Source organism: Gossypium hirsutum, chromosome D08 (assembly GCF_007990345.1).
Source record: "Gossypium hirsutum isolate 1008001.06 chromosome D08, Gossypium_hirsutum_v2.1, whole genome shotgun sequence".
NCBI classification, from domain to species: domain Eukaryota; kingdom Viridiplantae; phylum Streptophyta; class Magnoliopsida; order Malvales; family Malvaceae; genus Gossypium; species Gossypium hirsutum.
In genome coordinates, this window is record NC_053444.1 from 63573798 (window position 1) to 63645886 (window position 72089).

The window sequence follows — 72089 nt, forward strand, 5'->3', positions numbered from 1 at the left end:
GGGCTGGCTGTTTGTGTAGTTGCTCCACAACACTGTTTTCACTGTGTTTCAAAAACTTCAGAAACTCCTTTGCCTCCTCTTCTTTTATTGGTTCATTTACCAATGGTTCAACTTCTACTGCTTTCCCTTTCCTCTGTTCTTTCTTCCAATTCTCTTCCCTGGACGACTCTGCTTGAGCGTCATATCTTTTTCCATTGCGCGTGTAAGAACCTGTTTCCTGATTTCTTTCTGCTTCTTTTCCCAAAATGGTCACATTACACCCGTAATTCCACGGCACCATTTTGTTATCCCTATAAGAGAAATTTGATGGTTTCTGGATTACAATTTTCGGTGTTACCTGAGCCCTAACCTCATTACCCTTAGGGCGTGAGATAATGACCACATGATGATTTGGAGCCTTTGTTCCCAACTCTGTCGCGCATATACTCCTCATTTCTTTCGCATCTTCGTAAAACCTCATCTCCTTGTTATCCATCATGCTTTGAACCAAAGCCTTAAATCCTTCACATTCTTGGATTTCGTACCCTGTTTTATGGTGAAATTCACAATAATTTCCCATCTCATGCCCTTCCTCAGAATCTGAAATAACCAAACCTCTTTTCGCCATTTCTTTCCAGACCCGTTTCAATGGAGTTTTTACTTCAGCAATGTCAGTCTTGACTTCTTCTCCCGTACCTTCGCTAACCATATTCACCCCTTTATCTGCGTGATTAGGTAACGGATTCTTTGCGTTAGGTGAGTCGTCAAGTTTGACGACACCCAAATTGATAAGTCCTTCTACTACCTTCTTGAAGGCAGTACAATTTTCTATCGAGTGCCCAGAAATTCCCGCATGATAATCACATTGCGCATTCACGTCATACCATTTTGGATACGGGGGTTGTAGAGGACTCAAGTAACGAGGAGCAACAACATGTGCATCGAATAAAGTCTGATACAACTCCTTGTATGACATGGGGATTGGCGTGAATTGGGGCTTTTCAGTAGTTTGCCTAGCTCCTGACTCTTGTCTTGATGATCCCTGTTGATTAGCAGCCACTTTCTTTGGTTGATTCACGGTAATTGACCTACCATAAGCATTCACATTATTCACTTCATTTTCTCTTTTCCTCAGGGGTGCCCTCCTATTATTTTCTCCTCCATCTATTTTTCCACTTTTAATGGCATGCTCAATCATTTCACCATTCATGATTATATCCGAGAAATTTTTTGAAGTGCTTCCCAACATGTGAGTGATGAACGGGGCTTTCAAAGTATTAATAAAAAACGTCGTCATCTCTTTTTCCAAAAGCGGTGGTTGCACCTGAACCGCCACCTCTCGCCACCTCTGCGCATATTGTCTGAAGCTTTCATTCGATTTCTTCTCTAAATTTTGCAGAGTTATCCTGTCAGGCATCATTTCTGAGACATGATTGTATTGTCTCAGGAAAGCCTGTGCTAAATCCCTCCAAGTAGCAATTTTAGCTCGGCTCAGCTGATTGTACCACTTCGACGCCGCTCCCGTAAGACTTTCCTGAAAGCAATGTATTAATAATTGATCATTATTAATATGCCCCGTCATTCTTCTACAAAACATAGTAATATGGGATCCTGGGCAACTAGTCCCGTTGTATTTCTCAATTCCGGCATCTTAAATTTGTAAGGGAGCACCAAGTCCGGAACCAAGCTCAGATCTTTTGCATCTATTCCATAGCTTTCGATGCTTTCTATTGCCCTAAACTTCTCTTCTATCCATTTCCATTTCTCCTCAAATTGTTTTGGAAATTCCTTCTTCGCCTTGTCCTTTTCAACCATCTCGTCAAGATCTGGGACAGCAATATTATTCGGGCTATCACCGGGATTAAAGCCCGCTCCGGGTTGAAAATTCATTGGGATTGAAGCATCGCCTTGGAACTGCTGGGGCCTAACCGACACAGAGGGTCTCCGCGGATGCAGCTCAGTCTGTACTTGCGCATGCGGAGGTGTGAAACCTGGAGGATAAAGTGGTTCACCATTGTTTTCTTCTTCACTAACAATCACAGGACCTTTACCCTTATCTACTCCCTTTAATAATTGCGTCATCTTAGCCACCAGATCATTTTGGGACTCCTCCATCTTTTGCACCATGTCACGCTGAATCTTTTCTATTTGCTCTTTCATTTGCGCCTGCAACTGGTCTTGCATTTCTTTTTGAAGTCGTTCTAGCTTCTCCAACCTTTGGTCCATAATTTTTGTCTTAGCTCGGGTGCCGTAACTTTGTTGGTTTTCCAGGTTAACTGAAATGATTTTATTCGATTAGGTTTTTTTTTAATGATCATTAATGCATATGATGTGATGCAATGCATGAAAAAAATGCAAAGAAAAAGAGGCACTGATTCTCATTCAACTTCATTAGAAAACTTTACTAGATAAAGAGTTTCTTTACATAAAATAGACTACATATATGGCTTTACCCTTACACTCAAAGCCTTAACCTTTCTAAGAAGCCAAGCTAACTCTCGGCCCCTGTCCGACTCTAACTCATACTTCAAACTTAATAGATCAGCCTGAACCGCTAGAGTTTGCAGATGATCGGCTACTTCGCGCACTTGAGTCACTGCCTCTCCCATAATATAATCTCTTTCTCCAATCTGCTCTTGAGACCGACGGAATTGTCTTTGCCACTGCTCATTACTTTCTTCCATAAGCTCTATCCGGATTTTACTATTGTGCAATGCATTCTCTAGCCCTCCTATTTGTCTTTTCAATTCTTCAATTTTGTCTAAGCTCGCCCTTAATTCAACCGTAGCATTACGATTACAGTACTGGTGAAGCGATCTTTCTAGTTCAGTTATCCGGACCTTCAACTCCGTCTTCTCGTCTTGGCAATCTAGTAGACTCTTTCCCAAGGCGACTTCTCGAGCCCGAGTATCCTGGAATTTCTTTTCCCATTGATTAGCTTTCGTCTTTTCCTCCTGAATTTCTTGTCGCCATTGTTCTGGCGTTTTACCCAAGCCAGCAGCTCTTACCGACTTACGCAACTTCTTGTAATCTGTCTTCAGGCTGTCCAAATCTTCTTCTGCTTTGTTCTTTCCTTTTCTCAACTTGTTGGCCTCTAATCTTTGAATGTCCACATCCAGTCCTAACTGCATTTTTTCTTCCTCTAGTTGTTCTATCTTCTTCCCCAATTCTAAACTCCTTTTTTCGAATTCTTGTTTGATGATTTCTATCTCAGAAGGCAAAACTTGTAAGTGTTCCTCTAAAGATCGAGCAGTTTCTGAATTTGACGCCGGGATGTTATCGTTGATCCTTTGATCACGCCACTGACCATACTCGGGGGTAATTGTCGGACCCACGGCTAAGATCTTCATTCGACGAGTCTGGTTCCAGGCACTAGATATTTCTCGAACTTTCTTCTTGTAATTGTCCTCCCTATAGGAAAATTCACTATAGAAAGAGTCTCTCTCTCGTTCTTTCAGGCCCGGCGCTGGTCATCGGCCGAACCAGGCCTCCGGCGATTCTCCGCCCTAGCACCGCCGCATATGGTGGCCGGAGTCTCCAAAATCGAATCTTTTTTCATCCTTTTCGAAGTTAAGTGCATCTTAAGCACGAATCGAAGGGCTAAATCCGAAAAAGGAGGTCCGAAACTTGAAGAACGAGGAGAGACCGCTCGTCCTTCCCCTTTCGATGTAGCACAGGTAACGCCCTATTTCTATTTTGTTTCGTTAAAAGAGTTGTAGAAAATAAATAGAAATAAAAAAATAGAAGACAGTAAATAAAACGCAAGATCTGAGAAAATAATTTGAAATCAACCTTTTCTTTTGCTTTTTAATCTTCGTACATTCACTGATTGTTGTTAATTCCTTGTTTGATACCCAAAATTGGAAGCCCTTTTACATTTTCTTTCCCCCTTTATATAACCGATTACAATACCTATTTATCTATTTCTATTATTTTTTGTTTTTGCCTCTGCCTTGCGTGTTTGTTTCTCTCCTTGCAGGTGGAGCAGGTAGAGCGACGTTAGAAGGGCAAGTGATCGGCGGAGTTGGTGGCGGTGGCAGAGGGTAGGTGATGGGTGCGGCGGCTAGGGTTAGGGGTTAGGTTTTTCTGAAAGTGTTTGGGTTATTGGGCTAGTAGTTGGGCTTTGGGTCTGTTTTGGGTCTTGGGTTTGGGCTGGTGGGTTGTTTTGTAATGGGTTTGGGAAGGGTTCAGATTGGGCTTGTACAGGAATCAGTTGTCTACATCCAAACTGTCGTAGCACTCTGTCTGTCTGGTGCGGCTCCACGATTGCGTAGTTGATCAACACGACTTTCACGTGCCATGCTTGTGGATTTTGTAAGAACTCTTCCGGGATTACTGCCCGAATTGTTGGATCCTCGTATGGTGTCCATTGAAACTATATGAACATGATAGAAATATTAGTTATATACATAATACATAATACTAAATACTAAATATCAATCGACTAGCGAATGTATGGAAATATCTATTTTATTTAAAACTTACTTGTGCTTCCGACTGTTAGTCCAATAGAAGCCGTATATCTTCAAGAGAGGACATTAATCGAGCATGACTTGCCGGATGGTTCCATCTAATTAAATAAATTTTTAGCATACTTTTATTTTTAAAAATCTACATAATAATTGTAAAATCTAATATAAAATTTACCTCGTTATGAGTGGGAATGTATATGGGTGGTCCACTCGAGGACGTAGAAATAGAAAGCGAAACTGTGCCCACGACTGCAGTAGTGACGGGCAACCTCCGATTTTTGCTCTCCTCAGTCGCGTCGCCACACACATCTCCCGATATAACGTTGCCAAGATGGCAAACCCCCAACTCAATTCACTGGCTGCTCTAAAATCAACGAGTTTCAGCAGCCATTTTAGATGTACGTGGCTCCGTGACGTGTCAGGCATCAGATAACCTCCAATTAATTGAAGAATGTATGCCCGAGCATATCGGATTCTTTCAATTTAGGTTGAATCTTCATCCGAATCAGAGAATGTGTCACGTAACCAGCCCATCTCCACCTTACCTCCCTCCATTTTCTCCGGAATAGCACCCAAATGCTCGTAGCACATCGCCCCCCAATCGCTAGATTGGGCAAATCCGGTGACTGGGTTCCTGTCCACCGGCAATCCCAATTGCAGACTGAAATCTTCTAGAGTGATAGTGCACTTTCCACATGGAAGATAGAATGTGTGCGTCTCGGGTCTTCACCTCTCGATCAACACACTGATTAGTTTCGGGTCCACCTTGCATCCCCGGCCTACCATCGTCACGTGCCAAAAACCCGCTTCCCGCAGGTAGTTCTCTACCAACGGTGATGGAGGAGCATGCATATTCCGGATATTGCATTCCAATACCCGATCTACAGACTTTTATAACAAATAAAAAATTAATAATTATCTAAAAATGCATAAATAAAAAATTCTTAAATAATATTTAAAAATTAAATTTAATACTTACAATTTTCATTTGTTCCACCGATATGCGATGCTTATCAAGACGAGTCAATTCTCCGACCATTGCTGAAATCGTACAAATTTTTACGGTTTAAAAAAATTTTTAAAATATTTTTAAAATTATTTAAAAAAAGGGAGTTAAGAGAAACTTAAGAGGAACTTGAGAGAAAATTGAAATTAAATATGGATTTAAGAGAATTTTTAAAGGAAATTGAGAGGAAATTGAGAGAGGATTAGTTTGTGAAAAAAAAGGGGTGGGGGTATTTATAGTTTTTTTTTACCGTTGGGGGGGCAACGGTCAAATTTTTGACCGTTGGAGCACTGTTCACGCGCGGGGCAAGTCACGACCACGTCAGCGCGATTTGCTGACGTGGCAGCAAATTGCATCCTAGAGGGCGCGATTTCCTGGCGCGTCCCCTGACATCGCGCTGACGTGGCCGCGATTTCCTGGCGCGTCCCCTGACTTCGCGCTGACGTGGACGCGATTTTCCGAAAAATGGACCGTTCCGGTAAATAATTAAATAATTGGCCCATTTTCAGTAATTTTTTAAAAAAAGGTTTTTTCTATAAATTGTCGTAATTTTATTTTAAAAATTTATTTTATTTATATATTTAATTTTTCGTCTCTTTTAATTTTTTAATTTTTGTTATTTGTTAAATCACTCCAAAATAGGAGAAATTAATATTTATTAACTTTGCTGACATAACATCCACGATTATGTCATGTTAATAATTAATTTTTATATATTTTTAAAAATATTGAAATATAATATTATTTTAGAATTTTTTAATTTTTTAAATTAATTATCAATGTGGCATACACGTGGACTATCATGTCAGAAAACTTAATAGACGTTAACTTTTCTATTCTTTTGGGATAATTTGACAAAAAAATACTAATTTAAGGATTAAAAAGGATAAAAATAAATAAATAACTATTAGGATATTATTATGGGATATATTTTTTAGGAATATAATATATATCTTTCCTATTCCTACATGACTGTGTGGTATAAATATTATGTAAACTCTTAAAATCTATCAATAAGATTGGAAGGGATTACCCTATTCTTATCATGGTATCAAGAGTTTAGATTCTCTTTCTAATTATTTATTTTTCTTCTCCAAGTTGTTTGCTTATTATCTTTTGTTTTGCCAACGGCGTAGTAGTGTCAACCTTTGAGTTGGCTATTGTCTACCTTTTAACATAATTTTTTTCATCATTCTCAATGGATGGCGACAATTCTACTTCTCCACCACCACCACCTAAAATTGAAACTTAACTCTCCGTTTTTCTTGGGTCCTCAAGATCGACCTGGTGATTTTATTACTCTTATTCGATTAAAGCTCGATAATTTTGATGATTGGGCTTATGCTATTTGCGTTGCACTATCTTCTTGGCTTTTTAATGCATTAGATGATGAATTGGTTTATCTACAAACTATTGAAGAAGTGGCAATTACAAGAAGGGTAAAGGATGCAATGAAGAACTAGCATGTGCGTCAGATTACCCTTTGATTTGGTCATCTGTTTTTGTTGATTTCTTGCCCTATTTGAGTAAAGGGGTTGTGGTGATAGATATGTTTTCTCAGTCTTCCGCTGAAGTTGAGTATAGGTATATGACTTCTGTCACTTGTGAGCTCAAATGGCCAAAGGCCCTGTTATTGAGCTTAAGGGCCAGTTCTTCATTACTTAAAAAAAGCACTTCTGACTCCAAAAGCACTTTTGAAAGAAAAGCTGTGAAGAACAAGCTGAAATTTTTAGCTTTTCAGAAGTGCTTTTGAAAAATACTTTTAAAAAGTCACTGAAAAGGAGAAGCTAAAAGTTTTAGCTTTTCCTCTCCCAAAAGCACTTTTGGTGCTTAATTACTTTTTCACCCCTCCAATAACATAGTATTTTCCTTTTTTTTCTTGGTGCTTAATTACAAATGTGTTAAAATCATTAATTAAAAATAAAAAAAATATTTTTTGAAATACTAATTACAAATATTTAATGGTTATATTTAAATATAATAAAATATAGTTTATATATTCTAATTAAATTTTATAAATAATTAATATTTATTGCTTAAAAATATTTAAAATTTATATTTCATATATTAAAATATTAACAAGTTATAATAATTTTTTATATTCTTACTAAAATATAATAATATTAACTAATTTAAATATTATTTAAATGCATATTTGTTACTTGATAATAACATGTCTAAAATGGACATTTTATTTCTCAAAAGTACTTTTTGACAGCAATGCTAAATACTCAAATTTTAAACCAAACTTTTCAAAAGCATTTTTCAAAAGCAATGAAGAACTGGCCCTAAGTGATCATCATCCTAAATTTATTCCTTTATTTTGTAATAGTCAATTAGTGTTGCATATTACACAAAATCTTGTATTTTATGAGCGTTCTAAACATATTGAAGTGGGTTATCACTTTGTTAAGGATGCAATGTAGTGGGTTGATTACACCTTCTTGTGTTTTGACCTCCGTTCAGTTAGCTGAGATTTTTACAAAGGCCTTTGTAAACCACAAGTTGAATACCTTCTCAGCAAGTTGGACATTTATGATATGCATGCTCCAACTTGAGGGGGTGTTAGAATATTATTATGGATATTATTTTTTAGGAATATATTATATATTTTTTAGGCAAAATATATTAAATATCTATCATATTCCTACGTGACTATTGCGGTATAAATATTATGTATACTCTTGGAGTTTATAATAAGATTGAAAGGGATTACCCTGTTCTTGTTAATAACGAACTAAAATAATTTTTTTAAGTTGGAGGGGCAAATAAATCATGATCCTTGATATTAAAAGTAATAAATGTTATATTATTTTTCAAATATAAATTTTTTAGAAAATATTATTTTTTAAAATTTTTAAATTACATTAATGTAAAAGTATTTACTTTTTACTTTTAAAATTTATCATTTATGGCTTCGTCACATCATTTAAGGTAATGAGTATATGATCATTACATAGACTAGAATGGTGGGTAAATTATAAAAACAGTCACTTTTGTTTGTCTCATATTATATTTTAGTCATTTATGTTTGAAATGTTACGTTTTAGTCACTTACGTTATCATTTTGTTACGAAATGGTCACTTTACCGTTAAGTTCCGTCACTAAATATTTGTAACATTGTAGGCTCTCTCTATGGCATTGGTGATGCCTTTGGCATAGGAGTATAACAATATTTCTAAGACGTAAGGTTAGAGTTTAAATTTTAAATTTTAGTACTACAGGTTTAAAATTTAAGGTTTATAGTTTTGGATATAAAATCTAGGATTTAAGCTCTAGTATTTGAGGTTTAAGTCTTAATCTCAAGACACAAAAGGGGATATGGCAAAATTGGTAGACGCTACGGACTTAATTGGATTGAGCCTTGGTATGGAAACCTACTAAGTGATAACTTTCAAATTCAGAGAAACCTTTGAATGAAAAATAGGCAATCCTGAGCCAAATCCTATTATTTTATTATTTTACAAAAATAAACATGAACAAAGGTTCAGCAAGCAAGAATAATAATAATAACGAAAGGATAGGTCCAGAGACTCAATGCAAACTATTTTAACAAATGGGGTTGTTGGTTGTTGTTAAAGGAATCCTTATATCGAAATCTAGAAAGGATGCAAAAGGATGAAAGCATGAGGCAAACAGTGACATTGGCTTCCAAAAATAGTAAATGAACTATAGAATCTTATAAAATTTTATAAAATCACAAATTAAAATAATAATAAAATTGTACTTTTAACTCTTTAAAAAATTATTATTTATTTCTAGCCCCTAAAATAATTCTCTAGATTCACCAAAACTCAATCCACAATTAAGGACTAAAGTTAAAGGTGAAATGTCTTTTACATTTGCATTATACTAGGGCTAATGCCGGAGGGAAATTAATAATTTATTTTATTAAATAATAATTATTGTTTATAAAATTAAGTTAGTAAATACTTATTTAATAGAACGATTATCCAAATAGGTTAAAACAAATTATCTTGAATTTAACTTGGTTAGCTGAATTGAGTTTGGTTAGAGCATGTAACAACTCGTTTTTAGTGAAATCAGAACAATGGTTTCGGGAACACAAATCTGAGTCAGAAAGAAAATTTATTTTAATATTATTGCATGGTCTGCATTATGATAGAAAAGACATATGGAAATTTTGATAAGAGAATTTTATCGATTTTATGTTTAATTAGGAGGAAATGACCAAATTGCATAAAGTGCAAAACTTGAATTCTAGTAGCTAGAAGGATTAAATGCTATAGAATTCAAAATTTGAGGTCCTTATATGGAAAATAGACCATTAAGAAAAGTTAGTAGATATTTATGATGATCCATCCATGGAAAATTAGAAAAAGAAAATGACTAAATTGGAAAGTTGAAAATTTAATGGATGATAAGTTAATTAAATGAATAAAATAATTTCATATCATCATCTTCCCCAAAATTTCTATGGAAACCCTAGCTAAGAGAGAGAATTTCAAGCAAGTTTAACTGGGTAAGTAATCATGTCCCATTTTTAGCAATTTTTATATTTCTGAGATTCTAGTAACCTAATCTACCTATTTTGGGGATTAATTTGTAAAGTTATCAAAGTATTAAGAGTTTTCCATGGATGAGTATGATGAAATTTTGAAATTTATGGTAGAAAATGAAAGGTTGTTGATAGATAAACAACTTTTGTAACGTGAATTTTGATGAAATTGTGATTTAGAGATTAAATTGTAAAAATGTAAAATTCAAGGAAAATTTTTAATTTTTGTGAATTACATGAGCTGTAAATGTTATAGGAAAAAATTAGCTAAGCTTGAATAAGGATTAAATTGCATGAATTTCATTTTTCGAGCCTAGGGCCAAAATTGGAATTTATTAAAATTATAGGGGCAAAATGGTACTTTTACCTAAGATGTGAATTGGGTTGATTTGAATGTGAAATGTAATAAATTGATGATTAAATTCATTTATATAGATCCGAAAAGATCAAATAATGAGTTAGATCGAGGAAAAGAAAAAGTGTCAGATTAGTGGATTTTCATATACGAGCAAGTGCTGAGGTAACTTCGTGTAACTAAATTGTGCATACTTGCATGTTTGAAATGAATATTGTATATGTGAATTATGAATTTGTAGTGTAAATAAAAAATAATTATATATCCAACATGCCCAATAATGCTAAATCCCGTATGGATGAATGAAATTTGATGGATACAAGTTTTCCCAAATTGGTTGTGGTCTTGTATTTGTTGCGGACACACCAAACTCAAAAGAGCATTCTGTTATTATCCCTCTTGAGCTTCCCGTTATATGATTCTTACAAGCTTCCCGTTAATAGCTCTTCAGAGCATCCCGATCGGTTGTGATATTGCATGTGTTGTAGACACACCGTAGCTCTTATGAGCATCCTGTATATGGCTCTTCGTGAGCTTTCCGATTAAAGGCTCTTTGTGAGCTTCCTCGTTTATGACTCTTCGGAGCTTCCCGATATGGCTCGCTTGAACTTCCCGATATATGGCTCTCCGGAGCTTCCTGATTAATGGCTATCCGGAGCTACCCGTTATTGGCTCGCATGAGCTTCCTAATTATGGCTCTTATGAGCTTCCCGTTATAAAGCCCGAATAAGCTTCTCGTCACATGACTCACTTGAGCTTCCTGTGTTATGGCTTGATAAGCTGTAAAAGTAACATATTCTAATCTCATTCTTAATGTTTTTTTGGATGATTAATGATGTAAAATAGTGAATTTGATGCTTCTAATCATTTAAATTCATGTTTCTATACTTAGGTGAGCATAAGGGGCAAAAAGAGCAAAAAAAGCCAAAATCGAGCAAAAAGAGCTATTTTCAGTATCCACACGGCCTGAGCATTTCCACACAGGCTAGCCACACGCCCATGTGCCAGCTCGTGTCGATTTCGCACTCTGCTTCTCCTTTACGCGGAAAAAAACTCAATTTTTAGGGTTTCGAAGCATTTTAAAGTTTATAAATACATATTAGAAGAGGACCTAAAATGATATATAGAGAAAATTAAAGAAAAGACTTGAAAAATGCCCTTGAAATCAACTCAGAAGTAAATCTCCTTCAGGATTAAAGATCTCCATTTAATTTCTTAGAAGCTTATTTGGGTTTCTTTATGTCTTATTGTTATCTTAACTTTGAGATGTTTCTATTTAGGATTATGAACTAAATTCCCTAAATACCTAAGGAAGATGAAACCTATGATGAATCTTATTATTTGATTTCTGATTTACATGATAAATACTTGATTCTTATTCTCAATTATGTATGCTTATTTCATGTTTTAATAATCTAAGTATATTAATTCATATTTAATGTGCTTATTTCAGTGGAGCAAAAGTCACTGTTTAAGAATAGATCTAGCATAATTGAGTGGAGTTGCATGCAATTCTAGAAATAGGACGACATTAATCTACCGGATTAGAGTCAAATCTAATAGGGGAATCTATAGATCGAGTTAATGCGACAATAGGGGTTTTAATTAGAAAGAGATTTCAATTAATCAACCTAGAGTCAGTTGTTCTCACTCTCGAAATAGATATTAACATAATTTAAGGATTTCTACGGATTAAGACACAAATGAATAAATTGTTTAAATTTAGAATCATAATAAGTGAATAAGTGAAGTCTAGGTGGAGCCTTTCCTGGGTATTGTCTCTCTTATTGGTATTTTCGATTTTTTCTTATTTTATTTTCTGTTGAGTTCTTGGTTAAATTAGTTTAGTAATTTTAGATTAAAAACAATCATTCTAATTTTTCGGCTAAATAATAGAAAAATGGTAATTACTAGTACTTTTAGTCCTCGTGGATACGATATTCCCTACTCACCATAACTATACTATTATTCGATAGGTGCTCTTACCTTAGTCATTTTTATAGTTAGTTTAGTGACAATCATGGCTCGAAAGAAAACTTCCTGTTTAAGTGTTCTCATGAACACTCCTGAATATGAATTGACGGATTATAGATTCGTAAACTTTATGCGTACTACCCAATATCCATCGATATTCCATAAGGTTTAACGGGAAAAGTTTCCAATATAAGATAAGTTAAGGTCTGAATAAATCAATAATTGTATCTACCTGAAAATATATGGAAATATTTATACGATGAACTCATCTTTATTACTTGAAAAGTACTTGGAATTCATAACTAACTTGCTTGATGAGTATATGTGTTTAACCAAATGGAAAATTTGCTTTGGATGCATGTTATTTGTATGCTTACTTTAAATGAACATGAGTGGTAAGTTAATTTTCCGTTATGCGAACTTACAGAGCATTAAATGCTTACTCGGTTTTCCTTTCTCTATTTTATAGTGCTCGGAAGTTCATAAAGATTGGGAATCAGTCGTAGCATCATCACACTATCCTTCAACTCACTTTGGTATAATTAGTACAACTTCTATTGGTATAATGACATGTATAGGCTATGTTAAGCCAAATGATGAAATGTATTGGTTGTAATTAGCCATTGGAATGGCTAGTGATGATGTGTTTGATGTTTATATGCATGAGGTTATACTATATTAATATAAGTATATTTGGAATGGTATATTAGGTATAAGCATATTTATATGAGTAATTTATCAAAAAGGGGTAAAATGGATACTTGAATAAATGTGATAACATGTCATACATAAAGCTTGATTAATATGTCTTGAATTGGTTGATGAATGTGCTTAAATGTTGTTATAGGTGGAAGGCAAAATGGGTGAGAAAATGGCCTTAAAAATGGCTTATTTTCGTCCACACAGGCAAAGACATGGGCATGTGTCTCAGTCATGTGTGACACATGGCCATGCGCATAGGCGTGTGGTTTGGTCGTATGTCCCCTGCACCTAATTTTTGAAAATTAAATTGTCCACATGGCCTAGCACATGGGTGTGGAGATGGCTGCGTGACCCAACTCAAAGAGTTACACGGGTATGAACACGGGTTGGGACACGGCCGTGTGCTGCCTCACATCGAATGCCCACACGGCCTGAAACACGAGTGTGTCACTTGGCCGTGTGTCCACTGCACCTAAGAAAAATTTTGAAATTTTGTGAAAAATTCTCTGAGTTCTCGATTTTTCCCAACTTGTTTCTATTGCATAAATTGGACCTCGAGGGTCCATTTAAGGGACAATATGATTGATTATGTATGATTTCGGATATGAATAGTAAATGATACAATTTAATTATATTTGATCTGTAAACTCCGGTAATACTCCATAACCCTGTTCCAGCGATGGTTATGGGTTAGGGGTGTTACAAAGCGGATTTTGGGAAAAATGTTTTTTCCACATATAGCCCGGCTTGAATTTAAGTTAAATAAATTTTAAAATAATTAAAATTATATTATAAATACATATAAATATCAATATAAAATGATATGTTTTATTATTTTTAAGCAATAATGCACGCTTTTTAGAAGTGTGGGCCCATTTATTCAAGCTTGAATTTTTTAAAATTTGATCTTTGATTTAACCCGACTCATGCACACATCTACCATGAGTAAACATAGAGATTAAATTCTTTTTAAATACATCATTTAATTGATTGATGTATAACTTTGATTAAGCTTTTTTTTTTAGTTTTAGGTTTTTAACATCATCTACTATTTTAGGGTATTGCGCAAGTTTGGTTCGATATAAAAATATATTTAAAAATAAATAAATAAAATATCCTGCAACGGAACTTGCGAGTAGATTAGCAGATCAAATCCTTTAAAATTAAATTTATATAATTATCTAAATAGATTTTTATTTTAAACATTTTACTTTAGATAATCATACATGAAACTTTAATTGATCTGCGAGTCTATAAATTAATCATTTTAAATATACGTGAATCTTCACTGTTACACTATTATCCCCATATGACCAAGCCTCATTGTATGGTTTTAACCCATCAAGTTGAGCTTCATCGAGGGTATTGAAGTCTGCATCATCCCAACTATTAAGACTCTTCTCCATTAAGTAGAACCGCCAAGCGTTCCTCAAGTAGTGAACTTGCTCATATCTAATCGATGAACTTGTCTGTAGCCTTTCCAATTGAGCCTCTTTTACTGCATTTAACGAGTGAGGATCCCAAGTGCTTCTTTTAGTGGAAGGTTTAGCCCAGGCTAGAGGAAAAGGGAATTACCCATAAGTTTGCTCAATTTTAATATATTTATCCTTCGCTTGTTATTTACAACAGCTTTCTTCCCTTTCGAGTGGCGAACATTACAAACCCTTTTTAATTACTCTCACTAGCAAGGGTTACAATGTATATTCTTCTTAATACATTTATAGATGCCTCTTCTCCATGTAGTTGGCAATGTAAGGAATATGCCATTAAATTCCACCATAAGGAACTCATTGATTGCCTAGTAGCCACATCACATAAATTCAACAATTCTACAAAAAAAAAAATATGTAGAGACAAATGAAACATTGCTTCAAAAATGTATAAGGGCAAAAGAAAGCAACGATTTTATCTTTTACGATTATTCATATCACTCAATTGGTGTTTTCCCTTTAAAATATCGAATCTATATATGAAATTATTAAAACATGTAATTCCACTACATTCCAACAATTTCCACATCTCCTTTATAGACGTTGAATACTCAAATTCCTCACTTTGAATAAGAATGCTAAGCAATCTGGCGGCCATGTTTTGCTAACAATAAAAAGGAAAACCAAAGAACAATATAAGGGAATTAAAGTAGTTGAAACCTAGAGAACTGAACTACACTAGGAACACAAATGAGAAAGGAATTGTAGAAACCCAAAAACTTAGAAAACAAACGGTAATAAGGCTAAAAAGCTTATCCCTATTTATAACTAGGACGAAACACTTCGATTATCACAAGACTTCCTAGGTAAGTTATCGTGCACGCACTATTACCCATACGCAAAAAAATCCATCCAACCAATGCACAAAACATGTATCTAAATATTAAAGACAAAGATGGTTTTATTAGAAATCCAACCAACGAAGCACATTGCAAGTTTTGCAAACTTCATGATTAAACTCAAATTAACATGTATTTAAAACCTCCCCATAAATTTAATATGCTTAAAAGTTTTAATTATTCAAAATTCAAATTATAGTTTCAAAATTCCATATATTAAGGCTTAAAATGAGAATACTTATACAATGTATAACACTTCATCATAAACTTCAAGACACTTCCATCACAGACATCCGTGTTGCGAATTCTTCACCAGGTTCACGAAGGTCACTTTATTATACACTTCATCATAACCTTCACTCAACTAAGGAGGCAATTATTATACCCCATATGGTAGACCTCGTATAGCGGACCTTGTAACTTACCAATGGTTAGTTCATGAACCTCAACATGGCGAACTATGCATCTGTGCTAATGCCAAGGGTTTATGAGAACAACGTGAAAACCCAGAGTAATTAATTGTTAGCCACCCTAACATGCCCCATTCTAAGATATCACATCACTGTCATTGCCCAGGGTATCAAATTAGATTTCCACGTAAAAAATCTTAAGATATGTAGCCAAATTTGTCCTCCACTATAAAAGAGCAATGCAAATAGCTCATAGACTTGCGTACACAACCCACTTGATCTTCCATCTCTCCAGGGAGAATTGAGACTTCCTTCCAATCTCTGTTCCTTCCTTCTCCATCGAACCCTTATCTTTTCCCCTTGTTCACCTCACTGGTTAACATAAACTAAAATAATGCTTTAATAATTGTCAAATTGTACTTATTTATCCCATTGTCGAAAGTTCTAATTTTTTTTTTCAATATTGAAATTTTAAATTTCAAAACATCAAAATCAATAAAATAAGTTATTGAAAAAACTTTATCCCTTGATAGTGTCAACCGATTTGTTACTATAATATTGTAATTAATTAAATTAATTGAATTAGCCTCCTTTTAAAATTTAAAATTTTACTTTATGTCAAATCAAAATCAACTCAAATAAATAATCTTTAATAATTGCATATGAAACCCAAATTTCTTTTAATTATATGATCTTGAATCCTTCATACTAAGCTAAAAGCAAAAAAAAAAATCTTTACAATTAATTAAATGAATTAATTTTATCTTCCATGCCAAACAAAACTCAGAATTTTTTTTTATCATTTTTTTACCCAAACGAAGAACAAATAATTAATTTATTAATCGCAATAATTTTTCTTTGCTTTTAGCTAAGTATGGAAGATTTGAGATTATATAATCAAAAGAAATTTAAGTTTCACAAAAAAATATTAATTATGAGTTATCGATTTGATTTAATTAAAAATAATATGGATACATAAAATAAAATTTTAAAATTTAGAAGGAGATTAATTTGATTAACAATATTAAAATACTAAATCGATTAATATTATTAAGGGATAAATTTTTTTAACAAGCTATTTAATTGATTTTTATGTTTTGAAATTTAAAAATTCAATATTGAAATTTTTTTTTAAACAATTACAATTTGACAATTTCTTAATGCATTATTTTAGTTTTTACCTTTTTTCACTTTAATTCTTAATTTTTTTACTCCAACCAATACTTTAAAAATGATATTTTTTTGGGTGACCAAAATGAAAACGACCTAAAAGTTAGGTGATCAAAATAAAAGCGTAAACATAATGTGACGTGTATAATTAACCGTCGTTAGAGACTTAACGATTGGGTAACTAAAATGAAAATACCCTAAAAGTTGAGTGATCAACTAGATAATTTACTCTAAATTTAAACCTGAAATTAAAAAAATGTAATGAATCTTGTAAAAAAAGATATATTCAAAATAAGCAAAAAAAAATTCTCTCTCTTTGTTAAAAATAAGTCACATGAATAATTAAATATTACCAATTGAATTAATTTATTACTAATCTATATACTAAAATAAATGTAAAAAATAACACTCCTCTAAAATATAAATGAAATTTTCAACCAACAATTTCAGCAGGTCGACATTTTAGCCATCAATTTGCACTCCCATTTGTTTATTTTTTCCTTTAAAAAAAAATACATGCCACCAAAATTTAGTTGAAGAAAAAGGAGGGTGTTTGTGAGCTGATTGAGTGAGACATGAAAACATGGGCAAAAGGCAAGTTATAGATTAGTCAAAAGAAGAGATGGCAACAAAACAACGTGCTTATTTCACGGCTTCGTTTGTGAAAACTTTGACATTGCAAAAGGAGTGTCCACCTTATTTCCAAACAGTGCTGCTTTGGAATTAATGTTTATAAGAAGGATGAGTGAGAATGGTTAAAGTCCTGCTTGAAAAAGGTGCAATGCCGCCATCGAAACACCAAATATTTTCACTTGCCAGCCTGGTGCTAAGGACTTTAAATCAGATAATTCAAAGTTAAAAACAGACATAGTTAACGTTGATTAAGACCATCCTTAAATTACACCGAATATCACTAAATTATTAGTAAGTAAATATTTTGATCACTCAATTTCAAAATGTTATAAAGTAATTGTTGAACTATTCAAAAATTTTATTTAAGTCGTTGAGCTATTCAAAAGATTTTATTTAAGTTCTTAGGTTGTTAATTTCTTTTCTAAAATTCGGTTAGTAAACTTCAAGCGACGATTAGTACAGTGGATAAGTACCCGTTGACGAGTAGAAGAACATACCTTAGATCTAAGTTTATTTAATGGTCAGTGTCAGAGATCGAAGAATAAAGTTATTTCAATTTTAGTTCGCAGATTGGTGACGTCCAAAACTGTTTCATGAAAAACAAACAAATTATAGAAGAGAAGGGGAATGTGAACTTTCTAATGGTGCAGGCAATGCGAACATATAGAGTCTTATAATAGCGATCTTAACAGCCTAGTGGCTTAAATACGAGCGATCTTTTCTAAAATATATACGCTATAATTATTTTAGAGAAAAATGAAGAAGTGTGGGCATAAATGTCCAAGGGGGTCGTCAGTTCATTCACTGAAACTTCCAGCTCCACCCAACTTTTGGTGCATCACTGAGTCAATCTCACCATAATGGTGTTATCCAATTTCAAACACCAACAAAATCACGATTGAAAGAGAAAAAGCCTCCAGTTCTGTGAAATCCAAAGGAACCCTTAGGCCTATTGTGAAGAATAGAGCCTTTCTCAGTCAATATGTCTGTAGGTAGCAATGGGAATTTAGTGTCTAATAACAAACATTAAAATATGCATGGGCCACAATAACACATTAATTTCTAGGTCAACAAATGAGCTGATGATCTCTCTCACAAACAGCTATTTCCTCAAATTTATGTTTTGGAAGTTAAAGGTATCATGAAATTGATTGGAGTTTGAATTTGGTAAGTTTGAGCTAGATTTAAAATTTGGAGATTCATATTTAGTTTGAGCTCAATTAAGTTTGAATTGAACTCGAAATATAATTGAGTTATTTAAACTAGAACTTGATTAAATTTGCTTCTTCAATTTATATATTTAAGCTTAATTGAGTATGAGCTTATTTCATGTACATATTTTTTATTTAAATAATGAACATATTTTAAAGATAGTATAATAAAAAAAGGGCAAATTACATATAAAAGCCCTTTTTTAAAAAAAATTACCGAAATGGGCCCGGTAAATAATTATTTACTGGAATGGCCCTATTTCACCGAAAGCGCGTCCACGTTAGCGCGATGTTAGGGGACGTGGCAGGAAAACGCGTCCCTAAGGAAGCGTTTTGCCTACGTGGGCAGAAATCGCTCCCTTAAGGGCGCGCTTTATGTCCGAGTAGGCAAAACGCTTCCTCAAGGACGCGTTTTGCCCGCGTCTCCTGCGTAGTGAGTTTTTGGTTTAAGGTTAGGGTTAGGGTTTTGGTGTTTTAAAGTTTAGGGTTTTAGAGAAAAAATTAAATAAATAAGGGATTAGGGTTTAGGGCTTGTCAATTAAATTAATTATAAAATTTTCAGAATTGGATTAGTTTTCGTGTTTATTATTTTTTAAGAAAAAATCAATTAAATTAGGGTTTAAGGTTACTAATTTAATTAAAAAAAATTTAAAAATTAGATTAGGGCTACAGTGGCTCCTGATAAAATAATTTCGAGTAGACGTTTCTGAGTAAACAGTGTCAAAAACGCTTTAAGCAGGATGCTTTGTCAGTAGAAGTACTGAAAAAAGCTCCCATGTGAACGCGCTTTTGCTATAGTGGCTCCTGATAAAAGCTCCCACGTGGACGCATGGATTCACTATTCATTGATATTTTCCCTAATTTTTAGCAATTTAAAACTAGTATTGATTAGCGTACCCCAAGAAATAGTTATAAATAAGAAAAAAAATTGAAATAAAAGAATGGATTTAAACAAATCCAAACAAACCATCAAATCCAAATCAAAATTATGGGTTTCTTTTTTGAGAGCAAAAAGAAATGAAGAAAACAAAGAAGAAATGAAAGAGTGAAAAACACTAAAGAAAGAAAAGATTAATGGTTAAGAATGTTTCAAACATAGAAAGAAGATTAAAATGAAATTGAGTTGGTAATAAAAAAGATGCCAACTATCTTCTCTTTCATATCAATCATTTTTTAATATTTAAACAAAGTATTTTACTTTTGCTAACTAAGAAATAGTTACCACTCATGATTTCTTCTTCTTTTTCAAATTTCAATTTTGTTTATTATATCTAAATAATCCAAATTAAATAATTATCCACATTGTAAGTTAAATGTAAATTCAATCATTCTATAGAATTACAATTAGTAGTCTAAGTATATCATAACAATAAATTGATTTTTTTTTGGAAAAACTTAAGGGACTTTAAAGACCCTTTAGCCTTAATTTTTACATCATAGTTAAAAAATTTCAATGCATATGTTATACTCAAAGAATTTGATCCGAAAACCAATTTTTTTTTAAAACAAAAGGCAAATTAAATTAAAACTAAAGTTTATATGTCATAAAAAATTCTGAACAAAGTAAAGCATTTCTACAAGAATAATTCTTTGCTTTCAAAGTAAATTTTGTTCATTTCTTGGAAATTAGGCAATTACTTTGGATGGGTCTTAATCATGCCATGAATACATGGACAACACAGTCCACAATCATACGAAATTGTTATCTATATATTCTTATATATCTAATTGGTCCATCAATTGAGTTTAACGATTGACTATAAATAAGGAAAAATTTTCCCTCAGATTGTATAAGTTAAAGCAAAAAAACTTAGAGAGGCTAAAAAGGATAGAAATTGAAGATGAGTGAACGTATTAGTGCTGTTATTTACTATGATGGTGAGGTTTGCCACACCGAGAACGGTGTTATTTTTTTATCGGAGAATACAGTGCAACTGATTTTTATTCAAAACAACGTATTCAAAACAAATATTCAACATATTGCCTTACTTAAAAGAATTTATATTATATTAAAAATGTAAAAGTAAATTTCTATTTTAGTACATGAAATAATATAGAAGAATTTCTATTTTATTACATCAAATAATATCAAAATATTCAAAATGTTGGTACAAATATATTAAAATAAAAATCAATCTCCGTGCCCGCCGGATTCAGTGCCACATGGCGACTATCGACGGTTACGCGCTGGATTCCTCATTTGTCCAGCTTTCGACAAGGGTTGTGGTTGCTCCGGCGGGGATTCTGGTTCCTCCGGTAGGGTATCTAGTTGTCGGTGTTGGGACGATGAGCCACATTGATAGAATAGTGACTGTGGAGGTGTTTGTATCACCAACGGTGAAGCTGTTTCAAACCCATACGGTGACGGGGATTGGTAAAAAGAAGAGCTCCCCGACGGCCCCTCTTGTGATCCCTTGTACGACGCTGGCCTATACATCGACGGTCCACTCGGCGTAACGAAAAATAGAGATGATCCGGACCATGAACTCCAACCTGCCATAGGACTCGAAAAAGGAAACATATAAGGGTTAGGATACATAAAAGAGTTAGGATACGCACCTGACATCATCTGAAAAGGCTATGCAGTGGGTATTGTCGGTTGAACTGCTGGGTCGGGTGACTGTGTTGGTGCTCTTGCTGGGTCTGGTGATTGAATGGCTGCTGATGATGAGCCGGGTGAATGTCTAGGCCTCGTTGATGGGCCTGCGTCGTCGTCCCTTCATCTTGGATTTAAAGGGCCACGTCGTTCCCTTTGGACACGTAATTGTCGCTGCCTCTCCTCTGCTGACAGTAAATACGGGTTGCCATGGATCCTAAACCATGACATGTATTCCAACACGCACGCTAACTCTAGAACGATGATCGGTTCCAGAGTAGGTATATAATCATACTGATCTTCCCACATTTAGATGTAGTATGACCAGAGTCTCGGTCAATCCATATGCAATTACCGTAGGTCAATTTTGTGATGATCATCAAACACCTCAGGTGCCACGGGAATCGTTTGTCGGAATCTAAATTGCCGTAATACTCGGTCTGACTGGTGCATCTCCACGGTCGCATAGTTGACCAACGCGACTTTTACGTGCCAAGTGTTTGGATTTTGGAAGATTCATCTGGAATTACTGCCCGAATTGCCGGATCCTCGTATGGTGTCCATTCAAACTATATGAACATGATGGAAATATTAGTTATATACATAATACATAATACTAAATACTAAATACCAATTGACTAACTCATGATGGAAATTTCAATTTTATTTAATACTTACTTGTGCTTCCGACTTTTGGTCTAATAGAAGCCGTATATCTTCAAGACAGCTAGGTAATCTAGCATAACTTGCCGAATGGTTCCACCTAATTAAATAAATTTTTAGCATACTATTATATTTTAAATCTACGTAATAATTGTAAAATCTAATATAAAATTTACTGCGTTATGAGTGGGAATGTCTATGGGTGGTCTATTCGAGGATGTAAAAATGGAAAACGAAACCGTACCCATGACTGCAGTAGTGACAGACAACCTCCGATTTTCACTTTATTCGGTTGCGTTGCCCCGCACATCTCCCGGTATAGTGTTGCCAACACGGCCGACCCCCAACTCAATTCACCGACTACTCTAAAATCAATGAGTTTCGGCAACCATCTTAGATGTACGAGGTTCTATGACAAGTCTGGCATCAGATAACCTCCAATTATCTGAAGAATATATGCCCGAGCATATCAGATTCTTTCTAGTTCAGTTGAATCATCATCTGGATCCGGGAATGTGTCTCGTAACCAGCCTATCTCGATCCGACCTCCGTTAATATTCTCCGGAATAGCGCCCAAAAGCTCGTAGCATACGCTCCCCAATCACCAGATTGAACAGACCTGGTGACTGCGTACCCATCCACCGGTAATCCCAATTGCAGATTCACATTTTTCAAAGTGATAGTGCACTCTCCACATGGAAGATGGAATGTGTGCGTCTCGGGTCTCCACCTCTCAATCAACGCACTGATAAGTTTCGGGTCCAAGTTGCATCCTCGGCCTACCGTCGTCACGTGCCAAAAACCCGCTTCCCGCAGGTAATTCTCTACCAACGGTGATAGAGGACCATGCATATTACGGATATAGCATTGCAATATCCGATCTACAGACTTTTATAACAAATAATAAATTAATAATTATTTAAAATTTCATAAATAAAAAAAATCTTAAATAATATTTAAAAATTAATTTTAACACTTACCATTTTCATTTGTTCGACGGATATGTGCTTGTCATCAAGACGAATCAATTCTCCGGCCATTGCTAAATTCGTATAAATTTTTACGATTTAAACAAAAATTTTAAAAAATAAAATTTAAATTTTTTAAAAATAATTTAAAAATTAAAGCTCTTTTAAATAGGGATTTGAGAGAAATTTGAGAGGAAATTGAGAGCAAATTGAGAGGAAATTAGAGAAAGGATTTATTTGTGAAAAAAATGAAAAGGTGGGGGGTTTTATAGTTTTTTTACTGTTGTGGGGGCCACCAACGGTAAAAAAAGTAGCCGTTGCTACTGTTCACGCGCGGCCAAAACGTGTCCCCAGGGGAGCGCTTATGTGGTAGGAAAATGCGTCCTTGAGGGCGCGCTTTGTTGCCACGTAGGCAAAGTGCTTTCTTAAGGAAGCGTTTTCCTGCCACGTCCCCTGACATCGCGCTGACGTGGATGCGCTTTTGAGGAATTGGGCCAATCTAGTAATTAATTTATTATCGGGCCATTTCGATAAATTTTTTAAAAATTGGGATTTTTTTAGTGTTTTGCCCCCAAAAAATTATAAACAAAAAATTCGTGTTTGAAAGTATAAAAAAATATTTAAAATGAAATAGAGGTTTACAAGCAAAAAAAGGAAAAAGGAAATGGAGTTGATGATGAAATTTCAAGAAAAAAAAACTTTTTAACCAAAAAAGAAAGAAAGAAAGAAAGAAAGAAAGAAAGAAAGAAAGAAAGAAAGAAATGCATTTACCTGCCAATGGAAAAGAGAAAGTGAGATGGGAAAGAAAAGTAAACAACAAAAGTGGGAAGGAAAAGAGGAAGATGAAAATAAATTAGGTTAAACAAGTTGGATTAGGCTCGCTCAAGTTGCTCGAATAAAATATTAAAATATTTAAATTTAGCTAGTTTGATAGTTTGAGTACGAGTTAAATAAAAAAATTATCAAACCAAAAATTTGAGTTTTTTCAAGTTGAATTCAAAATTTACCAAATTCGAATATTTTTAGGACTACAATTGAAAATGAAGGTAGGAATGTAATTGAGCTAAACCAAGCTTGACTAGTGGTAAGCTCGAGCTTGAGCTCAATTCAGAACTTGAGGCTTGATATTCAGCTTGAGCTAGATAAAGTATAATTTTCTAAGCTCGAGATACAATCAAGCTACTCGAGTTTGACCTTGATTATGCTCGTTTATTCAAATTGTATATTCAAACTAGATTTTAGTAGTATCAGGGACCCTTTCCCCTTCAAAGTATTGCTCCATCTTGGCCCACCAACCTTGAAAATTAGATCTATCGAACTTGGGACAATCCAGCTTAAAAACATAAGGGCTGCCAACTACTATGCCCCCTTGAATCGAACTAGATCCCATCTCATCTAAAGGAATGAAAGAAACATGAGCAATAGTACTAATAGGAGAAAACCCTAGTAAAGCATACTAAGAATACATTTTCCCTTATTTAAAGGACCCGGTTTCCCAAATATTGCTCAAAAAGAGCTTTCATCTTAGTCTTAAGTTTTACTTAAAAGTCTTCCTAGAAACTTGCCAAATGTGTTTCCAACTTTCTATCCAAGTCAGTTTGCAATTTAGAAAGTTCTTGTTGCAATTGACTCACCTATTTCTGAGAACAAGTGGTAACACCATCACCCACCATGGAGAACTGAGAGGCTCTAATACCCTGGTTACAATAGAAAGAATTAACAACAAAAGAAGGGGAAAATGAGAGAGAAAAAAGAGAAGAAAGACCTGAGAATTTTCTGAATATTTCCTTAATTCCTATAGCCTTTTTTCATGTTGGTCTAATAACTCAATGAAACACTTCATTTCATTTAATCCACTTCATAACCAAAACTCACTATTTCATTATCTCTTATTAACAAATTTTAACTAACTTTTGATTCTACAACATCAGTCACCAACCCCTTCCTCCCCCCTTTCTCTCTTTCTTTATTCTCCCTTCTTCCTTTTCAATCTCTCTTTCACTTTCGCCCATCCTCTCTCCCTTTCTTTTTTCATTATTGTTTGTTCCATCTCCCCCCACCATTTCCCTTTCTTGGCTTTTACTAGAGCTTGCTCCCTCATTTGCTAGCCTTCCATCATTCTTTAGCATGATGAGGTCCTTTTTTTTGGAAAAATAAATCTTTCTTGAGTCAATATTGATTTGGTTGCCTCGATTAGCGGAGACCCCTTTTTTAGAGTTTGTGGTAGCTCACTTTTGCCTACATCTAGTTTCATGATTTTTATCAATCTATGAAGCCTTGTTGGAGTCACGAATGGGAAGAACAATGCATTATTATTGGATACAACGCATCAATTTGGGGAGTTTTGATTTGGTGGCTGAAGCCCGCTAAAGAGGCTTGTGTTTGTGATGTTCATGTTTTGGTTGCATTTCTTTTGTTCCAATGGATTCTTGTCAAGTGATTTTTCCTCGGTATGGCTTGAGTTTTAGTCAAGTTATCATATTGTTTTTTTATATGTATTGCTAAAGGGTTTTCCCATTGTACAGTACAAGAACTTTATGGTTCTCTATCTTTGATTGTAAGATCGTATAAATAAAAAAATCCTTTTGAACTAAAAAAAAGTTATATATAGTGCTGCTATTTTCTTGGCTTCTTCAAAAAGAAATAGAGTCCATATTTTTCCTAAATTGGTACACTTACTTACTAGTAAAGGTGTTCCATATCTTTATAAGAGTTTATCATTTAATTAGTGGTCCAAATTAACCATTTTGAAAAGTAAAAGAGACACATAGATATCTATAATTTTGTAAAAATTTCATGAGTGAATAACCAACCTCAGAATTTTAATAAGAATAGTTTTCACAAAGAGAGAAAGTTAGAGAACATGTTTAGTTTACACTATAATCACCTAAATTGTCAAATCTTTGGCATTGTTGGTGTTGGATCACTCAATCCCAATCATGGATTGCCGATAATCCAAATTGATTGGCTGAGCGTTTTAATGAAGATTGAAGAAATCTAAAAATTTTGCAAATCAGAACACTAAAAAGACGAGGATGATGAAAAAAGAGCGTTTTTTTTTTACATTCCTCCACTTTTCATGTAACTTCAATTTTTTTAGTTATATATTTTAACTTTGTTTAAATAAGGTATATTACTTTTTATTACTTTACATTTTTAATAAAATGCGGGAAATAAAAATAGGTATTTAAAAAAACATTTAATCAATTAGATTTTATATTTAAAATTTAAAAAGCATACCATATTTTATCAATAAAAAGTAAAATAAAATAAAATAAATTGTACAAAAAAAATTTAATTGTTGATCCATGAATTTGTAGCATCATTAAAATATTATAATTTTAAATAATTGTTTTATCATTTCAATTTTAAAAAAGTAATTATTTCATTTAAAAGTTTATTTAATTTATGTATAATAAAATTATCTTTAAATTTTTAAAGCAAAATTATTTTATTTCTATTTTTGACTATTTTATTTAAAATATTATAATTTTTATAATTACATTCATAAAAATTAATCCTTTTATCAATACATTTATATTACTAATTAAATGTAAATATATATTATAAATTATAAAAAAATATATAAATCGTATTTAGTCCCATTAAATAAACCAAAAAATCATATTCGTTGTTATAAAATGATACAAATAAAATTACTTAGGTTAGAAACAATTAATAATTTGTGTTCCCATATTCGTTCCTTGTACTTGTACTGAATGGAGCCGCATTTTAGGTAATTTGGGTTTGAAGGACCGAGTTGCAGGCATCGGCTTCTGCTGTGTTTGGTTTTGGTCCACCAATAAATATGGGTGATGGGTGATTATTTAATGCAAAAGGGCTATCAAACAGAAAACAATGGCAATGACAATGTGGCATGTTTCCCCAACACCATCTCTGATCTTCCACATGGAAGTTTCGTAGATCAGCGGTTCCAGTTTTCAACTAATTCTGCAGACAAACCACTTGAAATTAGAACGTCCACAAGTGTCTTTTTCTTCCTTTTTGAAAAATAAAGCATCAATCTTTGAATCTTTTTCTAATGAAGACAAAGATGGTGCTAAGAACCAATAACTTGAAGTAAGCTAGTTAGCTGATATCATCAAATCCCATAAAGAAACAAATCTTAAAAATCCCATTTCTCTCTCCTTTCTTGAGGCTCATCAGTCCAATATGGAAAAGTTGCTCCTTTGCATATAATCTGCAATCCCACAAGCAAAAATCCACGACGAAAATGTTAAAAATCAAAGATATATATGCAAACTATAAGAATGGATCTAATTTGTTTAAATAACAGCAAGCAAAGATAAACACAATAAGAAGGTGAATAGTTTCTTTGTTACATCGAGGCAAAGTCTCTTCTCCATGAAAAAGTACCCATTTCCACTACAGAAGGATATTTGGTTCATAAGAATAACCATTGATCTGCAAGCCAAAGTCTTTGGCGTGTACCTTATGGTTACCTTACCACTGCAAAGTGCTAAACAGAAAAAAATACCCTTTATAGAAGAATACCCCATGAAGTTAAGATAGATGTAAGAGTACATGTACATCATACTATACGCACCCGATAACAATAGAAAAACAAGCAGACATAGTAAGAATCATCTTGTTTTTGTTGATTTTATGATATGGTAGAAACTTTAGATGGCAAACTACTTTGAAACCGAGAGAGAATCCATTTGTTTTCCGTTTCTTTTGTATAGTCGTTAATTTATTGCCGATGCATCATCATCAAGATTCTCACTTTCAAGGAACTTTGGGAATGAAATTAGGAAGAGAAGAAAGGGGAGCGGGGGGTTGAAGAGAGTACGTTACTATAATTACCATTCACCACCGTGCATTTGCATGTGAATCTTGAAGATGCTACACCTGCAAACAACGACTGTCCATCTATCCTAATATCCACGAAATAGAAGAGAATAGTATAGGGTTTATATCAAAGGAGACTATATATAGACAGGAAAGGGAGAAATGAAACATTGGAGTTTGGCCAAGTCATGAGAAACGTTCGGCAGAAAAAATGGAAAATGAATAGGTTTATTCTTTTATTTCAGGGTTAATATACTTTTCCACTTGTGCTTAGTTAGCACTAAACATTTTTTTCTTTTTCTTTTCTTCTTTTTACTTCAGTTACTTGAATTTGGATTATGTCACGTATCTCTACAACTCTATAGTAATGCCTTTAAAAACTCTTAACGTGACACTAGCAATCAATAAAAAGACGATACGTGTTATGATATGATGTCGTCATAGGTATTTTTATATTAGTTGTCAGTGCTATGTCAACAAACTTTAATGGCATTACTATGGAGGTACTGAAGTGTATAACGAAATTTAAGTTAATGTATTAGTTAGGTAGAAAAAAATTTAGGTACCAAGTAGGTACAAGTGGACAAGTTAGAGGGCAAAATGTATATTATTCCTTTATTTTAACATGAGAGGAGCAATAGGACGAGCATGTGTCACTAAAAAGATTTGTCTTATTTCAATCATTCTAAGAAAGATAGAGTTTTGAGATGGACTCCCGTGTTCCTGAATTCCTACAAGACGAAAGTAAATTATAGGATCACTGAACCTTTTGCTCTGTGACACTTTCTAATGCTTTAATCAATGTTTGATTTAAAGGCCCTTTTCTAAGTCTTTTGTTAAAGGTATTTTGATTGAGCACATGGTTCTTACCTTAGCCTCGGGCTTCTTTCTTACCTTATACATAGGGATGTGATCTAGGGCTTAGAGGGGACCAGTGGTTGTGCTTGTGCCTGTTCCAATCCTTTGCTAGTATCTTTCTTCTAAGCTTGCTACTTGCCTTTTGTCAAAGTTGCATTGCCCTACTTATTTTGTATTATGTGTGTTTGCTAAGGTTTTGGTCGTGTGACTCATTGATTACTTCAGGCCCTTATTTTCTTTGTTGGTCGATATAACAATATACATCTCTTGAAGGTGAGGAATTTCAAGTAAGTGTAAGGGCATGACTTGTTTTTGAAAAGAGTTGATTAAGTTGGCTGGGTGATTAAATTGTATTCTTGAGGGGTTTTGTGAACTATCCCTTGAGGGGTTTTAATGTATTATTTCCTTAGGCATGTTTATGAATTGTACCCTTAAAGATTTTCATGGGCTATCTATTGGGAGATTTTCATGTATCATCCCTCGGCAAGTTGTAATGATTATCCAATGAGATTTTTGTGAACTATTCTCTAAGGCTTTGCTTGGTAGAGCAAAAATAAAATTGGAAGGATGAAAAATTGAAGGGATAAAATCTAGAAGGATGGAAATCATAATTTTTCTTTCCATAGGTGTGCTTAGTAGGAAAGATAGAAAAATGGGAAGAAAAAGTAATTTTCTTTCCATACATTGCTTGGTAGAGTTGAAAAAGGAAAGGAAAGAAAATAAAACATTTGAAAAATACATAATTTTGAACTAACAAATCTCTCTCATTTTCTCTCTTCTCATCTTTCCAATTTGGAAGAATTAGTTTTTATGTATTAGGATGAAAAATCATCATCTCTCCTATTTTTTCTCTCTCGCTTTTCTTCCTAACCAAGCACACTCAAAATTTATTTTCTTTCCACTTTTCCTCTCCCTTCTTCCATCCCTCCACTTTTTCACTCAACCAAACACACCCTAAGAAATTAAATTTGAAATGAATATGGCAAATTTGAGCATCTTATCATGCAGTCTTCTAACATCGTATGGCTTTAAGTGTCTTCACTATACAAGTAATTTTCTTTTCAGAATTTTGATTAAGCATTTGTACCTTTTGTCTTCCCCTATTTTTAAGATTTCTCATCTTCCTTCGACTTTTTGTTAACTTGATTGTAATGGCTAGTGAATGGTTCATAGATATTAAAAATGAGGATGGCTAATTGATTCACTCAATTAGGATCTCGTTTCTTTCCTAATTAATATGAACTAATGGTAGCCAAACATTAATCTAAATACTTATTAATTAACTAAATCAAATACATTTTGTCACACCCCAACATTGGTGGATTCGAGAAAAAAAGCAAGTAGGCATGCATGTTACCTGTATTGGCGCACTATGGTAGCATAGTCTACCATTTTACAGACTTTTGGCAAACTAAAGTTTGGTGCATAAAGTATCCGCTTGTGGAAGTATCTAAGGATTTCATCTCGAGGTATTCTTCATTTAAAGAAAGAGTACGACAAATGAATAGTACACCTCAGAGTTTTGGCTAAGCATGAAGTGCCTACTAAGTATATAAGAGAAAGTTGTAGGAGAATAAAGTGTCTTTAAGACCACGCCACATACGAATTACTGCCAGGGGTATGATACGCTTGATTTGCTCAAACATTGTGCAAGCGGGTCTTGTAATGAGATTGGTTAAGAGTCAACTGAATGGACTTTACTAGTCAAACAATATCTGTATTCAGATTTCCTTTTTGTATTTTTCTTGATTTTGGTAGGGAACATTTCAGATAATCTTTCTTTCCTTCTATTCTATGTTTTGGTTCTTCTTCCTAAACATAAACAATCTATTCTTCTTCATTAAGACCAAAAACTAAGATTTTTGGTTTAATCAATGAATGTTTCAATCTCCTGTAAGTTCTATAACTCTAGATGTTGAAAATTTTAAAGAATAAGGATATTATAAGGCATAAGAAAAATAGAGTGTGAGTGGAAGGCCTTGTATGGGGTCGCATGAAATTGATATGCTGGTAAACTGTCTGTAAATGGGGTTTTAATGGAAGTTCTATGATCTTTTAAGTAGTTGTTGTTGCTGGTTTGGGTAGGACTATCAGAATAAGAAAATAGAAAGTAAAAAAAAAAAGAATGTTAAAAGAACATAAAAGAAAAAAAATTAAATTACATAAAATGAAAAAAATATGGGGATCGATTTGTATAAATTAATCTAAAATTTTGTTTGAAATGATGATTTAACATGCCACATCAGTTCACTGTTACACCGTTAACCGCGATTAACGGCTCAGTGACTAAAATGTTACAATTTGATAATATAAGTGACTAAAATGTAACATTTCAAACATAAATAACTAAAATACAAGTTGAGGTAAACAAAAATAACTATTTTAATTGTTTACCCAAAAAAAATCCATGAATGAATTTTTTTTCGAAAGATGTAGTTTATCCTTTATAAATTTTTATTAAAAGAAATTTGGTTATTTTTTTAAAAATTTAAAATTGGATTCATACGAGTCATGCTACAAAATGATAAAAACGTCAAATTGTGAGAAGAGAGGGGCAATTAGGAAGCAAAAATTTATGAAAGTAAAACAAAGTAATAGTAATGGTGCATGGTCGTGTCTCGTCAGGCAAAAGCTCGGCCCTGAATTTTGTTTCTGCCTCAAAAAAATTTCTCCTTTTTAACTTCTTATATTTTGTTGAGATGGCATATCCTCTAAATTAAAAAGGTTAATTAATTCTTCTTTTCATTTATTTAGTATATTATCGTTGATGTTTTTAATCAAACATATTTTTCATAGCAGATTCTTGTGGCGGATTCCCCTACCACTCTTATTTTGGCTTCTTCTCCAACTGTTGCCTATTTTTACCCCCTTTACTTTATTCTGGAAATTTTTCTTCTTCATAGGGTAAGCCACAAATCCTTCTTTGTATTAAATTTCTTTTTGTCTCTTAATTTTCAAACGTCGGTTGCTTTCTATTTCTCTTTCTTCAAGTTTTTAGCTCAGGTTTCCAGTGAATCCTTGGGGTTTGAAATGTTTTTATTTGAGGGCTAAGATTTTAACCTGCTGCATTTAATTTGATCTGGGTTTGCTTTTATTTTTGCAGCTAAGCTGGATGACAGTGGAAAAATATTCAATTATTTTGGGTTAAAGTTTGGTTTTTTTTAAGGAAAAACTTGGGTGTTGAAAGCTGGAGTTCTGGTGATTGAAGGCGATTGGGCCGCTATCAAATCGGATCAGTGTTAGTTAACAAATAATTCCCCTGGCTTTTATATTGCTCTTAGAGTTGGTCTGTAATTTCTGCAAGGATTTTGTTTATTCTTTTTAGCTTTGCATTGTGTGCTTTGAAGATATTTTATATGCTCTATGTTATGGTCACTCTTGTTATAAAGATTGGATATTGTAATGAATTCTAGCGTAGTTAGGGGCATTTGGCTAGAGAATCCCTAAAAGAGTGAGTAAGACCACGTTTAGAAATGAATTTCAGCAGAATTCTGGGGGTTTTATTGCCCATTATGTTATGGAATTGAATAGGACTGAGGGTTTTTGGCTGTTTGACACAATAGCCTCACCTGACCTTTGTGATAAATTAAATCTTCAATATAAAATTGCACGATCCTTCGGTTTATCACAGAGTTCTTCCCTCACAAACAACAATTTTTTCTAATGTTTTTACGTGAGACGATTTTATTTATTGGTAAAAGAAAGATCTTTGAAATGTACGTAGAGTTATTTGTGCCATTTTGTGGATCATTTCCACTTTAGAAGGCCTTATAGGCACATCTTTTCTGCATAAAGACAAGGCATCGATTGATAGACAGGGATCTACCTGTAGGAATTGAGGTATTAGTTTGCTGGTGAGTGTTAACTTGGCCCTGTAAAAAACATCTGAATGTCAGTTATACGAACATTTTACTGAAAAACAAGATTCTTCTGTGCGAGTGTTACCCTTGTTATTGACCTGTGGGCAAGCAAAAGATGCTTTACTCATACTTTCTAAACGTTTTTTTCTTTGAATTTATCAGAAAATTTAAGATACTTGATTTTTATATCTACCTGCCAGATACGATTCATCCTCCTCCCTCCTTCCCCCATGTTGTTACAAAGTTGGATCTAGTGTGCTTATCTCATTTCTGCTAGTCTTAATGAACTATGCCTTGTTTTTGTTTTCCATTTTCTCAGCAATATGTTTTGCAGCTGTCATCTGAGTTCACCTGCTCCATTCTTTTACAAGGTTGTCCAGCTTAGTTTGCTGTCTTCTGCACTTGTTATTCATAGTAGGTCATTTGTTGAGTGTTCTATTGATGTGTGGTTCGACTCATGTCTTCATTTATGGCCTGGCTTAACTACTAGTAATCTTTCTTCTTCATGAAGAAGGAAACCTAGGCTGATTGGTGCTCGTAGAATACTGGATTCTCAAATTTAGATGTTATGGCACTTGTTTAAGAATCCATCAATGCTAATTGTGGTTATCAGATCATGCACTATCTGTGTCCTGTACTTGGACTAGATGAAATTAAGGCAGAAGAGCTGCCTCATCTTTTATATATTATTGTCTGCAAAGCGATGGGGCTTAATTGGCCTGTGGCAAAGTTTCGTCTAGACAGTAATGTTCTAGTATGGCTTGTTCTAGTTTTGAATGGGGCTTTGTTGAATTATGGTTTAATGATTGTTTTTTCTTTGTCAAATCCCAAGTGTGTGTATATTTCTTCAGTTGTTAATTTTACCTGTTGCTTTGTTAGACTTTGAAATACTTACAGTAGGAACATTGGCTTTGTTTCAGGGTTACTTGTGTTATGATTTAGGCGAGTTACCCTCTCGTGTCATCTCTCAGTATGAGCAACCAATACGGTGAAGATAAAGTAAGTCATTGAGTCTTGGTGATTCTCTAGACCATTAAAAAAATTGCATAGTTTTGAACATGCAGTGTTTTGTACAGGATGAAGCAACTGTCATGGGGTTTGAAGTGCCAAGATCACCAGATTCAAGTTATAATAATGTATACCCTGGGAACGAAGATGAAGCACGTGACCCACCAGTTGTCCCTCCTCACCTGCATCATACCTTGCTTAGGTACCCTGCTAGCATGAACACATCCGGGAATCTTCCCTTGCCTGAAAACGTGATTCTAAATCATCTTTACATTGAAAACCGAGAACCACCGAGATCTGTGGTGGCACTTGGGTTCACTCAACGCTTTCGTGCAAAATATGTTACTGTTGTGCTATACAAACCAGTTCCAAGAAGGGGAAGTAGCAATACTTAATGCATGAATCAAGAGTAGACCTTGATTGGGTTGGTTGTTTGCCTTTGTGATGCTATTAGTTGCAATAGATTCGAATACAGAAATAGCAGAAAGAAGTATTTATTGGTTTCGCAGCAGTTGATGGCTTGGAGGTTTTCCATTGAACCCTAAGTCAACACTTATCGATTACATTTAGAGTTGTTCTACATATATATATATATATATATATATAAAGCTCTCTTTATTCTTTTAGACTGGTACGTGTGGTGTTGTGAGCTTGTTTGCTGCCTAAGTAAGGTACTAAACTTAAAGCTCTTGTATTTGTGGGGCATTTAATCAAAGGAATCATTCATTTTGATGGGCATGCCTGCCATAGTTGTCGAATTCACCAATTTAAATGTACTGAGACCGGATCTTATGGAGATTGAATAAAAGAAAAGTAAAATACTTGATGACTAGAGCTGTCGTGGGTGAAGTCTTGCCCAAGATTTTTCAGTCCTACGTAAAAAATAAAAAGGAATTAAGTTATTACAAAAATAATAAATAGAAAGAGTAATAATTCGAAATAATTTAGAATAAACTCAAGATGAGATTTTCAGTATTTTCAGCTTTAGATGTCGAAATTCATCACAGATTGTACATTCTTTTTACTTAAAATGACGGAATAACAATTTCAAACCACCAGTAAATTAATTGTAAAAATAATGTGATAATTAATCCTGACCAATTCAACAACTTCGCATTGTTGTAATTATTAGAAAGCAATTACAAATCAATTTGCTATACTATTCTAAATACCCAACACTTTCCTTACAAATATTACTTTTTACACATGTTTTGGTGTATGAGTTAGCAATAAACTAATTTGATTAGTAATATTTAGCCACTCTCATGACTTATTTTGAAAAAGGTATTATTTTTTACAAGACTCGTTGCTCATCTTTCTAATTTCAACTTTATATTTGTACTAACTATCTTTTATTTTCTCTAACTATTATAATAGATATGTAATAAATAATTTTTTTCATCATATTATTAAAATAGTAATCAAATGAAGTATTTTGAAATCTCATAGTTGTAGAAACCAAACTTTATCTACGCTTGACTAAAAAATTAAAATTAGCTAAAAAAATAATGCCAAAATTTTATTGAAAGTCTACATAAACTCTCGTAAAAGAAGAGTTGTATTCCAACTTACCTCTATAGAAATAATATAAAATATTAAATATAATAAAAATCCTAAAAGGACAAATAAAAGATAGAGAAAGGATGATATGAAACTGTGATTTCATGTCATTCCTATCCTTTCCCAATAGTTAGATTTGAATTTTGTCAGGAAAAATAATCTGATTTGTCATTCCCCTATTGGGAATGGATGAGAATCACAGTTTTATACAATCTCTTCTCAGAAAAGATAACATTGATTTTAAATTTATTAAATATACTTACAAGTCCAAATACAAACTAGCTTTTAAATTAGAAATAGTATTGATCCAAAATTGCTCTTCTTGGCTTGTATTCTAAACACAAATTGTACTCGTCAAAAATAGATAAAAATCACCGAAGTTAATGGTGGCCCCAAATTGTGATAAGCTCAATTATGTCATTACTAATACCACAATCAAGTGATAACCGGCAATCGTTTGGTCAAAATATATTTATTTGTTAGTTGACGATATGCATTTGAGATGTACTTGGTGTACTAAAACCAAACAATGTTCCCACATGTATATTATTTGGGAAATGCATAAGTCAAATGACATCTCTGCGTGATGTTATTATATGAATCATATACCTCATACTTTGTGGCTCCTCGACATAAACTTGAGCTGGATTCTCATCATCAACACCTTACTTGCAATGCCTAGCTAATTGATGAAATTACATCATTAAACCCGGATTCTTTTGTTTTCCTTTAATGCGGCTATAATCCATGGTCTTGGTTTAAAGAGGATGTTCCAATCATCCTTGTGGATACCAATACCGAATTCCACATAAAATTTTAGCCCATAAAACCTTCATTTATCTAAAAACTTGTAGGAAAATTTCGGATTTATTAAATCTTTTCCAATAATGTGTATTAATATATGGATAGACATGAAATCTAGCAACCTTTATCCATTTCCTACAAAGCAATCTCACACTCTTCAATTAAACATCATATAATGGAGCTTTTATTAATATAAACGCCACATTAATATCTTCCATCTTATCCTATTAAGCCATGATCAGCACAGAGTCTCAAATGTGTGTGTGTGTGTGTGTTTTTTATATATTAAATTTATACCCTCTAATTTCAACTGCTAGAAGCCCTATTGTAGAATATTATTAAACACTAGTTCTTAAAGAAAGATGCAAACAAAAACTAAGTCATAAAATAATACTCCCCAAACAAACTCTCAGAGCCTGTGAAAGGGTAAACAATGAGCTATATCATAGACTTTCGGTCTGCATCGATAAACCATGAGGAGAAAAGAAAACTCCAGTTTATGCAAGAACAGCAAAAGAAATTACAAAAACCAGTTGACCTAAGCACAAGTATGAGATTGTGGGCTTTTTTTAAAACGAAGAAACATTTTTCAACTTCCTTTTTGTCATAATATTTCCCTTAATAGCAAATGATTTGACTTCGGAGATTGAAATAAAAATTTTGTTAAAATGATTTGATATGCAAATGGCAAGGCGTTGAATTTTGCAGAAGCTTGACAGGGTTACATAAAGCTACTTCATTGGGAAGCTAGGTCAAGTAGTGTTGGACATGTATCCTTTCGCATTTGGATTAAAGCATTATTGTTCCTGTTTTGAGAATTTATTTACCTAATTATAACTTGTCAAACATATTTATGTAGGATCTGCCGGGCTTCTCTCCCTTTGGTCAAATAATCATAAACAAATATGTTCCCTCGGGAGACTATGAGGTAAGCCTCTACTTCCACTTGTTCTGGGAAACAGCTTGGTTTGCTTAGCGTCATCCCTTAAATTTGATCTCTAATTGTATGATTGTATTAATACCTTAATAGAATATAAAATTATTTAGAAATATATTTTATTAAATTATTCTTATAGAATTTTTTAATATACATACAAATAATTTCATTTTCTAGCAAATTAATTTCATGTATCTTCTCTCAAATAAATAAATTGGAATTGAGGAGTACTTTTTTATCCCTAAAACATGTTATTTATTATGGTTTAAGGGTAAATTTGATCAAAATAATTAAAAAAAGTAGATTATTATAAAAGTAATAGAATAAATTAAATATTATTTTTCTTAATTTATAATAATAAATAAATATAGTTGAAATATTATTTGAAGAAATATCAAAGAATTAGAGAATTTGATTTAGGTAAAATGAATCAAAGTCATTAAAAATAAGGACGAAGTCATCTGAAGTGTTGCATTATCAATGGAATATTTGATATCCAAATGGGGGAATCTTATGTTGAGACCTCAAATTACCGTGTAAAAGGTTACAATTTTTAAAATTAAATACACTTAAAATGTTATCTCTTAAAAATTATTATATAACAGCCGATTGAGTCTTAGCTCGATTGGCATGGGCATTGTTGCCAATGCAGGAGGACGTGGGTTTGAATGCGCTGAGATGTATTATCTTCCTATTTATGAGTTGGGTAGTTCGAAGTATTGTATCAAAAAGAACAGATATGATCAGAACCTATAATGAGATTATTAAATAAAAAATTATTATATAACAAAACAAAGATAAAACCGGTTAATCTTGAGTAATATATATATATATATATATATAATTAATCTCAACGAGAAAAAAGAAAAGAAAAAGAAAAAGTAGAAGTCAAAGACTAGAATTATTAGCAATAACAAATTTAATGTAAAGTTGTAGATTGATATTTTGAATGGAGTTGTTATTAGAGGTAGGTAACAGGTGGGATAAAAAGCAAATAAGAAATCAATGAAACGTTTACATAGTCGGTTATCTTAAGTAACAATTATGAAACCCTAAATTTCTTTAATTTCAAATCTTTACCTAGTTTTATTTAACAAATAAATTTAAACCAAAATTTTAGCTTTTTCGACAACTAAATTATATTTAAGAACCTCTATCAAAAAATACTCCTATGGCAAGATATTTTGGAAGTCCAAAGGTTTTATGACTACTATGATTTTCATTTTTCTTCCTGTATTCAGCAAACCATCATTCAGTTGATAAATATATTTTAACCAATAATATCTCTGTGTTTATATTCAAATATCTATGAAAAGAAATTAAAAATTAAAGAATCAAAAGCGCTCAGATTCTTGCTTTAAACCATATATACAAAATTATGATAAATTCCTTATATTAAGGTCAGAATCTTCCCAGTTTACTAGTTTAAATTTCAGCAGGACCACAAATGACGAAACCACATCTTAATCAATTTGTATTCTATGTAGCAACTTTGCCCTTTCACTCCAACGCACTCCATCTCTTCCAGGGTGAATGTTAATTATAATGTTCTGTGATGCCCTTTTCTCCACCATATAACAACTTGAAAAATGATGTAATCATCATTGATTATTGTTGATTAATTAAGCAACTGGTTAGCTCTTAATAATTGTCTAATTGATCCTTTGCCATATACGACGAGACTTTTCTATTGCTGATGCGGCGAAGAGGATTCTTAACTGTTGGGAATCTCCATTAGCTCTTTAAACAGCTCCTAAAATGTCAACGCCAATCATGTATAAATACCACCCACGTTTCCTTTAATCCAAACAACAATTCCACGAAGCAGAACCAACTTTCTTTTCAAGACTTTCCCAAGAAAAAAGAAGAAGAAAATGAGTGACATTGAGGGATCCCCAGGAAGCTCCATGCATGGAGTTACTGGAAGAGAACCAACTTTTGCATTATCAGTAGCTTCACCGATGGTTCCAACTGATACAACAGCTAAATTCGACTTACCAGTGGATTCTGAGCACAAAGCTAAAGTGTTCAAGCTTTTCTCTTTTGCTAATCCCCACATGAGGACTTTTCACTTGTCCTGGATCTCCTTCTTCACTTGCTTCGTCTCCACTTTTGCTGCAGCACCCCTTGTCCCCATCATCCGTGACAATCTAAACTTAAAGAAACAAGATATTGGGAATGCTGGGGTTGCTTCTGTTTCGGGGAGTATATTTTCAAGGCTAGTAATGGGCGCCGTTTGTGACCTTTTGGGACCTCGTTACGGTTGCGCCTTTTTGATCATGTTATCGGCTCCAACCGTCTTTTGCATGTCGTTTGTTTCGGACAGCGGAGGTTATATCGCAGTTCGGTTTATGATCGGATTCTCCCTTGCTACATTCGTGTCCTGCCAATACTGGATGAGCACAATGTTTAACAGCAAGATTATAGGGCTGGTCAATGGAACAGCAGCGGGATGGGGTAACATGGGAGGAGGTGCAACTCAGCTTTTGATGCCCTTAGTTTATGATATCATTCGACGACTTGGATCTACACCATTCACTGCCTGGAGAATCGCTTTCTTCATTCCTGGATGCCTTCATATCATCATGGGGATCTTGGTCTTAACACTTGGCCAGGACTTGCCTGATGGAAACCTTAGTAGTCTGCAAAAGAAGGGTGATGTTGCAAAAGATAAATTCGGCAAAGTAAGTTTAATATATATATATTTCCAAATAAAGCCAATTTTCATCATGTCAATTCTTTGCTAAAGAATAGTATGCTTTCATTTCAGGTGCTATGGTATGCCGTCACAAATTACAGGACCTGGATCTTTGTTCTTCTCTATGGCTACTCCATGGGAGTTGAATTGTCAACTGATAATGTCATTGCTGAATACTTTTACGACAGGTAAGTCAAATACTACAACTACAATATATATGCATATATCTTTACAGAAAAAAATCAAACAATAAGAGTAAAATTAATCGACTACAATGTCAATGAACAGGTTTAATCTCAAACTACACACAGCAGGGATAATTGCCGCCACCTTTGGCATGGCAAACCTTGTTGCTCGTCCCTTTGGTGGTTACGCTTTGTTAAGATAAATGAATTTGTTAGAATGCAGTTACAGGAGAGCTGAGTTGTTAGCTAGTCTGTTAAGAGAAGTTGAGCCTATAAATACTCTAGATGAGCCTTATGTAAAACTAAGTTTGAAATCAGAATTTTAGAATAAGAACTTTCACATTTAACCTTGCATTTCTTCATGGTATCAGTCGCCAGGTGAGTCGTGTTCATGGCTAACGTCAATGAAACTTCTGCTGCCTCGGAGTCACTTGAGTCGCGTGGAGCTGCCTTTGCCAATGATCGTGTGGTCAATTCTTTCCCTCGGCACGATGTTGTTAAGCTTGATGAAGGATCCTTTCTTCAATGGAAGCAACAGGTTCGGTTTATCGTTAATGGATATGAACTGTTTGGCTTTCTTGATGGCTCTGTTACAGCTCCGCCGAAGTTCGTCACTGCACCAGACGGTGCTTTGGTGTTGAATCCGGCGTCTTCTGCCTTTCAACAGCAAGACAATCTTCTCACGTCTTGGCTCCTCTCTACTATAAGTTCGTCGATTTTGAGTTCGTTCTCGGAGGTTCAATCGGCCTCGGATGTGTGGACGACGGCGTTGGAATTGTTCGTTGTAGATACGGATCTCAAGCAGTTGCGCCTACGTCATGAACTTCATTCTCTAAAAAAAGGTAACATGTCGATCCGTGAGTATGTTACTAAGTTGAAGGGTATTTGTGCACTTTTGGCAGCGGCTGGTGATCCTATCTCGATGGCGGAACGCACGGCGGTCTTGCTTGCCGGTCTTCCGTCAGAGTTTGAGGGCGTTGTTTCGTCTGCATCGCTGTCGCTGACTCCTCTACCGTTTCAGCGTTTAGTGGCTGCGCTTGTTGAGTGTGAGAACAGGCAGGCGCAGGCTTCTCAAGACGTTGTGTATGCGGCAAATCTTGTGGAGGAGTCTTCGCCGCCGGTCGAGGATGGCGCGTTGAGTGGAGGCCGTTCGGGATCTCGTGGCCGTGGTAGGAACTTCCGGCCGCGACTTCAGTGTCAGATCTGCTCGAGGTTCGGCCATGTTGCTCAGCAGTGCTATTATTGCTATCACCGGGATGACACATCTCAGGCGCCATGTCCGCCGCAAGTCCCAATTGCCTCTGGTCCTCGGGGATGGTCTGCACAGCAAAACACAAGGCCTAGGTTCTCTAACCATGGTCAAAATTATTTTGAAAATGGTCAAAATTATAATGGAAGTGGTCAGAATTATTTTGCTGGTCAAAATTATGATTGTGGTCAAAAGTGGTATGCTGATGGGACTAATGCATTTTGTGAGCAACAGGTGGGGCCGTATGGTCCGTTTCATGGTGGGCAAAATTGTTGGCCCAGACCGCATAGGGAGCCTAATGAGCGCCAAACATTTAGGCCTCAAGAGCATGGGCCGAATGATGGTATTGATGGTACTATTGGGCCTAATAGTGGTGTTGGGCCGAAGAATGGTATTGGGCCACATATTGGCAATAATCCTTTCATAGCTACTAATCCAGTTTCGAATAATGTGCAGTTGGGTCCATCAAAGCCATCGGATAATATAGGTGTTCCATGGCAGACTAAGCCACGAGCTCGTGGCTCATCATCTTGGTATCCTGACTCGGGAGCCAGCAATCACGTGTGTCAAGATCCTTTGGCACTACATGATGCTGTTCCATATTCAGGTACGTCTTCTCTTTTAATGGGTGATGGTTCGCCTGCTATGATCTCATCTATTGGTCAGGGTATTTTGGCTACAAAGTCTAGGGTACTTCGATTATCCAATGTACTATGTGTGCCGGTTATTCGGAAGAATTTATTGTCGGTATCACAATTTGCAACTGATAATGGTGTTTTCTTTGAGTTTCACTCAAATTATTGTGTGATTAAGGATAGCGTGACACAGGAGGTTTTGCTGACGGGCCGTATACATAATGGGCTCTATCAGTTCTCCATATCCGATACTACTATTCCTGTTTCGTTTCATCCATCCACTGCTCAGGTCGATCTTTCAACTCAGACTGCTGATAGTGAGTTTTGTTTACTGTGGCACAAGCGTCTTGGACATCCGTCTTCGAAAGTTGTTAAGAATGTTCTTGATAGCTGTCATTTCAAATTAAATAAAGTTGAAATAAGCGATGTTTGTACTGCTTGTAAAAAGGGAAAGTTTCATAAATTGCCGTTTCCGGTTTCCACTACTGAATATACTGACCCTTTTTCTTTGATTGTTTCGGATTTGTGGGGCCCTGCCTCAGTTGCCTCTGGGTCAAATTGGTATTATGTCTCGTTTATTGATATGTGTTCTCGCTTCACTTGGGTGTATTTAATTCGACAAAAATCACAAGCTGTGAAGTGCTTTGTTCAGTTTCAGAAACTCGTGCAGAATCAATTCGACAAGTCTATCAAGCAGTTTCAGAGTGACTGGGGCGGGGAGTATAGAGCGGTTGCCTCGGTTTTAGCTGATCAAGGCATTATTCATCGCATTACCTGTCCTCATACGTCTGAACAAAATGGTGTTGCAGAACGTAAACATAGACATATTGTGGAAATGGGGCTTACTCTGTTAGCTCAAGCAGGGCTTTCAATGGAGTTTTGGGCCTATACGTTTACATGTGCGGTTCATTTGATAAATCGTCTTCCTACACCAGTACTGGATGGTAAGACTCCGTATAGAGTGTTGTATGGGTGTGATCCTACCTATGAGCATTTGCGGGTATTTGGTTGTTGTTGCTATCCGTATCTGAGGCCGTTTCAACGTCACAAGCTAGATTTTCGATCTCAACCGTGTACGTTTTTGGGATACAGCTCTTGTCACAAAGGGTATCAATGTCTCTTACCTGATGGTCAAATCATTATATCTCATCATGTAGAGTTTGATGAGTCACGGTTTCTTTCTCCGGCGTCTTTATCATGCTCCTCTTGGGAGGTAAATACTGTACCTACGTGTTTTCCGGTAGTTCAGACTAATGTTTCTGATCATAAGAACATAGTTACTGGTTTGGCATGCCCGGGTGTTTTGAGTGGATCTTCGGTTCCTCCGGATGAAGTCAATACTGATCCAACGAGTACTACTTCTCCTAGTGTTCCGGTTCTTAATGAAGATCCGGGTTCTCCAAATGAAGTTGCTGTTAATTCCGGAAGTACTAACTCGTATCCTAATGATCAGTCTCCCACACCAGTTGTTCCAATTCCATCTGTTCCTATAGGACCAGAGATTTCTGTGCCTGATACGAATGTTCATCCTATGACTACTCGATCAAAGGCTGGGATTTTCAAACCTAAAGTTCTTGCGGTTGAAGTTAGTGAACCTTCAACGATTGAAGAAGCATTTGCTAGCCCTGAGTGGCAGACTGCTGCTCAAGCTGAGTATGATGCACTCATCCGAAATGGTACCTGGGAACTTGTTTCCATGCCATCAGGTCGCAAGGTTATTGGCTGCAAATGGTTATTCAAAGTCAAGAAAAATCCAGACGGTACTATTGAACGGTGCAAAGCACGTTTAGTTGCGAAAGGTTGTTCTCAGGTTCCGGGATGTGATTTTCAAGAAACCTTTAGTCCGGTGGTCAAGCCTGCGACTATTAGGGTTATTTTATCGATTGCGGTCACTAAAGGGTGGTCACTTCGTCAGGTGGATGTTAACAATGCCTTTTTAAATGGTGATATTGATAGAGAAGTGTTTATGCAGCAACTTCCGGGATATGTACAGCTTGGAGTTGATGGAAAACCTTTGGTCTGTCGTTTAAAAAAGGCTTTATATGGTTTACGTCAGGCTCCTCGCGCATGGTTTGAGAAGCTCAAGGCTTTTCTTCTAGCAGTTGGGTTTGTTGGTTCCAAATCTGATGCTTCGTTGTTTGTTCGGGTTTGCTCTGACTCCATACTTTATGTTCTTGTGTATGTTGATGACATAATCATAACTGGAGGTGTATCATCTTCTATTGATTGGTTTGTGAAGCTGCTGAATGATGAGTTCTCGCTCAAAGATATGGGCAGTCTGCATTATTTTCTGGGTCTTGAGGTTACTAGGTCCTCTAATGGGAGTCTTCATTTATGCCAGAAAAAGTACGTTCAGGATATGTTAAAACGAAGTGGCTTGTCTAATGCTAAAAGTGTTCATACACCTATGGTTAGTTCGTCTCATGTTTCCAAGGATGACGGGGATTTGTTGTCAGATCCGACGGAATATAGGAGTTTGGCTGGTGCTTTACAATATGTGGTTATTACTAGGACTGATATTGCGTATGCGGTAAACAGGGTTTGCCAGTTCATGCATAATCCTACCACGGTTCATATGGGTGCACTTAAGAGGATATTGCGGTATTTGGCTGGAACACTTGATTTTGGGATTATGTTTCGTCGGTCTGGTTTATTATCGTTGGTTGGGTTTTCTTATGCTAATTGGGGATTGGATTTCGATGATCGACGATCAACTTAGGATATTGTGTATTTTTTGGGTCAAATCCTGTTTCGTGGTCGTCTAAGAAACAGCAGGTCGTGTCTCGATCTACGGCGGAGGCTGAATATCGAAGTCTTGCTGCTGTAACTAGTGATGTTATGTGGTTACTTTCCTTACTTCAGGAGTTGCATGTTAAGTCTTCTGCTCCGCCTAATATCTGGTGTGACAGTTCCAGTGCCGTTGCTGTTGCTGCCAATCCTGTGTTACATTCCAAATTCAAGCACGTGGAGTTAGATTTGTTCTTTGTTCGTGAAAAGGTTGCTGATGGATCAGTTGTGGTTGGTGAAGTTCCTGCGTCTGATCAAGTTGCTGATGTATTAACTAAACCACTATTAGTTGGGTCCTTTACTAGGTTTCGGAATTTTCTTCGGGTTTGTTCAGAGAAGGAGATGGATGCATGTTAAGATAAATGAATTTGTTAGAATGTAGTTACAGGAGAGCTGAGTTGTTAGCTAGTCTGTTAAGAGAAGTTGAGCCTATAAATACTCTAGATGAGCCTTATGTAAAACTAAGTTTGAAATCAGAATTTTAGAATAAGAACTTTCACATTTAACCTTGCATTTCTTCACGCTTCTGACAAAGCAGCCCAATTATTTGGCATGAGAGGCAGGCTTTGGGTTCTATGGATCTTACAAACTTTAGGAGGTGTCTTCTGTATCTGGCTAGGCCGTGCCAATTCTCTTCCCATTGCTGTCCTGGCAATGATCCTCTTCTCCATCGGAGCTCAAGCCGCATGCGGCGCCACGTTCGGCATCATCCCCTTCATTTCACGACGATCCTTGGGAATCATTTCGGGTCTAACCGGTGCCGGTGGGAACTTCGGGTCCGGATTGACACAATTAATTTTCTTCTCAACATCGAGATTTTCGACCGCATCTGGTCTTTCATGGATGGGAGCCATGATAGTGGCTTGCACTCTTCTAGTGACATTGGTGCATTTCCCTCAATGGGGCAGCATGTTCTTCCCACCAACCAAAGATGTCGTCAAATCCACCGAAGAACATTACTACTCTTCGGAGTGGAATGAGGACGAAAAGAAAAAGGGTATGCACTCGGCGAGTCTCAAGTTCGCCGAGAACAGCCGGTCGGAACGTGGAAAGCGCGTGGCCTCAGCACCAACCCCGCCTAATACAACCCCTTCCCATGTTTAAGTAAATTATAATAAGTGTTTTTCTTTTTTCTTGTTGAATAATAAGAAGGTCTTCACTTTTTTAACTCAAGCCTTAGATGAAACTGGAACCAGATATTATAATATCGGAAACAAAAAAAAAGATTCCAAATGTTGATGTTGGCAATGAAGAAGCTAATCAAAATCGGAATTGTTTATGCTCATATATACTGAATTTTCAATGTAAGATCTCCGGATATTAAAATAGTTTATATTCCAACTGTCTTTGATTGTAAAACCTAACTTGAATTAAATCCTACCCTACATTCTCAAACTATAACTTTGATTCTAAATGGGTTCCCACTTTAAATCATTTTAATTACATCTTCAAACTATCGAGGTTACATCAATAAGATCCTTCTAATATTACTAAAATCATTAATTTAACCGTTAAATGAGATGTAAAATCTTATTTTTACTTTTAAAACTTAAACAATAACGTTATACTTTTCAAAAATTTTATTTTAAAGTATGCTACGTAAAATTTGATATGCAATTTAATGTTTAAATTAACAATTTTAATAATTAAAAATTTTAATTAATGTAATCAGAATATTTTAAAGATGTGTGTAATAATATATAGATTTGAATAGATTAAATTGGTAGATTGCATCAGCAAAAAAGTGATGTTCGGAATTAGTATGACAGGCCTTGGAAGCATTATGATATCTAAGCTAGCTCCCAAAAGTTGAAACAAATAAAAAATCTTTGCTTGTGGCTTGGGAAACCTTTTTAACATTATATTACAAAAATTGCATTCAATAAAAGGTTTCCTTTGGATTAGAAGATTGCAACTTGTTTGCACATCTTCACGATTTCATATAATTTTGTTTTAATAAAAGATTAGTAAAAATCAAAGGGTGAAGTAAGCATATTGAGTTGTTTCGATGTAAATGAAGCATGCTTGATGATCATCTATGACATTTACTCCTCATATTTGAATCTCCAAAAATATGAATATGTCTCTAGCATTAATCCTCTAATTAAAAAGCATACTTAATATGGAGTTAATTCATGATTTTATAAGTTTTTTTAATATAACAAAGTCATATAACACATATTTTTATTATTTATCAAAATAGGGCTCTTTTATAAAAAAATAAAAAAAAATTAATTAATTATAGAAAATAGATTAAAAAAGTGAAAAAATAAAAAAGCTGGACAATAGTTTTTTTCTATGCATTTAATGTCTTAATGACTTTTCCCAACATTTAATGTCTTTTCTTGCATTTAATCCCTAAAACAACAAATTTTTTATTGAAAAGGTGACGTTGTACACATTAACAGCATCAATTAAAAAGAATATTTTTTTTTATTTTTTATTAGATTTTCTTAAAAAAATTATTAATGCTGTCAATGTAACAAAGAACACCCAAAATTACTATAACAAACACTTTATTTTCATAATCATTTATAATATATTGTGAACATTTTTTTAGTGACAATTTTGTTTTAATAAGGATATGTAAACTTAATTGTGAACTAGCCTATAAGCTTTCATAATTTGAAACTTAAATATTTAATCATAGTTGTAAGGCCCAATTTTGACCCGGGCCCGCCTAAATAAAAAAAGAGAATTCTAAATATAAATTCAAAGTCCAATAAACAGTCCAAAGTTACAAAAGTTCATCAGCAAGCCCAACACCGAATTACCCAATACACCCCAGCCCAATAACCACTAGCCCAGTGCAGGAAAAGACCCAAATTCCAGAAACCCTAGAGTTTTTTTTTGGAATGGTCTAGTGGCCATTTTTTCCTTAGCCGCCGCAACAGTTTCGGCCACCATCGCTTCCGTCCGTCTCTTGCACGTGCCGCGTCTTCCATGTGCGTCTCCAGCTGGCGTGTACCTGCATCACAACAAACCAACAACAGAAGCAAGAAAAGCACGAAAATGAGAGTAAAAGAAAAGGACAAAATAGCAAGGACAGGGCAATTTTCCTTTTATTTTTATTTTCTTTTTCCTCTGTAAAAAAATCGGGCTATAAGAAAGCCAAGATTAGACTGTAAACGCACCCACGCATACTGTAAAGAAAAAAACGAAATCAATACCAAGAAAAGGTTCTTCTTTTTTTTCTCTTTCGGTTCCTTTCCGATTGCTAAAACACTTATTTTAATCACTTTAAATTTTTTGTCAATTTAGTCACTCAAATTAAGATAATTGCTCAAATTGGTCACTACTGTTAACAATTCCGTTAATTTAGTAATGAATTGCTGACATGACATTTTTTTGACATTTGATTAAAGCTAAGGACCTCTCTGTAAATACTCCAAAATACTTTTTTTTTTGGTTTATTTACAACAGAAGACTAAAGCTTGTAAGTTTTCTCTTTTTCCTTCTTGTTGTTGTTTGTTTCTTGAGAAGAGTAATAGAAAAAAATGAGGATAGTTTTGACTTATTTCTTTGACTTGTAGTTTCATGGCGAGTAGTATGTTCATAATATTTATTTGTACATGTTTGATTTTTGTTCAAATTCAATTATGTGCTTCTTAGAGATCCTTCTCAATTTCTTCAAGATATGATCTTAGTATGGTAAGTTTTTTTTTTAAAGAAAAGTTTATTTTTCTCCTTAATTCTTAAATTTCCAAAATTGAGTTGTGTTCTATTTCTTTTTGTGTGTGTTTGGTTTATTAATAAATCTGATTGTTTTGGGTATACAACTTTAATCATGAAAAACAATGATTCTCCTAACAATGTTTTTTTTTTTTTATATAAACATTTTTGTCAATTTTTTTTCTTTTTCATTGTAATTATATTTTTGTTACTAGGTATTGAACTTGAATAATGAAAGGATAATTTTGAGAGTACTCAAAAAAAGATTTTAAGGATTTTTAAAGGAATTGTTGAGTTTTTTCTTTTATTTCTCCTTTGTATGTTTTCTCCAAAAACCTGTTAAGAAAATATCAATTAAAGAAAAAAAAGAGTGATAAAGTTATTTGAGTAAGAAACTAGAACATGAGGTGTTTTGGACAAATCAAACAAACAAGTTAACACTACCCTCATTTTCCTCTATTGCTTTTCACAGGAAACAAATAACAGGAAGAAGGAAAAAGAGAACTTACGAGCTTTAGTCTTATGTTGGAAATAAACAAAAAAAATATTTTGGACTAATTACAAAGTGGTCCCTAACTTTAGTCAGAAATAAAAAAATGTCACATCAGCAATCCGTTAGTGGATTAACGAGATTTATAACGGTAATGACCAATTGGAGCAATTATCTTAATTAGAGTAACTAAATTTATAAAAAAATAAAAATAGAGTGACATGCAGTACAATGTATCCTAAATAATATGATTATGGGTTTTGTATTTTAATGTACTAATTGAGACAATTTAGGGGTGAGTATTAGATTTAATTTAAGTCAAATCGAGTATAAAAATTTAAGTTAAACGAGTTGATGAGTCATATTTTATCAATCAAATTCAGTTTGAATTTTATCTTTGAATCGAGCTAAGTGAAATGAAATTCAAATTAAGTTAAATACAATATATTTTGTTAGTGTTAAAAAGCAATTTTAACTTTCCAAACGCAATGAAAAGAAAGTATAGTGCATTTTCACCACCCACACCCATACAATGAATGGCCGGGCAATGCAAGTTTCTTTAAAACGATACAACCAACCACACCTAATATTTAATGTACATCCGACTTTTACCAACATATTCTTATGGTAATTACAAAGTATTTTATTTTTAATGTAGTTTTAAATTTATGTTGCTATAAGTTGGAATCTTGATGAGCATTGAATTGAAGGGCCACAAATTCTGGATGGGCTATTCAATATTGTATTGGCACCAAGCTTGAAGATGCATAGACAAAACGTGAAACTAGTCCAGAATTTGCACCCTCGAAAATTACAGGACTGCTTCTGAAAATTACTCCCCAAACTTAATGCATCTAAATAAATGCCAACATATTGCCGAACGTAAATGGTTCATTTATTTGCGAAACATAAATGTTGTTGTAAAGTTTGGAACCTTCCCAATCTGCCTCCATTCATCTTCTGAACCCAAACACTTTTATTATCATTGCAATCAACTCTGATGGTCAGGGATATTTCTCCTATACAATCCATATTTCATGCTTCAACAATGCCCAATTGTTTTGCTAAACAAAGCTTCATTATGTGACTAATTGAGCAAGAAATTTTCAAAAAATCCATTTCAAGTTTGGTGTTCAATTCAATTTTATTTGTAATCGATGCAAATTGATTTATCTTAGAACCAATTATTTTTAATATTCGATTCGATACAAAAAAAACCTTAACAATTTGTGAATTACTACATTTGACATAATCTATACTATTATTTAAGTCTTTAATTGAGTTGATGTTACGAATTAACCGAGTACCAATTCAGTTAGAAAATAACTAATATATTCTTTCTATTAAATCATTACTATTATTATTTTAATGACATTTTTGTCTTTCATACTTTTATGCAATCTTTAAATAAAAGAGCTAAAATTAACATATCCAGAAATTAAACACATGTTTACTGGATTTTAAATAAATTATTTACCACCAAACCAATAACGATTTTTGAGTAATTTTTTAAAAAAAACAAAATTTTAACATAAAATATTTTCTCATCAAATCGTGTATGTATTGGTGTCATAAGTCAACTCAATATTTAATTTATTATAATTAGATTTTTAATATTGAATTTCATTTTCATCGACGTGGTATATAAAAATGATAGGTGCATTTAATGTTCTTAATATAGTATATTTACTTATTTAAAATTTATTTTATTCACAAATTAAATTAATCTTTTATTTTAATTTCGTACAGCTTTATGTATGAATGTTTTAAATGCATAAATTTGAGGTGCATATGCATAGCAAATCTCTGTCGCTATTACTAGTATAACCAGACGTTTGGTGAAGTCGATTTGCTTTTCATATATAAAGGAGACATAAATTCCCTAACAAAACAATATTACAAGAACTGGTATGTGTTAATGGATCGATATAATGCCACTTATCAACATCAATAAACGACATTCAATATTAGAAGTTAGGAAGGAAGATTGTCTTTACAAAACCATCATTCTCCTATTTCTTTGCTTAATTGTAGCTGAAATAAGAATTAATACAACTCTTTAACATTAAGGGTAAAATTTTCAGAATCGATAATCAAATTAAATTTTGACTAAATTTAAAATTGAGTCAGATTAGACTCTTAAATGAGACAAAGCTTCAAGCCCAAAACCTTACTTAAGAAGTATCCAACTTCTTATCACTCGATTTGACAAGCATTGATCACATCTTAACTAGTTATAATCATTTGCCAATTTCTTAAAATTTTATTAAAGCTTCGCTTAATTGTAATTCTAAACAAGAATTAATATAACTCTTAACACAAAACCCATTAGTTTTAGGGGCTTAAGACCTTCCCATATCTGGTAATTATGTTAGGCTTTGACTAAAATCGAGTAGGATTAGATTCTTAAATAAGGGCAAAGCTCTCTTTGTATTCTTTTCTTTATCTGTTAGGTTCAAGTTCAAAACCTTACTTAAAGATGTTAAGTTTCTTACGACTCAACCCAACAAATGTTCATGGTTATCCTATTAATTATATTTATACAAAATAATTTCCCTCCATATTATTGAAATAAAGTGTTGGGGAAATTTGAATCAACATATTTGGTTTGATTGTTGTAATAAAAGAAGCTCACGGGCATCTCAATACCTAGAAAACTAATGCAATGCAACCACTACATCATATCTTCTTTATTTTCAGCTACTCACGGGCCTATTTAAGACCCCTTTTTGGCACTTTCCTTTGCCACCTTCCTTTAAAAACCCTCTCCCATTGTAAAACCCTTTCAAAACCGCTCTCCAATAGTCTCACAAGCAAAACCATATATTCTTTGAAAAAACAATGTCTGCCACAACATTTTACATCATTTTCATCTACCTCCTCTTGATGTTTTCTTCATATTCTGACGTCGCAATGGCCGGTCGCCCAATCCCGTCGAGCGTCCCGAGCACGATGATGCCTACAACGGTGGATTACGTGAAGACGAATCCTCAAGTACTGAACCACAACAAGCACCAGGTTTTCAGTAAGAAGGAAATATTTAAAGGTTGCATGCCCAAAGGGTCTACGCATTCATCAGCACCAAGCCGATATGTTAATTATCAAACACTTGGTTCTTCTTGTGCTACTAAAAAACCACACTCTAAAAGACCTTAATGGTCGAAATATATGTCATACATTTTTTTTTGTGTCTGATTTGAGAAAAAAAATTGTGAGTTGAACGTCATGTTCATGTATGTATAATCAGAGTTTGGGTTATATGTTAATTCTTTTTTCGATCTCGAGAGGGTCCTTCAATATTATGTTATATGTTTGGCAATTGCAGTTGTGTTTTGGATTCCTTTTTCTCAGAACAAAAAATCAGATTAATATTATACCTTGCTAAGAGGAGCTTAGATAAAGAAAATCCATTGATGTTGAACACAAACCAATTGAAGACAAATTTGGTAATTTAGAAGTCACGACATTTTTAGATCAAAAAGAAATCAAATTTGTAAAATAAATAATGCATATAAATTTCAAACATTTTAAAAGAATTTATATGTTCCTCAAAAAGCATGTGAAAGTAAGCAATGTAGTAGGGCCTACATCCCGTTAGAAATTTAATGGGCTGAGAGATGGCGCCAAGGAATACTTGAATTTACCTTTCTTCTTTAACAAAGTGCCCCTTTTCCCATCTCCAATTTAGCTCTTTGTAAAAGTTATGGATTTAATTATGAACATGGTTGGTCACCAAATATGTTCCATTACTCTAAATAAAAATTAAGCCTCTAATCACATGATTAATGGACAAAGTGAGCAACCATTGCACCACGCCTCGTAATTAATTTTTGTTTTAATTTGGTTATTGTTTAACTTCTTTTTTAGTCTAATTTTTCAGGTTGGCATATATATGTCCAGAAACCTATCCACTACTTATTATGATTTGATCCACATATAAGTGAACTGTTTTCATAACGTAAGGATGTGATTAATATAACACCAATAATTTAAGTACGCAGTTAGACAAAAAGTTTTATAGTTTGGGGAGTAATTTAGAATCAAAGACATAGCTTAGGGACGTTTTGTTTTGAATTAACCCTTAAAATAAAGGTTCAATTTTAAAGAAAAAGAGGCCCAGAAAAAAGATCCAAGAACTATCTAATCCCTCCATTGATCAATTAGACGATCCAATTGTATCATGTTAGGAGACAGGTACATCCCTTCATATCTATTGCAAAAGCCTTACATTTTCCCCCAGTTAATTGGTTCTGATCAATTTATGGTTTTTATGTTCTTAAGTGGCTCGGGAAGTTGATTTCTTGTATTTCTGAATATTTGATGAAAATAATTTTATCAGATTTCTCTTCAAGGTGTATTTGGTTACAGATATTAGATATGTTTAACGTTGCAACAACCTTCTGCAAAAGGGTAAGCGTGAAGGAGCTAGTCACCAGTGCTCCCGTGTACACCACAATCACAGCTATTCTTCATTGAAGTGAGCTGTTTTGATTGTTCATTTCTTTAAGCTAATTTCATGGAACTATTGTTCTTTATTTGTGGCTTATATGGCCCTTCTTCTGGCTTAAGTTTGATGCCTAGGCGGTGGGCTAGTAAAAACACTGCTGGATCAACTAAGAATGGAAGAGATTCAAAACCCAAGAATCTTCGGGTGAAGTAGTTCGGTGGTGAGGTCAGTGGATGATCCAAATTTAAATGCTTCCATTTAGTAATAACGGATATGAAATGATTGTTCACATTGTTGTGGCAGAGGGTGATTCCTGGAAACATCATAGTTTGTCAACGAGGAACACGATTCCATCCCTGACACTATGTTGGGATTAGAAAAAGATCATACTCTCTATGCCCTCGAGGAAGGTTGTGTGAAATTTAAGACACGTAAGTTCAGTGGGCGCAAATGGGTACATGCTGAACCTAAGGAAGGAAATGTCCTTTATCCTCTTTATGCTACTGCTGCTTCAGGAGAGCTGAAGACAGTCACATAAGGTTTGCACCATTGTTGTTTGTTTAGGCAGTCAAGTCTGCATTTCGTAGTTTGCCTTTTGAATTATGTTCTTGGATATTCAACTATCAATTGTATCAGAGAGGATCTTGGGAGATACAAATTAAAACAACCATGAGATTTGCAACCTCATGCTCTGCTTACCACATGGTTGTTCTTGTTTTGATTTCTTTTTTGTTACTCATCTCTTTTGATTTTCCTTTGTTGCATAACATGGTGCATGCTTTGACAAGACGTCTAAGATAACTTTCTAGTAAAAAATAGTGGAATGTGTTTCTTTTTCGGTATCATTTTTATTCTCTCTCAGCTTCGACTAGTAAGTAGTCTTTCTAGTTGATTGGCTCTTGATGCAGCTAAAATGAAGCAGTTTTCCTTTAACCTTTCTAGGGCTTTTAATGGACCGGAGTTACTGAAATGCAAGCGGCTTATGTTGAGAATTTATTGGGATGCCAAATGTTTGAATCACTAGGTTTGGAATTCTCGTCAACATCTTGATGTCTTGCATTTCCATCGTTTCAGGGAAAATTTTCATTTGACAACCGTTTATGTGAAGATGAGTGTTTAATTCCCTCGAATCTCCTCTACCTGCCTACCTAAAATGACTAAAACCCTCTCTGTTTTGGTGGCCTGGGATGATGCCACTCTGTGGTTAGCTCTGTCGCCTACTACCAAAGAAGGAAGAACTCCAAGACCGCCTAAGACGATATTGTTCTTAGCCTTGAAGAACTGAAACTCTCCTCTCTTACTACTTCCAAAGGGTTTTCCAATGGTTTAAGAATATGCTTCATTGAGGGTCGTTTAGAAGGCTTCGGGTTAAGGTGTGACCTTGCGACAATTGCCATGGCCCATACCTCCTCCAATAGATCCTCATCTACAATCGAGGAGGGATCCATGATCTTGGGTCAAGCCACTTCTTTTTAGATGCATCTTCTGCCTTGCCAATACCAAGCTTGCCTGTTATAAGCTCATCTACAATCAAGGATGGATATCATCTTTATACATGTGAATGGTAACTGCTTTAAAATTACAGTCAAATTTAACCAATTCAAGCAAGGATGTGATGTCAACTCCAGCCCTTGTAGGATAAGAATGGCAAATCAAAGAAATGAATGTCCACGGATTAGTGAACTACTAATATTAAGCCTAGCATCTTAACCCATGGTAACATATAAAACTAAGGATGTCAACTAGCATGTAATCAAACTAATAATGAAAAATATAAATATTTTTTATATTTTATTTTGAGTAATGAAATTGATCATGTAACCTAATTCAAATCGGTTTTGAGTTAAACCTTCCAAAAAAAAAACGTGGTATAGTGGATAAATTTCAATCTCGGCCCTTCATAGTATTCCTAGCTTTGTTGTTGATTCTGGAAATTCTTGTTCCAATAGACATACAATATATTGCATACAATTTTGCATTGATATATTGTATACACAAACAATGAAATTAATCCAATATGAAAATAAATCGAAGTTTCATGTGTACATATGAACCCCAATTCAATTTTCATGTGCATAACTGCACCAAATCAATATTTATAAATCAAAATTCAGGTATAAATTTGATATTTATCCAAAAATATTCGTCATTTTTTGCAGAAAATCTTTTGACTTTCCAGCTAATAGGGTGGAAGCAAATATTCCGAATCTTCCTTCAATAGTTAGTAGCAAATAATAAGATTAAAACTAATTAACAAAAGCTAGCGATGTCTTGGACTAGTGACAAATGCATTATGTTGTAGGTATAAGAGTTTGAGTTTGATTCCGGACAATATTATTCTCCTTCCCTAATTATTAAAAACAAGCAATTCTGAAATAGTTTATGATAAAAAATTGTTCCACTTTAGTATTAGCATTTAGCCTATGTTATGATTAAATTTTGAATTTACCAAATTTATCTTAAAAATCACTTTTTACATGTCTAATGTTAAACAAACAAATAAAATGAATTACTCAATATGTTTATTTATTCTCACAATCTGTAAGCCTCAGAAAAATTTATTGAGCAATACCCATGAAGGGTGTGTGCTCAAAGATCTAGCTAATGCCTTAAAAGGTTTGGGGGTTTGCTATTAATTTAGGGTGGTTTAGATAAGAGGTACGTTTACCTCTGATTAGTAAAAAATAGTGGTGGCGGTGAGATTGAATATTATGATGATACTGTAATATGAGATAAAAAACAAGTTAAATGCACTGCATTGTATCCCACCATACATCCAAACCTATGCTTAGTGAGCAATACTCATGAAGAGAGTGTGCTCAAAGAATTAGTTAAGTGCCTTTAGGCTAGCAATAATTCTCCTATTAACTTAACGAGCAATACCCATGAAAGGTGTGTGCTGAAAGAACTAGCCAAGTACTTTAAGAGGCTGCAAGCAGGGTGATTCAAAATTCTTTAAATATTAAATTTGAAATTAGACACATGGTGCAAAATTATTGGTGAGCTTGATATAAACAAAGAGTGTGACTGAGAAACTTAAAAATATCACTTTAATTTATAGTTTCTAACTTTAAGTAGCAATTAAATTCCAAATGTAAACCAAATTCTTCCTATATATTAACCCTACAACCATTTCATAGAGACTTACCATGTTGTAGTTGACCAGCTCCAGTAGCTGTAGGGTTAATTCGAACCTTCCAGGCTTCCACCTTCATGTTTCCAATGATGTTCCTTTGACGTTAAGGCTGTGAAAATTCTACCAGACCAGGTGAGGCCACCCTAACATTAAATAATGTGACCTAACCCCTTTAACACGTCTTGCTTCCACTTTACTTATTGACTTATCGTTCATACACTTTGCTTTTGACTTAGCTAAGTCCACACATTCATGCTTGCAATTCTCACATTCAATTATCCAAGGGTCCCAGAAAAATATTCACTTGATATATAATATGATGATGAAAAAATTAAGAAAATATCAGCATATAGAATCAATTAAGAATCTAACTTGATTTTAGATATGGTAAACATAATCATTAAACCCCTAAGCTTAAAAGCTAATTAGAAATATGCTTTCCATGCACGTTTGTGATTAAAAAATAATTGTTTTCATATCCTATCTTTTCAAACTTTGAACCACCAAAAATAATGTTAAGACTAAATTTCTTCGAAGCGTAGAAAAGGAGCTAAAGGTAAAAAGAAAATCACCCCAAAAGAAAAGTCTATTTCCATTTTATTACTTTTCAAAACATCAAATCCTTTGTTCATATGAACATCAAATCAATCTTTCCACAATCATTCATCATTTAATTATATGACAATTCCAATTATTGTTAACTTATATATGAAAAAAAAAAGAATTTATTTAAAAAACAAATAAAGGATTTATAGAGCATCTTTGTATTATACATTTTTTGGTGATTTAATTCTATTATGATTATTTCTAATCTTAGAAATTATATATTACCAAATATAATTTATCATTATTTCAATTTATAATTTCATAAAGACTATGTTTTTGGGGTCAAGACCCTTGCATCTACCCTCAAAAATTAAGTTTTGGGTATTACTAGAAATGTTCTTCTAAATCTCAATCAACGTCGAAACAAATCACCCTTAAATCATCATGACCAAAGGGTTCTCATGTAATAATACTAAATAAGTTTTCATCCGGCTCATTTAACACTTTATGCATATTCTGCCTTGGGAGTAAAGCATAAAATCCATGCAAAATAATAATATTATTATTAGAACAAAAAATAATTGAAAATAGTATTATTACGCTACATTTGGTATGAGTGATGTTTTTTCATTATATTTTAGTATATAAGTTAATAATAAACTCATTTCAATTAGTTATTTTTAGTCATTCACGTTACTTGTTTTCGAAAAAATAATTTTTTTAATAATTTTAAATATATATATTTTTTAGAATTCTTTTTTTATGTTTACTTCATGTCAGATTTTAAAATTCATTTTTATTTTATATCTAACTATTATAATTCATATTTATTAAACGAGGTGTTAATTTCTTTACCATCCCATAATCTTAAGTACTTGTCATGCATGAAAAATGAAACCCTTTTTCTTTTCTTTAATGCTTGTACACACACATCAATACATACATGTATGTGTAGTCTACTTCTAATCACATGGGATTGAGCTCAAGCAATCATCATATCAAAAAAAAAAAACCCTTTTGATCACATGGATTTGGAATCTTATACTCCTTATTAAAAGTCCTTTTTTTTCCTCTTCAAATTACAAGGAAATTAATTAAGAACCCATCCATTCATCCACGAAATGAAATCATTATTTCCTTTTTCTTTTTACAATCTCAAAGAATCTTAATCAGAAAGATGGAAGTAGACAAGTGTTGTTCATACACGAACCTCAGTTTTTTTTCCAGTCGACTAAATTGTACTTTGTTTAATTTGAGGTTGGGGTTTCTTGGTAGGTTTGTCTGAATATTCCTTCATTTTGTAAACCTTTAAACTCTTTTTTTCCCCTCCTTACTATTGAATTAACAGGCAGAAAATTTGGGGCTTGTATGTGCTTTTTATTACTACCCTGTTTTCCCCTTGATTTCACAAATTAAAAGGGAGACGTCAAAGGGAAATGGGGGGAAGCATGCCTTTGCTGCTATGTGCATGAATGCCACATTGAAGCATATCATCATGATGGATTCATCAGCTACATGCACATGAGGAATAAGGCTAAGTCTACATAAGACAGAAGACGAGTTTCATTGAAAAGGGAGTGGAAAGGATTTTAATGTATAGGCAAAAGAATAGTATTTTTTATAGTCCAATGACAAAAAAGCTAGATTTTGAACTAATAATTGACCCTTTTTTTCTTTCTTAAATACAGAGAATTACATGATTTTAATTTTTAAAAGTGACTCATGGAATGAAACTCAATTTAATTACTTCTAAATGATTAAGTTACAAATCATGAGGAAAAAGAAGAAGAAAAGAATATAAATCTGGAATATGGTTGATCATCATCAAACCAATCCCAAGCATAACAAGAAAATTTTAAAAATAAATCAATAGGATTAAATATTAGAAAGAAAAAAAAATGAACAACTTGCTCTTCAATTATATAAGAATATAACACAATTGCATCAAAGCTGGCAGCATCCGACATGAAACATTGGCTTCTAGCACACTGCCATGGTGGCTGGGTGGGTGTCCTTTTTGGCCTGAGTACAAAGTGTAACTTCAGCACAGGGTCTGGGATAAAGCCTCTGCAAATTCCAGGAAAATGCTGCATTTTGCACATCATATCTTTAATAACAAGACAAAAACACACACCCCTCTTTTTCCTGTTTGGCATTTTGGATTTACTTTTACATTGTTGATGATAATTATTTCATGTCTTGGATAGCCATGAAATGGGTTTAAGCAATGGACACCTAATAAGGACACAGCAAAAGTTAAGGCGTCTAAGGCAGGTTCAGTTGGCTAATTTTGTAGAATAATTTGGTAGGTCCAAAACCCCCTATGATTCAAACTGTTTTTTTTCTTCATGATATTACAGCATAGGATCTGTAATTTCATTTGTAGTGTTATCAAATTGCAGATGTTTTCCGAAAAAATAAATTGTTGATTATGAAATATGTTTTATTTTCATAAAAAAGGATCAAACCCTTAATTACATAATTGAATAATGATGTGAACAATAATCCCATGATTAGTTTCATCAAGCTTTGCCCATTAGAAAATCAAAAAGTGCATATCTCACACTTAGTTGTTCAACACATTGAGGGGGTGTTGGTGAAGGGTAGCTGTGTAGTGAACCTAGTTTTTTTTTTTAATAAAAAAAAACAAAAACAAAGAATCTTCCAGGTCATGCATGCATTAAAATATTTGTAATGATATTTATCGTAAAGGTTGTTTTTCTCACTCTCCTTTCCTCCTTGTCCTTTGGGTTTACATAACAAATAGTGAAAATGACATGTGTGGCAATTTCCACATCTTTGTGCTATCAGCCAAGACCAAGACCCACATCTTTGTACAACACCCATGGGTAATTTTTTTGCACATTTATTGAGTGGGCACCAGACTACGTTATTTCCTTGTCTCACCCAAAGTAGATTTCCCACATCATCACATTAAGGTATAGTACTAGTTATACTAATGAACATATGTATATATATATATGACCACATTGGTCACATAGTTTAATAACACTAATTATATTAAAAATGACAACAGTAAACTTTTTTTAACAACAAATAACAAGATCAAAACCCTGGAATCCAACATATATAAGAAAAATTTATTCTCCAAGTAAACTTTCTTGTCTATTTCCTATTTACACTATTTTCTTTTCCATTTTCCTTGACCTAAACCTATACCGTAAACCCCATTCCTCCTTACATGATAGCACAAGCATTGGTGTTCTCATCGTTAAACATCTGGTGAGGTGGATTAACAGACACCGGGTAACCTGGCACATACCCGGGGTAACCATGCCCGTGTGGGTGCGGATACGGGTTTCCATACGCGTAAGCTGGGTGCCCGTATCCGGGATAACCCGGAATGTAACCAGGCATGTGTCCAAATTGGGGTGGAAGCATGAACTCCATTCGGTTCCCTTCCATCTTGCCACCATTAGCTTCGTTCCCACCATCTTCACCACCACCCTTGTTCTTCTTCTTCCCTCCGTCGCCGCCCTCCTTGTTGCCATCCTTCTCTTTCTTAGGAGCTACAATCTCAACATGCTTCTTCAGCTTGTCCTTCAAAGCCTCAGCCAAGGCCTTAACATCCATAGTCCCCTTAACTGTGACCATCTCCTTCTGCCTGTCTACTTTCAACTCTTGGACACCTGCAACGCCGTTAAAAACAATATGTATCAAAAGTCAGAATCGAACGCAAGAATTTCAACGCCGTAAGAGCAACGGAAAATCATAAAGGTCATCACCTTTGGTTTCAGAGACAATTTTGCGAATCCTATCAAAGCATCCATCACACTGGCATTTCAATTGCACCTTCAAATCCGCAGTCGTTACCGGGGCCTGAACAAAGATAATAAATAGCAAGCTTAAATTACATAATTTTTTTTTAAACTTAAACCTCAAGAAAGTAAGTAACAAAATTTTGAAATGGTATAGAAAATATGGGATTTTGTACCTCTTTGGGTTTTTTGTCTGATTTATTATCAGAATCCTGGTTTTTCTGTTGGTCAGGTTTTTTCTCTTTTTTTTCCTCTTTGTTATCATCTTTCTTGGGTTGAGAAGAAATGAGCTCAACTTTCTTCTTCGTTTTCTTGTCGAGTTTCTCTTTAATGGCAGTGGGATCCGCAGTTCCTATCACCGTCACTTTGTTTGAACTCATCTCTGGTTTCACCGTCTCCACCCCTGCGACCAAAAAAAAAATACAGGAAAACAGAGTAAATAACAAGAGCAGAATGAAGAAATGAAGAGAGAAAAGCCAGAAACAAGAATGGGAAATAAGCGTGGAAAGCGATTATACCTTCAAAGTGATTAATGCATTTGAGGATTTTGGAAGCACAACCATCACAGAGACACTCAAATTTGAAAACAGAGGTTGAAGAACTCTTTTCCTTCATTTTCCCATCCCCTCCTCCTTGCTTGTTTCCGTTCTTTTTCTGCAACAAACACGAAGAATAACCATAACACAAAATCATATTAATTATGAACCAGAAAACGAAATGAAAGATGATGAAAAGAGTAAAAAAAGAGAAAGAGAAACGGAGTTAGGGAGTGTAGTGCTAACTCACCTCTCCCATTGCGAGTGGAAATGCGTTATGTGAATCGGGTTTAAGTGATGATTTGAAATATGAGAGGAAAAAAGGAGAAGCAGTATTTATAGAGGGGATGGATGGTTCAAAACGCGTGGAATGAAGGGTGGCTGGCTAAGGGGTTAAGACTTGAGAGTTGGGGGGTACTTCAAGGAAAAAGTGGTGGGCTTCAAAAGTAAAAAAAGAATTGGAGGTTCTTGGCTGTTTCTTTCTCTGTGTCCATTTATGCAACTTAGGAACATTAATCCACTCCCTCCCCCATCACCTGTTCACTCTTGCTTTGCCTCTAGTCCCACCTGAATCACAGTGGTCTCCCCAATGAACTTACCTAATTATTACTCACACACACCCATTTAGACTACCACACATGTATAGCTTGCGTCAATCCTACAACTTTAAGGATATAACCAATAAATCAAATGCTAAAGTTCAAATCTAGAGCATTTCTTAATTTGTCCATGTCAATCTATGCAAATCTTCTCTATAAGTTTTATTAATTATATAATCCAAATCTCATTAATTAATAATATTATTAATATAAATATAACAAAGTTCTCTATATTTTTTTAAAAATTTAAAATTTAGTCCTTATACTTTGTTAGAATTTATGATATGACTTTTATAAAACGAAAAGGTAAAATAACTCTTTAAGCCTTTAACAGTTAAAGTAATTTATTAATTTAGTCCTTACACTTTAAAATTACATAAAAGTTAGAAAAAAATGTTTTAAAAATTAAAGCTTTTTTATATTTTCAATAAAAAATTGTGAAAAAATTACAAATGCAACCAAGGATCTTCTTTTGAATAAATTAAAAGCTTTTTCATATTTTCAATAAAAAATATAAAAAAATTGTGAAAAATTAAAATCTCTTTCATATCTTCAATAAAAAATTACAAATCGGGACCGGAGTTTGGTGTTTCTTTTGAATCGAATGAGTAAAAAAATAATAAAGTTATAAAAAGTAAGAAAATACATGTGAAAATGAATGCAAGCAAGGCAGGTGAGATTCAAGGATCTTATACTGCAAAGGGGTATTGATGCGAGAGAGAATGATTTTGTTAATAAATATCTGTTATTTCTATTAACAATAATTGACCATGATCCCAACTCATTGCTTTTTTATGATTTTTTTTTATTTATTGTTGATAGGAGAATGGTTATATTTTATTTTTTTACAACTAAATTTACGTAAAAATATTTTATATATAATTAAGCTGGTTTGAAATTTTAATTTTTTTTTCAAATTTGATTTAATATCAACCGAACAAATATCTCAAAATTTAGAGACACCTTATTACTATTCATGAACTAGATAACATTTTTTTTGAATTTTCGAAAAAATTATATTTTTCATAGTTGTTTAGTTATCTAAAATGACTTTTATAATTTTTTTTAATTTTAAAGAGGTCTTAATTTTCAAAAAAAAAATATATTCATTATTGAAAATATGAAAAAAGACTTTTAAATTTTAAAACAATTTTTTGTAAATTTTATGTTCTTTAAAAGTGTAAAGACCAAAATAAAAAAAATTATAAATGTTGAGGGCTAAAAGAGTTATTTTACTTTTTTTTATAATAACCACATCATCAATACTAGCGGCAAAATTGATGGAGGGACCAAGATTTTAAATAAAAAAATATAGGGACTCAATGTCTCAAAATTAAAATATTATGGCTAAATTTTAAATTTCAAAAGAGTACAAGGACTTTTAAAATATTTAAACCTTTTTTTAAATTTGAAAAATTAAAAAAAATCAAATATGATCTAAATTCTAAATGTCGTTATAGGTGTATAATAATCACATCTCTATAAAATTATGGCAGACAAATAAGACTGTTATAGAGACAAATGAGAATGTATAATAATCACATCTCTATAATAATCACATCTTTCAATAGTTTTTTTTTTCTCTTGAGATTATTCAATATTTTATGGTTACATTGAATTTTGATTAAATCTCAAATCAGATTCTAAACTAAGTGCACGTTGTTTTTTCGATCATAAGACTCGAACTTAAAATCATACTTAAAACACACTGAGCTCTTAACTACTAAGGCTCCCTTTGGTTTGGCTTTTAAAGCCAGTGAGGTGCAGTTGGGGGGAAAAAATGGTGCCAATCTCACTGCTATGCTGTTTGGTTCAGCAAGTTAGTGCAGTGAGATTGCATCTCCACCACACTGCTCAGCTGAAAATCAGCTGGTGATTTCAGCAGCAATGGAGGTGCAGTGAGCTATTGGTACTTTAACTCTCCAAAAATACCCTTACTTTAACTCTCCATATCTTTCCTCCTTCTACCATGCTTCTCCTTCTTCAATTTGTGCAACCAGTTCACTTCATAAAGCTCCAGGTAAGTCATTCATCTCCTTCTTCAAACTTCTGCTGCTGCTGCTGCAACTTCTGCCATTTTCAACCATGTTTGGTTGTGGTTGTGGTTGTGGTAGTGGACTTTTTTGGACTTTTTAATTTGTGGACTTTTCAACCATTTTCAACTTCTGCCACTACCGATCTTCTGCAACTTATGCCATTTCTCTATAACAAAGGTGCACCGGAAACTTGAAGAAGATGATAGATGGACAGAACAAGAGATATATAATCGATATAATAGAAGGACAGAACAAGATGATAGATGGACAGAAACTTGAAGAAGATGATAGAGGTGTTAACTTTGCAATACAACTACAACATTTCTATGATGGGTTGGATGGACAGAACAAGCGACAATTTGATTTTATAGCTAGAGGGAGTATTTGGTTAAAAATAGGAAGATAAATAATCGATATATTGGAAAATGTCAGCAAGAATGAGCTTACATGGGGCATAAACCAAGAGACATAAAACGCTAACCTAGCAGAATGTACACTCTAAAAGTAAACATCTTATAACCTGGAATTAGGAACATTAGATTTTGTTGAGCCTAATAAAGATGAACCAGAGGAGGAAAGTATGAATAATGCAGAACAAGAGAATAACGAGCTAGCCTTTCAACTTGACTGGTGGTGTAAAAGTAAAGAATATCCAAAACAGGTAATTCCAACCATAACTAAAATGGTTCCTTTTATTATTAAAACACCTAAATTGGAATTGAAACCACTGCTTGAACACTTGAAGTATGAGATGTTTGGGAGAAAAGAACACCTTGCCAGTAATTACACACAAGGAGTATGTAAAAATAACTTTTTCGAAAAATATTAATAAATAATTTAAATTAATTATATAATTTATTAAAATATTAGAAGATATATTTTAATATTTTATTAAATAAATTTATAAATTTACATATTTTAATAATTTTAAAAAATTAAAATAATTTAAAAAACTTCTATTATATATTCATTCTAATATGATGTCTTTAATAGTCATTTCTTATTCTCACCTCACCGCTACAGCTGCGTTTGAATCCAAACACACACTCCACCATTGTTTTTAATCTCACCGCTACAGTATCTAATCTCACTGTTATAGTAATTAATCTCACCGCCACCGCTGTTTTTAACCTCATCGGAGCTAAACACACCGCCCATCCAAACTAAGCCTAAGTCTAACTAAAACTAGTGAAAAAGCGCAAGTTGGTTTGCTCACAGTCTAACTTGATGTCCCAACTGATGTTTGGACACAAGTTTGAACATGACATTTTGACAACAATTTATAAATGGAGAGTAAAGTAATGAGAGAAGTCAACAAATGATATTTGTTAACACAGTTCAGATCAACAATCTTACTCTGTAGAGCCTCAGTTAGTGAATGATTTTATTCAATAATTGTTAGGATCACCTATTGGCTTAAGCACTGTAACGACCTGATAGTTACGGGTATCGGAAAATGCATTTCAGAGACTTTGTTACCATAAATCGGACTCGTAAATATTTTTAATAAATGTTTACGAAGCTAGTTGTGTGGTTAATTAGGTTTTGGTTAGGTGAATTTGTATGAATTATGAGTAATTAGGTATAAGGATTAAATTGTATAAAGGATGAAATTTGAATTATAGATTAAAGAAAAACTAAAAGGACTAAATAAGCAATTATGCTAATAGTCATAATTGAGGCCTCATAAGTGTATATATTATAAAATTTTAAAGTTAAAAAATATATATTATAATTGTTGGCACCATTTTTTTGATAAAACGGGTCGACTTGGGTTTTAAAAAATGAAAACGAAAGTGGGAGTCACCACCAATCTTTTTAATGAGGTGTGATCGGACCACTTTGAAAAGTGGTTGTTTTTAATAAACAATTTAATTTTATTAAAACAACAATTTTGGGCCACGAAATTCAGAAAAATGGGTTCGGGAGTCGGTTACGTACAAGGAAGGATTAGCACCATTGTAACGCCCAAAAATTGGTACATAGTTGATTAATTAGTATCTTAATGTCGAAAGTCGAAAACTTTACAGAAATCTAAAATACGATCCTTTAGTGAAATGCTAAAATTGAGAAAAAGACATATTTTACATTGATCGAGAAGGAGAATTACATCCCGTAAGTTAGGATGCAACGTCTCGAATTCCCGATACAAAAATGAATATCGAAAAAGAATTTACTTATTTTGAAAGATATTTGATTATCTCAGGTTTTAAGAAAGAGATCATGTCCCGTGAGTTAGAACACGATTTTTTGTTAATTCCCGAGTGCATTTAAAAAACTTTGTTTGAAATGATTCGCGTATTTAGATTTATCGAGAAAATCGAAACCCCGTAAATTAGGGTACGATTTTTTTAGAATAATCGAAATACGAAAAAACAGGTTTTGATATATTGAATAAAGTAAAATGTAAAAAATGCGAAAATAAATTACATTGGATACGCATGCGAAATAATAATAAATACGATAGTGTAACGTGATACGAACGATAGTGACAAAATGAGATATGAAAAGATGAATTAATGACATGCTGAACAATGAGTATTTAAGCAGATAAGAGTGAAACATTTAATATAATAATGAAAGCGTGAATAAACAAATAAATAAGTAAATATAATTATAAAAATACAAAAGGGGATATGTATATGTATATGTATATAAAGTATATGTAATAAGGAATATGCAAGCATGTATATATGAAAATTAAAAATATGTATAAAAAGGTATATATAAGATATTAAATATATGTGTATATAAAGATATATAAATAATATAAGGTATAAAATGTAATATATATTAGAAAGGTATATAAATACATAAATATGTACATAAGTTATAAAATAAAAAGGATAAATTTATGTTTATATATATTGTAAAATATGTATATATATATTAAGAAAATATAAGCATGTGCATACTTTATAATTATAAATAAAAATACATGTATATATATAGATTATAAAATATATGTATGTATATATATATGTGTTTTAAAATATATATGTAAAAAAAATACATTAATATGTATATAGATTACAAAGTACTAGATATAAAAGTATGTGTAATGTACAAATATTTGATTATAATAACATTAATAATACAGTAATAATATTATATAATAATATTAATGATATTAAAACAATTAATTTGTTTAAATAAAATAACCTAAACAGCAAAAATAGGATTAAATTGAAAAAAATTAAACTTTGAGCTCGAAATTAAAAATAAAAATAACTAAAAGGATTAAATAATAAGGCGCGCGAAAGAGAGAGGACCAACAGGGAAATTTTCCCACGTTGGTTAAACGGTGCCGTTTTAGAGAGGATTAATTTGTAATCATGGAAAAATTACGGGAAAAATTTTAAAAAAACTTAATTAAAAAATCCTTAAAAAGCGGAAGGACTAAAATAGACAATATCCCCTCAAACAAAACGCGCTGATCCTCTGGTCTGGTCGGGTCGACGCGCGGATCTGGGGGATGAAACGACGTCATTTTGTTAGGCTATTTAAGCCAAGAATTTTCCAAAAAAAACATTTTTCCCATTCTCTAAAAAAAATCCTAAAACTCTCTCTCCCCTCTCTTTCTCCGTTCCTCTCTCCGGCCAGGGCTCGGTCGCCGGTGCCGCTGTATGCGGCGGTCGAAGGACCAAAAAAATCTGTTTTTTTCAGGCGATTTGATAGTAGGTAATGTTCTCTTTTTCTACTTTCTGTCAATATGTATGGATGTATGCGTAATATATAAACAAATACCTATGTTAGTGGATGGTTTCGAAAAAAAGAAAAATAAATAAAAAAGAAAACTTGGCTTTCCTTTTCTGTTTGTGACTTTCTTTTTGCGTGAATCTGTTGTTTTTTTGTATTTTTAACTAACACTTTGTATAAAAAAACACCGGAAGAAACAGATTATAGCCAAGTTCGGCTTTTATACATCTTTATTACTAGTGCTGTCGTTTCTCTTTAAATGTTTGCAGGTACTTGATGGCACGACAATGGCAGTGGAGCAGAGGGCAGAGGTAAGTGCACCCCTTGCTACTGACGTGACAGGTGCTGTGGCACTAGGGTTTCAATCTCTAAAAAACTAGTTTACTCTTTGCTGGGTTTGGGCTTAGTCCTTTAGTTTGGGCCCCGGGTGTAATTGTGTTTGAGTAAAATTGGGCTATACAATAATATTATAATATTAAAACATAAATGTTAAGTATATATATTATATTATATTATAATAATAAAACAAAGAAAAAAGAAATAGAAAGAAAGAAGCAGAGAAAGCCGAACGAAATAGAAAAGAAAAGGGGAGAAAGGAGAAAGACGAAGGGACTTAGGGGTTTCAAAGTTTTAAGTCAACTGGTTAGTCAATTTAGTCCTTTTTTATTGTAATTTTTATATTTTTGGAATCCCAGTATTAAATACTACCCAACCCATGTCAAAATTTTAGAAATTATTAAGTTTTTAAGTGATGTTTATGTTGAATAATTTTAGTATTAGGAATTAAATTGATAGATTTTTAAGCTAGAAATGAAAAATGATTAAATTGTAGAACAAATTGTAAATTTTGAGTAATAGGGACTAAATTGTAAAGATTTTAAAATTTAGGAATTTAAGTGAAATTAGAGAGTTAAATCTAGTTTAAAGTGGAAATTTAATGAAAATATAGGATTAAATGTAAAGAAATAAAGTTAGTCGCGGTTTAGGGACTAAATTGGAATTTAGACAAATATTGAGTAAAAATTGAAATATGCAATATGAAATTGAATTGTATTGTATTGATGAATTTTAATTGTTTTAATTCCGTAGCTAATGTCGTACCGAAATCCTCGATTAAAAAGGGGAAAGATAAAGTTGATGTGAAATAGCTCGGAATTCCTGGTTTGTATTTCTATAATCCGAATCTAGTTATTAATTCTTGTATTTTGATTTAATGCTTATGGGAAGTGGTTGAGGTGAGTATTTGGTATTTTGATATTGAATTGAATTAAAGTTGATGGAAATTAATTGAATTGGTATATATATTATGATTGTATTGATTATTTGATTTGAATTGAATTTATGTGATTATATGAAAAATTGATATTGGTTATTGGTTGTTTTTGAAATGTGAAATTTAAACCCTATTAACTGTATCGGGTTGAGTCAAATATAGATGGCATGCCATAGGATTGGAAGAGTTCAGGGATTTCTTCGACTTCGAGTCGATGAGAAACTAGGTGTCAATTTACTACTTCGGATTAATTCGATGAGGCACTGTGTGTCAATTTACTTCGGTTTAACCGATGAGACACAAGGTGTGAATTTATTACTTTGAATTATCCGATGAGGCACTGGGTGCCAAACTAGTGTGTTTTGGTTGGATCTGTGTATCCGTACAAGTACGAGTCGTGTTAATAGGGGTAAATATATAATAAAGTTTTATAATTGATATTGAAATGGTATGGTATGAGAAATGGAAGTGAAATAGTGAATTGAAAATAGAAAGTGAAGTATGTTGTAAATATATGGAATATATGAGTTATATACTCATGAAATGACTATAAAACGTATTGGATCACACGACCAAGGCCATTTTAAGCCGTGTGGGCCACACGGGTGTGTGGGCCCACACCAGCCGACAACATGGGCATGTGGGCCCATTTTTCACTGTTTTAATGTTAAGGTTGCACGGGTCACCCGAGACGGCTGTGAACCTTCTGTAGGGTTGGTAAGCTTACCCAAGTCCATGCACTATACCCAAGATTGTATTGTAGTCCCTCTATTTGGAAAAATAGAGTACTAGTCTCTGTTGTTACTAAAATAGCAAAATAGTCCCTCCTTTAAAATTCTGTGGTTAAATGGTTATTTTGTATATAAAGCTTTGTCCTCGACCTTTACACTTTCTTTAATTTGGGCACTATTCATTTATTTGGAGTAAATTGGTACTTAAATTTTGTTGACGAGATTGAACTATTTTGTCTTATATATTAAGTCAACACATAATTTGAGATTCACCAAAAATAAAAAATTTAGGAAAAAATTATAAATAAAATTATCAATTTCCAAAAAATATAAAAATAAATAAAAAATAAAAAGAACTTAAAAATTATAAATATATATATGTAGAAGTTTTCTCAATTTTTAATAAAAAATTCTATGAGATGCAAAGGAGTTTAACAAATAATAATAATTTTAAAAAGTCGTTAAAAAAATTTCACGATTCTTAAAAAATGATATTAGAAACTTAAAAGATTAGTTTAATTATCGTTTCAAAAAAGTTAGCTTCATTGTGTAAGTAATACTAAATTAAATTATCGATACTTTATATACCTTTTCATATTTTCCAAATTTTACTACAGTTTAATTGAATAAATTATTAAAAATATATTAAAAATGGAAAAATATTAATTCAATTACCAGTTCAATCAATCTGGTCTTTTCTTCCAAATCGATACCTTAATCGGTTCTCAATCCAATGATTCGATCGACCAGTCTAGTCTAATTTTGGAAACAGTTACTTTTTTCATAATTTTTGACTTTTTCATTATTTAAAATTCTTTGGCATTTAAAAAATAGAATTTCTTTTTTTCTTATTGAGTCTTAGCTCGATTGACATGGATATTGTTGTCAATGCATGAGGTTGTGGGTTCAAGTGCACTAAAGCTTATTCGCCTCTTATTTATGGGTTGTGGAGGGGTTATTGTAACACCCCTAACACGAGTCCACAGCTGGAATAGGGTTACGGAGCATTACCGAAATTTACAGAACAAATAGACAAATATTTCAAATATTCCACATCACATAATATACATGTCAGAAACCAATTGGAATTAAACATATTGTCCCTTATACGAGCCCTTGAGCCCAAAATACACATTAGAAGCAAATCGGGACTAAATCAAAAACTCAAAAAAAAATTTAGAAACATTTAATATTTTCAACACTGCAGGGCTCACACGGCCGTGTGACTCACACGGTCAAGAGACACACCCGTGTCTAAGACCGTGTAACTCACTGACTTGTATTCTTTTAAAAGATACATAGGACACATGACCGTGTTACCTGGCCGTGCGTCACACAGCTGAGACACACGCCCGTGTCTCTGCACATGTGGACGAAAATAAACTATTTTACAAGCCACATTTCTCACCCAATTTGGTGTCAACCCACAATCAACATTACTTATATCTATAACACCCCTTAACCCAAATTCATCGCTAGATTAGGGTTATAAGGCATTACCTAACAAAACACAACTCAGAACAGACATTCAATTGAATTCAAGTACTAGGCAATATAATATTCTTTATAAAAGTTTTCTAAATCAATTCATATATATTTATATATTTCACATATACAAATCATGCTTCATTAATACAAAGTTCGAATCGTATGAAATTCAAATGCATGACCTTTCGAATGCCTAAAACATTATTGAACACAAAGAACAAATCATTGTATACCAAATTTGCATGCTTTATAATCAATTCAAAGTACATATACCGAACCATTCAAGCATTATAAAGTTGCATACATTGCCATTACAACTAAATCAAAATAACCAATGTATATTCGAATATATAATCATCTCATTCCTAGCATACATTAAGACATCCATTAATTCAATTTCATTTATTTAAAAATTACCAAAAATATCATATACTTAGCCATTTTAATTCATCACAAGATTATGAGCATAAACTATAATAACTTAAAGCATCTTGAACACAAATAACAACAAATATTACACTTATTTCACATGCCCAAATACCATAGTTAGAATTCATACACTTAACCAATAAATTAACTACCTATTCGGTTATATAGGAAACCTTTTTTACTTCATATTTATATAATCATGCCATACACACATCACATTTTTTAACAAGCCAATTATGTTCATACACTTAATTCATTATTTACCATTAAGCAGCCAAACCTTTATAGTAAATATATATACAAATACATTATAAGCTTATAGATACCTATAACATAAATCCAATACTTGTCCATCTAACATCAAATTATTCAAACCGAAACACCTATTCATCCTCACTCACAAACCATACCATATAATGCATTTTCAAATAATTTAATTACAAAGCCGAATGACCTTAACACATTCATTACTCATACCTAATTTACTTAAGTTAAATCATATCAAATCACCATAACAAAACATACTAAGCATATCATACATATATATATAACACATAACCAAAATCACTTAAACTTAACATTATTTATCTTACTAAAATACATCAAACATACCTCATCTACCTTATTGCCAAAACACATGAACAAAACATCACCATATATATATATGCCATACCATAAGATTACTATCCATATAAGATTAAACCATGACCAAAACAAACTTAAGCCATAATTAAACCGAAACCGAACACAAGCAAGGAAATTAAGCCATTTTCGCATGGCTTTTATACAAACACTTTCAAATTAAACTAACTCCAAAGCTAGCCTATACATGCCATAGTTTCAAATA

The 72089-nt window shown here is 33.5% G+C and overlaps 3 protein-coding genes, 2 long non-coding RNA genes and 1 pseudogene across 10 annotated transcripts; 3 read left to right on the forward strand and 3 right to left on the reverse strand.

Moving 5' to 3' along the window:
- Positions 1 to 26598: 26598 nt before the first annotated feature.
- On the reverse strand, positions 26599 to 27943 carry LOC107963557 (uncharacterized). The gene is made up of 2 exons (XR_001701971.2): positions 27816 to 27943; positions 26599 to 27189 (listed from the first exon to the last, which is right to left on the reverse strand). It is a non-coding gene; the product is annotated as an uncharacterized lncRNA (long non-coding RNA).
- Positions 27308 to 27806, reverse strand: LOC121219948 (uncharacterized). The gene is made up of 2 exons (XR_005916999.1): positions 27556 to 27806; positions 27308 to 27468 (listed from the first exon to the last, which is right to left on the reverse strand). It is a non-coding gene; the product is annotated as an uncharacterized lncRNA (long non-coding RNA).
- A 3267-nt stretch (positions 27944 to 31210) lies between the features above and the next one.
- LOC107962767 (SNF1-related protein kinase regulatory subunit beta-3) lies at positions 31211 to 34334 on the forward strand. 6 transcript variants are annotated; one of them, XM_041098797.1, is made up of 6 exons: positions 31211 to 31382; positions 31458 to 31562; positions 31762 to 31896; positions 32838 to 32932; positions 33439 to 33517; positions 33595 to 34334. In XM_041098797.1, exons 5-6 carry the CDS (start codon positions 33491 to 33493, stop codon positions 33919 to 33921), a joined length of 354 nt encoding a protein of 117 aa, XP_040954731.1. In that variant the 5' UTR covers positions 31211 to 31382; positions 31458 to 31562; positions 31762 to 31896; positions 32838 to 32932; positions 33439 to 33490; the 3' UTR covers positions 33922 to 34334. The 6 variants fall into 6 exon arrangements, with proteins under 6 accessions (XP_040954731.1, XP_016754757.1, XP_016754754.1 ...); XM_016899268.2 differs by having other exon boundaries at positions 32838 to 32889; XM_016899265.2 differs by lacking the exon at positions 32838 to 32932.
- Positions 34335 to 38641: 4307 nt separating this feature from the next.
- LOC107962765 (high-affinity nitrate transporter 2.1) lies at positions 38642 to 45666 on the forward strand. Its single transcript, XM_016899264.2, has 5 exons — positions 38642 to 39511; positions 39598 to 39713; positions 39814 to 39903; positions 42018 to 42025; positions 44917 to 45666. The coding sequence occupies exons 1-5, from the start codon at positions 38702 to 38704 to the stop codon at positions 45483 to 45485; spliced, it is 1593 nt and encodes a 530-aa protein (XP_016754753.1). The 5' UTR covers positions 38642 to 38701; the 3' UTR covers positions 45486 to 45666.
- A 7194-nt stretch (positions 45667 to 52860) lies between these two features.
- Positions 52861 to 53528, forward strand: LOC107963296 (50S ribosomal protein L27-like; annotated as a pseudogene).
- A 6146-nt stretch (positions 53529 to 59674) lies between these two features.
- Positions 59675 to 61596, reverse strand: LOC107948255 (heavy metal-associated isoprenylated plant protein 3). The gene is made up of 5 exons (XM_016882741.2): positions 61238 to 61596; positions 60970 to 61105; positions 60628 to 60854; positions 60419 to 60512; positions 59675 to 60322 (listed from the first exon to the last, which is right to left on the reverse strand). Exons 1-5 carry the CDS (start codon positions 61244 to 61246, stop codon positions 59871 to 59873), a joined length of 918 nt encoding a protein of 305 aa, XP_016738230.2. The 5' UTR covers positions 61247 to 61596; the 3' UTR covers positions 59675 to 59870.
- Between the last annotated feature and the right edge of the window lie 10493 nt (positions 61597 to 72089).

Coding starts and splice junctions, on each gene's coding strand:
- LOC107962767 (XM_041098797.1), top strand. CDS start 33,491: ATGAGCAACCAATACGGTGAAGATAAA. Junction 33,518..33,594: donor ACCAATACGGTGAAGATAAA/GTAAGTCATTGA, acceptor TGTTTTGTACAG/GATGAAGCAACTGTCATGGG.
- LOC107962765 (XM_016899264.2), top strand. CDS start 38,702: ATGAGTGACATTGAGGGATCCCCAGGAAGCTCCATGCATGGAGTTACT. Junction 39,512..39,597: donor CAAAAGATAAATTCGGCAAA/GTAAGTTTAATA, acceptor CTTTCATTTCAG/GTGCTATGGTATGCCGTCAC. Junction 39,714..39,813: donor GCTGAATACTTTTACGACAG/GTAAGTCAAATA, acceptor GTCAATGAACAG/GTTTAATCTCAAACTACACA.
- LOC107948255 (XM_016882741.2), bottom strand. Junction 60,855..60,969: donor ATGCATTAATCACTTTGAAG/GTATAATCGCTT, acceptor TTTTGGTCGCAG/GGGTGGAGACGGTGAAACCA. Junction 60,323..60,418: donor AATTGTCTCTGAAACCAAAG/GTGATGACCTTT, acceptor ACGGCGTTGCAG/GTGTCCAAGAGTTGAAAGTA.